The following is a 72,089-nucleotide window of genomic DNA, read 5'->3' on the forward strand; positions in this document are numbered from 1 at the left end:
ACCAGCAAGTGTACTGGGTCGTCCAAGTAATAAACCTTACGTGAGTAAGGGTCGATCCCACAGAGATTGTTGGTATGAAGCAAGCTATGGTCACCTTGCAAATCTCAGTTAGGCAGGTTAAAATGGTTTATGGGTTTCGAAAATAGAAATAAGAGAATAGATTATAAAAAGGATAGAAGACTTATGCAGATTCATTGGTGGGAATTTCAGATAAGCGAATGGAGATGCTGCATGGCTTAAGGACGCCTGCTCTCCTACTGCTTCTACTCAATCCTTCTTACTCCTTTCCATGGCAAGCTTTGTATAGGGGTTCACCATCAGCGGTGGCTACTTTCAATCCTCTCGGGAAAATGATCCTATGCGGCTGTCACTCGCACGGCTAATCGTCTGGAGGCATCACCCATGGTTGATGGCTACATCCCATCCTCGCAGTGAAAACTAATGCTCACGCACTCTGTCACAGTACGGCTAATCACTGGTTGGTTCCCGCTCCTACTGGAATAGAATCCCTTGATTCTTTTAAGTCTGTCACTAACGCCCAGCACTTGCAAGTTTGAAGCACGTCACAGTCATTCATTACCGGAATCCTACTCGGAATACCACAGACAAGGTGAGACTTTCCGGATTCCCAGGATCCTACTCGGAATACCACAGACAAGGTGAGACTTTCCGGATCCTCATAAATGCCGCCATCTATCTAGCTTATACCACGAAGATTCTGTTGGGGAATCTAAGAGATACGCATTCAAGCTTTGTTGCATGTAGAACGGAAGTGGTTGTCAATCACGCGCGTTCATAAGTGAGAATGATAATGAGGGTTACTTATCATCACATTCATCATGTTCTTGGGTACGAATGAATATCTTGGAATAAGAATAAGAGAGATTTGAATAAAAGAAAATAGAATTGCATTAATACTTGAGGTACAGCAGAGCTCCACACCCTTAATCTATGGTGTGCAGAAACTCCACCGTTGAAAATACATAAGTAAAAGAGGTTCAGGCATGGCCGAATGGCCAGCCCCCTTAACGTGATCAATGATCTCCTAAGATGAAGAATAAAACAAAACTGAGACCAAAGATGTCTAATACAATAGATAAATGTCCTATATATACTAGACTAGCTACTAGGGTTTACATGAGTAAGTAATTGATGCATAAATCCACTTCCGGGGCCCACTTGGTGTATGCTTAGGCTGAGCTTGATCAATCCACGAGCTGAGGCTTTTCTTGGAGTTGAACTCTGAGTTATGACGTGTTTTGGGCGTTCAACTCCGAATCATGACGTTTTTCTGGCGTTTAACTCCAGACAGCAGCATGAACTTGGCGTTCAACGCCATGTTACGTCATCATTCTTCGAATAAAGTATGGACTATTATATATTTCCGGAAAGCCCTAGATGTCTACTTTCCAACGCCGTTGAGAGCGCGCCAATTGGAGTTCTGTAGCTCCAGAAAATCTATTTTGAGTGCAGGGAGGTCAGATTCCAACAGCATCAGCAGTCCTTTTGTTAGGCTTCTTCAGAGTTTTGCTCAAATCCCTCAATTTCAGTCAGAATTTACCTGAAATCACAGAAAAACACACAAACTCATAGTAAAGTCCAGAAATGTGAATTTAACATAAAAACTAATGAAAACATCCCTAAAAGTAGCTCAAACTTACTAAAAATTATATAAAAACAATGCCAAAAGGCGTATAAATTATCCGCTCATCAATAAGCATAGTAAAATTGCAAGGAAATTAAATCTACACTACTCAATTGCAAGGAATTAAATAGCAACAAATCAAAAGAAACAGAATTATTATGAATTACCTCAAATTGAATTTAAAGAAAAGAGAAGGAACAAGAGTAGATCTACAACAAAGCATAGAACAACATAAAGGAAATTACAACAAAAGAATGGAAGAATGATGAATGTAACAACAAGGAATTTAGAAGTAGAAGTAGAAGAGAACATGAATTAAAACCTAGATCTAAGATTATTGACCTAAACCTAATCCTAATTCTAGAGAGAAGTGAGAGCTTCTCTCTCTAGAAACTAACTCTAACTACTTTTAAAACTTAAACTATGACTAATGATCAAAATATCTTGATTCCCCCTTCAATCCTTGGCTTAAATAGCATCAGAAATGAGTTGGATTGGGCCTATAAGGCTTCTAAAATCTTTGGCCATGAGTTGCATTTTAAAAAGTCACGTGCAGCATCGGTGCGTACGCCTACAGTGCGCGTACACCTCCCTATACGTAATTCAACTATGCAAATCTTATATCATTTTGAAGCCCCGGATGTTAGCTTTCCGACGCAACTAGAACCGCCTCATTTGGATCTTTGTAGCTCAAGTTATGATCGAATAAGTGCAAAGAGGTCGGCTTGATAGCTTTTGCGATTCCTTCATTTCTTCACGAGTTCTCCATTTATATATGCTTTTTCTTCATTCCCTCAATCCAATCTTTGCCTCCTAAACCTGAAATCACCTAGCATACACATCAAGGCATCTAATAGAATCAAGGTGAATTGAATTTAGCTATTTTAAGACCTAAAAATCATGTTTTCACTCTTTAGCCCAATTAAAGAAGAATTTACAAAACCTTGCTATTCTAGTGAATAACTGGGAGACAAGTAGACAAAACCCTCTAAATTCAACACAAGATAAACCCTAAAAATGGGGTTTATCAACCTCCCCACACTTAAACCAAGCATGTCCTCAGGCTTAAACCAAGAGAGAACAAAGGGTATCAACATTTATTCAATGTGAATAAACTATATGCAATCTAAATTATATGAAACTATCTAAATGAATGCAACTAAATGCAAAATGATTCTACCTACTTGGTTAAAAATAAATCAATCCTCCAAGAGCATTTATGAACGGGTAGGGCTAAGGTCATATGACGACTCATGAATCCTACCAATTCAAGTATAAAAATGAAGTTCAAGTAGACTTGCAAGAAAAATGCTCATGAAAGCCGGGAATCAAGGAATTGAGTACCGAACCCTCACCGGAAGTGTTTGCACTCTAGTCGCTCAAGTGTATAGGGTCGATTCTCTCAATTCTCCCCTAATCATGCTTTCCAAGATTTGTTTCTCATCTAACAATCAACAATTATTCAATGCATGCATACATATATCATGATGTCTTTTCATAGGTTGTAATGGGGCTAGGGTTAAGGTAGGATCATATATGGATAAGTGGACTAGAATTTGAATCTTTGATTGACTTAAGCTTTCCCACCTAACCTATATAATAACCTATAGAATTAAGTGCTAACCAAACTACCCATTCTTCATTTTTTCACATACTCATGCATTTTCTTTTGATTTTCACAACACTTATGCATTGACTCTTATTGGACTTCACTTTGGGGCATTTTGTCCCCTTTTTATTGTTTTTCTTTTTTTTCTTTTTCTATTTTTTTCTTTTCTTTTCTTTTCTTTTTCACATTTATTTTTTTTCTTTTTCTTTTGTTTTTCTCATTTTTTTCTTTCTTTCTTTCAAGCAATATACAAGAACATCAATGCATAAGGTCTAACATTTGATCAATACATGAGTATGCACCCAGTTCCCAAATGTAGAGATACAAAACACCTTTTTATCCCAACCAATGTGCCCAAATCTCCCCAAACTTGAATAATAAACACTCTCACTAGCCTAAGCTAATCAAAGATCCAAATATAGGACATTTATTATTTTCCACTTTAGGCTTGTAATGTGCTAAAATAAAGAACAATCGGGTTAAGCGTTGCCTCAAAATTGGTTAACAATGGAGAGTAAAAGGTAGGCTATTTGGGTAAGTGAGCTGATGAAACAATGGCCTCAATCATATAAATGCATGAATACAAGGAATAATGGACATATAGAATTGAACAAATCAAGGATCACAATCATAGGAAGAGAGAACAATTGCACACAAGAAGGGAAATAAGTGGTTATAAGATGTAACCACACCATTAGGCTCAAAACTCACAAGCTTGTGTTCTTAGCTCAAAAACCATGTTCCAAAATAAATTCTTTCATGCAACTTCAACAAATTTTTTTTTTCAAATTGGTAGGGTGCCCAAAAATAGTTTCTTGGAAAAGAAATCATCACTCTAACCAAGTAATTCTAACGAGAAAGAAGTGGTAAAAATATGTACAAATTCTAACAAAAATGCAACCTATCATGCAAATGCAACAACTAGCTAATGTTGGTGTTGAAAAAGGAAATTGTTACCCATGGAGATTGGTCGGGCAACCTCCCCACACTTGAAGATTGCACCGTCCTCGGTGCATGCAAAGAAGAGCAAAGTGGACGGGTTGCTACAATTGATGAGTTTCTTCAAAGGGTTGTGCGGATGACTTGTTTGTTGTCCCATTTAAAAGATTTTCCTTTTTCTCCTTCTTTTAGTGGCCAACCTAAAAGGAGAGAAAAAGAAAGAAAATTACGCCTATAAAAAAGATATCAAATCAAATAGAACTTAGGCTGGGGCTAATGCCAAGTAAGAGTATGGTATCTACTACATGGTAGCTAAAACATGTAGATGAGAAAATAATACAAGCTAAGGCATATCATTAAACTTGATGCAAGAGTAAAATCAAAGCATATGTAAATGCCATAAAGAGCATGTTGATCATCAAGTTTAAACAAGAAAGAGTGAGTCATGAAAGACAATATGAGGTCATATCAATACACAAAGACACAAGAGTCATACAAGATTAGGCATTGATTTAAAAGTTTCATCACCCATCAATATCAAACAAGTCAAGGGGCATCAAAATAACCAAGAAATTCTCAACAATTGAGTAGGAAAATACAACACCATTATAAAAATAAGAAACTCAAAAAAGGAAAAATAAAAAACAAGCTATAAAAACAAAATTAAAATGCAAAGAATAAAAGTATGTGAATGCAATAGACAAAAGAAAATGGAAAATGAGAAAAAAAAACTATTTTTTTATCGACGCGGATGCGTCATGCACACTCACGCGTCGATGCGCAGAATTACTGAGGGGCGTATACTGGTGGATGAAATTGTGATACAAGAGTTCCAGGCACTATTAGAGAAGCTTTTTCTTTCCACAACTCCGTTCAACTTAACCAGCAAGTGTACTGGGTCATCCAAGTAATACCTTACGTGAGTAAGGGTCGATCCCACAGAGATTGTTGGTATGAAGCAAGCTATGGTCACCTTGTAAATCTCAGTTAGGCAGATTAAATTGGTTTATGGTGAGTTCGAAAATTAATAAATAAATAGAAAATAAAAAGGGATAGAAATACTTATGTAAAGCAATAGTGGGAATTTCAGATAAGTGTGTGAAGATGCTGTGCTCCTCTCGTATCTCTATTTTCTTATTACATTCATCCAATCCTTCCTACTCCTTTCCATGGCAAGCTGTATGTAGGGCATCACCATTGTCAATGGCTACATCCCATCCTCTCAGTGAAAACGTTCCTATGCTCTGTCACAGCACGGCTAATCATTTGTCGGTTCTCAATCAGGTTGGAATAGAATCCCTTGATTCTTTTGCGCTTGTCGTCACGCCCAGCCTTCAGGAGTTTGAAGCTCGTCACAGTCATTCAATCCCAGAATCCTACTCGGAATACCATAGACAAGGTTTAGACTTTCCGGATCCTCATGAATGCCGCCATCTATCTAGCTTATACCACGAAGATTCTGTTGGGGAATCTAAGAGATATGCGCCCGGCCTAGAGTAGAACGGAAGTGGTTGTCCGTCACACGCGTTCATAGGTGAGAATGATGATGAGTGTCACGGATCATCACATTCATCAAAGTTAAGTGTAACGTATATCTTGGAATAAGGATAGAAGAGAATTGAATAGAAAGTAATAATAATTGTATTGAAACTTGAGGTACAGCAGAGCTCCACACCCTTAATCTATGGTGTGCAGAAACTCCACTGTTGAAAATACATAAGTAAAAGGTTCAGGCATGGCCGAATGGCCAGCCCCCTAAAACGTGATCAATAGCCTCTTAAGATGAAGAATAATACAAAACTGAGACCAAAGATGTCTAATACAATAGTTACTTATCCTATTTATACTAGACTAGCTACTAGGGTTTACATGAGTAAGTAATTGATGCTTAAATCCACTTCCAGGGCCCACTTGGTGTATGCTTGGGCTGAGCTTGATCTATCCACGAGCTGAGGCTTCTCTTGGAGTTGAACTCCAAGTTATAACGTGTTTTGGGCGTTCAACTCCGGATCATGACGTTTTTCTGGCGTTTAACTCTAGATAGCAGCATGTACTTGGCGTTCAATGCCAAGTTACGTCATCAATTTCCGAATAAAGTATAAAATATTATATATTTCTGGAAAGCTCTAGATGTCTACTTTCCAACGCCATTGAGAGCGTGCCAATTGGAGTTCTGTAGCTCCAGAAAATCTATTTCGAGTGCAGGGAGGTCAGATTCCAACAGCATCAGCAGTCCTTTTGTCAGCCTTTTTCAGAGTTTTGCTCAAGTCCCTCAATTTCAGCCAGAAATTACCTGAAATCACAGAAAAACACACAAAGTCGAAGTAAAGTCGAGAAATGTGAATTTAACATAAAAACTAATGAAAACATCCCTAAAAGTAGCTTGAACTTACTAAAAACTACCTAAAAATAATGCCAAAAAGCGTATAAATTATCCGCTCATCACAACACCAAACTTAAATTGTTGCTTGTCCCCAAGCAACTGAAAATCAATTAGGATAAAAAGAAGAGAATATACTATAAATTCCAAAATATCAATGAATATTAATTATAATTAGATGAGCGGGACTTGTAGCTTTTTGCTTCTGAACAGTTTTGGCATCTCACTTTTTCCCTTGAAGTTTAGAATGATTGGCTTCTCTAGGAACTTAGAATTTTGGATAGTGTTATTGACTTTCCTAGTTAAGTATGTTGATTCTTGAACACAGCTACTTATGAGTCTTGGCCGTGGCCCTAAGCATTTTGTTTTCCAGTATTACCACCAGATACATAAATGCCACAGACACATGACTGGGTGAACCTTTTCAGATTGTGACTCAGCTTTGCTAGAGTCCCCAGTTAGAGGTGTCCAGAGCTCTTAAGCACACTCTTTTTGCCTTGGATCACGACTTTAACCATTCAGTCTCAAGATTTTCACTTGGACCTTCATGACACATGCACATGGTTAGGGGCAGCTTAATTTAGCCGCTTAGGCCTGGATTTTATTTCCTTGGGCCCTCCTATCCATTGATGCTCAAAGCCTTGGATCCTTTTTACCCTTGCCTTTTGGTTTTAAGGGCTATTGGCTTTTTCTGCTTGCTTTTTCTTTTTCTTTCTATTTTTTTCGCCAATTATTTTTTTATTATTATTATTTTTCGCAAGCTTTTTACTTTTCACTACTTTTTCTTGCTTCAAGAATCAATTTCATGATTTTTTTTTCAAATCATCAATAACATTTCTCTTTGTTCATCATTCTTTCAAGAGCCAACAGTTTTAACATTCATAAACAACAAGATCAAAAATATGCACTGTTCAAGCATTCATTCAGAAAACAAAAAGTATTGTCCCCACATCAATATAATTAAATTAAATTCAATGATAAATTCAAAATTCATGTACTTCTTGTTCTTTTGAATTAAAACATTTTTCATTTAAGAGAGGTGAAGGATTAATGGGTTTTATTCATAGCTTTAAGACATGGTTACTACATACTAATGATCATGAAGTAGAGACACAAAACATAGATAAACACAACATTAAAAACCGAAAAAACAGAAAGAAATAAGAACAAGGAATGAATCCACCTTTAGTGGCGTCTTCTTCTTGAAGGACCAACAATGTCCTTAAGCTCTTCTATGTCCCTTCCTTGCCTTTGTTGCTCCTCCCTCATTGCTCTTTGATCTTCTCTTATTTCATGGAGAATGATGGAGTGCTCATGATGTTCCACCCTTAATTGTTCAACATTGTGGCTCAAATCTTCTAAGGAAGTGTTGAGTTGTTCCTAATAGTTGTTGGGAGGAAAGTGCATCCCTTGAGGCATCTCAGGGATTTCTTGATGATGAGCTTCCTCATGCATCTCTTGAGAACCTTGAAGGGTCTCTCTTGCTTACTCCATCCTCTTCTTGGTGATGGGCTTATCTTCTTCAATGGAGATGTCTCCTTCTATGATAACTCCAGCTAAGTAACATAGATGGCAAATAAGGTGAGGAAAAGCTAGCCTTGCCATGGTGGAGGACTTGTCGGCTATTTTGTAGATTTCATTGGAGATGACCTCATGAACTTCTACTTCCTCTCCAATCATGATGCTATGAATCATGATGGCCCGATCCACAGTAACTTCAGATCGGTTGCTAGTAGGAATGATGGAGTGTTGAATGAACTCCAACCATCCTCTAGCTACATGCTTGAGGTCCAGTCTTCTTAGTTGAACTGGCTTGCCCTTGGAGTCTCTTTTTCATTGAGCTCCTTCCACACATATGTCCATTAGGACTTGGTCCAACCTTTGATTAAAGTTGACCCTTCTAGTGTAGGGGCGTTCATCTCCTTACATCATGGGCAAGTGAAACGCCAACCTCACATTTTCTGGACTAAAATCTAAGTATTTCCCCCGAACCATTGTGAGGTAATTCTTTGGATTCGGGTTCATACTTTGATCATGGTTCCTAGTGATCCATGCATTGGCATAGAACTCTTGAACCATTAAGATTCCGACTTGTTGCATGGGGTTGGTTAAGACTTCCCAACCTCTTCTTCGGATTTCATGTCGGATCTCCGGATACTCATTTTTCTTGAGCTTGAAAGGGACCTCAGGGATCACCTTCTTCTTTGCCACAACATCATAGAAGTGGTCTTGATGGCTTTTGGAGATGAATCTTTCCATCTCCCATGACTCAGAGGTGGAAGTCTTTGTCTTCCCTTTTTCCTTTTCTAGAGGATTCTCTGGCCTTAGGTGCCATTGATGGTAGTGGAAAACAAAAAATATTGTTCTTTGACCACACCAAACTTAAAAGATTGCTCGTCCTCGAGCAAGAGAAGAAAGAAGAGAAGAAGAAGAAGAAGAAGAAGAAGAAGAAGAAGAAGAAGAAAAAGAAGAAGAAGAAGAAGAAGAAGAAGAAGAAGAAGAAGAAGAAGAAGAAGAAGAAAATATGGTAGAGAGGGAGAGATGTAGGTTCGGCCAAGGTGAAGAAGAGGGGGTTTTGTTTTGTGAAAATGATGTAGAATGGAGGGGTATATATAGGGAGAGGGGAGAGTGTATATTCGGCCATTTAGGGTGGGAATGGGTGGGAAAATGGTTTTGAATTTTTGAAGGTAGGTGGGGTTTATGGGCAAGAGTGGATGGATGTGAGTGGTGAAAGGGGTGATTGGAAAGAGGAATTGAGGTGATTGGTGAAGAGTGTTGGGAAGTGTGACATGGGGAATAGTCATCACAAAAATAGGATTAGGAGGTAACGTAGGAATATAGTAGGTGGGGATCCTGTGGGGTCCACAGATCCTGAGGTGATTCTGTGGGGTCCACAGATCCTGAGGTGTCAAGGAATTCCATCCCTGCACCAAATAGGCATGTAAAATGCCTTTGCACACCATTCTGGCGTTTAAACGCCGTGTGGTGCACATTCTGGGCGTTCAACGCCCATGTAAAGCATGTTTCTGGCATTGAACGCCAGTTTCATGCTTGTTACTGGCGTTCAGCGCCAGCTTTTCTTCTCTAGGCACATTCCTGGCGTTCTGCGCCAGAATGTTGCTTGTTTCTGGCGTTCAGCGCCAGAATGATGCTCTGTTCTGGTGTTGAACGCCGGCCAGATGCATCTTACTGGCGTTGAACGCCAGCCTGTGCTTCCTCCAGGGTGTGATTTTTTTCTTCTGCTGCTTTTGATTCTGTTTTTAATTTTTTATGATTTTTTCGTGACTCCTCATGATCATTTACCTAATAAAACATAAAATAATAATAAAATAAAAATTAGATAAATAAAATTGGGTTGCCTCCCAACAAGTGCTTCTTTAATGTCAATATCTTGACAGTGGCTCTCATGGAGCCACAAGGTGATCAGGTCAATGTTGTATAGTCCCAACACCAAACTTAGAGTTTGGATATGGGATCTTAACACCAAACTTAGAGTTTGGTTGTGGCCTCCCAACACCAAACTTAGAGTTTGACTGTGGGAGTTCTTCTTGACTCTGAACTGAGAGGAGCTCTTCATGCTTACTCTCTTTTGTCACAGAGGGATGGCCATGTGCCTTAAACACAAGGTAGTCCCCATTCAATTGAAGGACTAATTCACCTCTGTTGACATCTATCACAGCTTCTGCTGTGGCTAGGAAAGGTCTTCCAAGGATGATGCATTCATCCTCTTCCTTCCTAGTGTCTAAGATTATGAAATCAGCAGGGATGTAAAGGCCTTCAACCTTTACTAACACATCCTCCACTATTTCATAAGCTTGTCTCAATGACTTGTCTGCTAATTGTAATGAGAACAAGGCAGGTTGTACCTCAATGATCCCCAGCTTCTCCATTACAGAGAGTGGCATAGGATTTATCCCTGACCCTAGATCACATAGAGCCTTTTCAAAGGTCATGGTGCCTATGGTACAAGGTATTAAGAACTTGCCAAGATCTTGTTTCTTTTGAGGTAGAGTTTTCTGAATCCAGGTATCTAGTTCATTAATGAGCAAGGGAGGTTCACTTTCCCAAGTCTCATTACCAAACAACTTGGCATTCAGCTTCATGATAGCTCCTAAGTATTGAGCAACTTGCTCTCCAGTCACATCTTCATCCTCTTTAGAGGAAGAATAGTCTTCAGAGCTCATGAATGGCAGAAGGAGATTTAATGGAATCTCTATGGTCTATGTATGAGCCTCAGATTCCTTGGGATCCTTAATAGAAAATTCCTTCTTGCTTGAGGGACGTCCCAGGAGGTCTTCCTCACTAGGATTTTCGTCCTCCTCCTCCCTTGTGCATTCGGCCATATTGATTATATCAATGGCCTTGCACTCTCCTTTTGGATTCTCTTCTGTATTGCTTGGGAGAATACTGGGAGGGGTTTCACTGACTTTCTTACTCAGCTGGCCCACTTGTGCCTCCAGATTTCTGATGGAGGATCTTGTTTCATTCATGAAACTGAAAGTGGCCTTTGACAGATCAGAGACTAGATTGGCTAAATTAGAAGTGTTTTGTTCAGGATTCTCTGTCTGTTGCTGAGAAGATAATGGATATGGCTTGCTATTGCTCAGCCTATTGCATCCACCATTGTTAAAGCCTTGTTGAGGCTTTTGTTGATCCTTCCATGAGAAATTTGGATGATTTCTCCATGATGGATTATAGGTGTTTCCATAAGGTTCACCCATGTAATTAACCTCTGCCATTGCAGGGTTCTCAGGATCATAAGCTTCTTCAGAAGCTGCCTCTTTAGTACTGTTGGATGCATGTTGCCATCCATTCAGACTTTGAGAGATCATGATGACCTGTTGAGTCAACACTTTGTTCTGAGCCAATATGGCATTCAGAGCATCAATTTCAAGAACTCCTTTCTTCTGAGGTATCCCATTATTCACGGAATTTCTCTCAGAAGTGTACATGAATTGGTTGTTTGCAACCATATCAATGAGTTCTTGGGCCTCTTCAGGTGTTTTCTTTAGGTGAATAGATCCACCTGCAGAATGGTCCAATGACATTTTCGAAAATTCAGATAGACCATAATAGAATATATCTAATATGGTCCATTTTGAAAACATGTCAGATGGACATCTTTTGGTCAGCTGCTTGTATCTTTCCCAAGCTTCATAGAGGGATTCACCATCTTTTTGTTTAAAGGTTTGAACATCCACTCTCAGCTTGCTCAGCTTTTGAGGAGGGAAGAATTTATCCAAGAAGGCAGTGACCAGCTTATCCCAGGAGTCCAGGCTATCCTTGGGTTGTGAATCCAACCATATTCTAGCTCTGTCTCTCACAGCAAAAGGGAAAAGCATGAGTCTGTAGACTTCAGGATCAACTCCATTCGTCTTTACAGTCTCACAGATCTGCAAGAACTCAGTTAAAAACTGATAAGGATCTTCAGATGGAAGTCCATAAAACTTGCAATTTTGTTGCATTAAGGCAACTAGCTGAGGTTTCAGCTCAAAGTTATTGGCTCCAATGGCAGGAATGGAGATGCTTCTTCCATCAAATTTGGACGTTGGCTTTTTGAAGTCACCAAGCATTCTCCTTGCATTATTATTATTTTCGGCTGCCATCTCCTTCCCTTGTTCTAATGTTTCTGAAAGGTTACCTTTAGATTGTTATAACTTAGCTTCTCTTAATTTTCTCTTCAGAGTCCTTTCAGGTTCTGGATCTACTTCAACAAGATTGCTTTTGTCCTTGTTCCTGCTCATATGAAAGAGAAGAAAACAAGAAAAGAAGAGGAATCCTCTATGTTACAGTATAGAGATTCCTTTATGTTAGTAGAAGAAGAAAGGGGAGAAGAATGTAGAAGAGGGGATTCGGATATTAGATGGAGAGGGGTGAAGAGAAGTGTTAGTAATTAAATAAATAAATAGAATAAGAAAAGAGAGGGAGAATTTCGAAAACAATTTTGAAAAAGGGGTTAGTAATTTTCGAAAATTAGAGATAAGATAAGATTAAAATTAAAATTTAAAACAATTAAAAAGAATTTTTGAAAAAGAGAGGGAAAAATAGTTTAGGTGGTTTTGAAAAAAATAAGAAACAAACAAAAATTTAATTAGTTAGTTGAAAAAGATATTAAAATCAAATTTGAAAAGATAAGAAGATAAGAAGTTAGATAAGATATTTTAAAATCAAATTTTTTTGAAAAAGATAAAATTTTGAAAAGGATATGACAAAGAGATAAGATAAGAAGATGTGATAAAAAGATATGTTTGAAAAAGATTTAATTTTTAAAATTAAAATTAATTACTTAACTAACAAGTAACTACAAGATATGATTCTAGAATTTAAAGATTGATCCTTTCTTAACAAGAAAGTAACAAACTTCAAATTTTTGAATCAATCACATTAATTGTTAGCTAATTTTCGAAAATTTGATATAAAGATAAGAAAAAGATTTTGAAAATATTTTGAAAAAGATTTTTGAAATTTTCAAAAAAGAGGAAAAATTGGAGAAGATATGATTTTTGAAAAAGATTTTGAAAAGATAAGATTTTTAAATTTTGAAAATTTGACTTGACTTGTAAGAAATAACTAATTTTAAAAATTTTTGACTAAGTCAACTCAAATTTTCGAAATTATGAGAAAAATAAGGAAAAGATATTTTTTTGATTTTTTGAATTTTTAATTATGAGAGAGAAAAATACAAACATGACCCAAAACATGAAAATTATGGATCAAAACACTTAATGCATGCAAGAACACTATGAATGTCAAGATGAACACCAAGAACACTTTGAAGATCATGATGAACATAAAGAACATATTTTTGAAAAAATTTTTGATGCAAAGAAAACATGGAAGACACCAAACTTAGAAATCTTTAATGCATGGACTCTAACAAACAAAAAATGCATATGAAAAACAAGAAAATACACCAAACAAGAAAACATCAAGATCAAACAAGAGAACTTACCAAGAACAACTTGAAGATCATGAAGAACACTATGAATGCATGAATTTTTCGAAAATGCAAGAAAAATTTTTAAAGCATGCAATTGACACCAAACTTAAAAATTGACTCAAGACTCAAACAATAACACAAAATATTTTTTATTTTTATGATTTTCTAATTTTTTTGTATTTTTATTTTAATTTTTTTGAAAAACATGGTTAGAAAAATGAAAAAGAAAAGAAAAATTTTGAAAAAGATTTTTGAAAAGAAAATTACCTAATCTGAGCAACAAGATGAACCGTCAGTTGTCCATACTCGAACAATCCCCGGCAACGGCGCCAAAAACTTGGTGGACGAAATTGTGATACAAGAGTTCCAGGCACTGTTAGAGAAGCTTTTTCTTTCCACAACTCCGTTCAACTTAACCAGCAAGTGTACTGGGTCATCCAAGTAATACCTTACGTGAGTAAGGGTCGATCTCACAGAGATTGTTGGTATGAAGCAAGCTATGGTCACCTTGTAAATCTCAGTTAGGAAGATTAAATTGGTTTATGGTGAGTTCGAAAATTAATAAATAAATAGAAAATAAAAAGGGATAGAAATACTTATGTAAAGCAATAGTGGGAATTTCAGATAAGTGTGTGAAGATGCTGTGCTCCTCTCGTATCTCTATTTTCTTATTACATTCATCCAATCCTTCCTACTCCTTTCCATGGCAAGCTGTATGTAGGGCATCACCGTTGTCAATGGCTACATCCCATCCTCTCAGTGAAAACGTTCCTATGCTCTGTCACAGCACGGCTAATCATCTGTCGGTTCTCAATCAGGTAGGAATAGAATCCCTTGATTCTTTTGCGCTTGTCATCACGCCCAGCCTTCAGGAGTTTGAAGCTCGTCACAGTCATTCAATCCCAGAATCCTACTCGGAATACCATAGACAAGGTTTAGACTTTCCGGATCCTCATGAATGCCGCCATCTATCTAGCTTATACCACAAAGATTCTGTTGGGGAATCTAAGAGATATGCGCCCAGCCTAGAGTAGAACAGAAGTGGTTGTCAGTCACGCGCGTTCATAGGTGAGAATGATGATGAGTGTCACGGATCATCACATTCATCAAAGTTAAGTGTAACATATATCTTGGAATAAGGATAGAAGAGAATTGAATAGAAAGTAATAATAATTGTATTGAAACTTGAAGTACAGCAGAGCTCCACACCCTTAATCTATGGTGTGCAGAAACTCCACTGTTGAAAATACATAAGTAAAAGGTTCAGGCATGGCCGAATGGCCAGCCCCCTAAAACGTGATCAATAGCCTCTTAAGATGAAGAATAATACAAAACTGAGACCAAAGATGTCTAATACAATAGTTACTTATCCTATTTATACTAGACTAGCTACTAGGGTTTACATAAGTAAGTAATTGATGCTTAAATCCACTTCCGGGGCCCACTTGGTGTATGCTTGGGCTGAGCTTGATCTATCCACGAGCTGAGGCTTCTCTTGGAGTTGAACTCCAAGTTATAACATGTTTTGGGCGTTCAACTCCGGATCATGACGTTTTTCTGGCGTTTAACTCCAGACAGCAGCATGTAATTGGCGTTCAACGCCAAGTTACGTCATCAATTTCCGAATAAAGTATGGAATATTATATATTGCTGGAAAGCTCTAGATGTCTACTTTCCAACGCCGTTAAGAGCGTGCCAAGTGGAGTTCTATAGCTCCAGAAAATCCATTTCGAGTACAGGGAGGTCAGATTCCAACAGCATCAGCAGTCCTTTTGTCATCCTTTTTCAGAGTTTTGCTCAAGTCCCTCAATTTCAGCCAGAAATTACCTGAAATCACAGAAAAACACACAAACTCGAAGTAAAGTCCAGAAATGTGAATTTAACATAAAAACTAATGAAAACATCCCTAAAATTAGCTTGAACTTACTAAAAACTACCTAAAAACAATGCCAAAAAGCGTATAAATTATCCGCTCATCATGTACTCGCTAGGTGCGCACCCATGGGTTAGGTTAGGTGCGGGGCATAGCGTTAGCCCAAGGTTTGCCTAACTCTCTGGAAAATGTACCAGGGTTGTAAGTGGCGCAATCGATGCACACACGTACACCGTGCGTACGCGTGCATTGCGCAATTAGAATCAAGGATGCGTATGCACCTGGTGCACGCACGCGCGGGTTGGTTTGTGCCTTAGGCATAGTGTTCACACAGTGCAGGCCTAACTTTCGGGTTTTTGGCTGGGGATGGAATTTTTGCATCCACGCGTACGCACCATGTACGCGTGCGCGTGGATGGTCAAAAATGCTTGGGTCACGCGTACGCGCCAAGTGCGCTCACGCGTGGGTTGGTTGATGAGCAGATATTTTATACGCTTTTTGGGGGTATTTTCATGTTGTTTTTAGTAGGATTTAGCCACTTTTTAGTATATTTTTATTGGTTTTTGTGCAAAAATCATATTTCTGGACTTTACTATGCGTTTGTATGTTTTTCTGTGATTTCAGGTATTTTCTGACTGAAATTGAGGGACCTGAGCAAAAATCTGATTCAGAGGCTGAAAAAAGACTGCAGATGCTATTGGATTCTGACCTCCCTACACTTGAACTGGATTTTCTGGAGCTACAGAACTCCAGATGGCGTGCTCCCAATTGCGTTGGAAATTAGATATCCAAGGGTTTCCAGCAATATATGATAGTCCATACTTTGAGCGAGTTTTAATGACGTAAATTGGCGTTAAAACGCCAGCTCTCTTCCCTTTTCTGGCATCAAAACGCCAAAACTGGCATAAATATTGGAATTAAACACCCAAAATGGCACCAAAGCTGGCATTTAACTCCAGGAATAGCCTATGCATGTGAACGTTCCAATGCTCAGCCCAAGCACACACCACGTGGGCCCCAAAAGTAGATTTCTGCACTACCTATCCTAGTTTACTCACTTTTAGAGATTTATTTTGTACATTATGACACTTTCACATTTTACATTGTATCTCTATGACATGAGTCTCTAAACTCCATTGTTGGCGGTAAGCAGCTCTGCTGTGTCTCGATGGATTAATGCAATTACCACTGTTTTCTATTTAATCACGCTTGTTTCCATTCTAAGATATTCATTCGCACTTAAACATGATGAATGTGATGATGTGTGACACTCATCACCATTCTCAACTTATGAACGTGTGCCTGACAACCACCTTTGTTCTATCTTAGATTGAATGTGTATCTCTTGGGTTCCTGGTTCACGAATTTGAGTACCTCTCCTAACAACAGAGTGTTCGAATTCGTGCATTGGTGCGCGAAATTGTGAACAATACTTTTCACAACTCTCATAATCCCCGGACATGAACCCCAAAAACTTGGTGTTCAATACCATGGCATTACACAACTTCGCACAACTAACCAGCAAGTGCACTGGGTCGTCCAAGTAATAAACCTTACGCGAGTAAGGGTCGATCCCACGGAGATTGTTAGTATTGAAGCAAGCTATGGTCATCTTGTAAATCTTAGTCAGGCAAACTCAAATGGTAATAGTGATGAACGAAAATAACAAAAAGGTAAAGATAGAGATACTTATGTAATTCATTGGTAGGAACTTCAGATAAGCGCATGAAGATGCCTTCCCTTCCGTCTCTCTGCTTTCCTACTGTCTTCATCCAATCCTTCTTACTCCTTTCCATGGCAAGCTTGTGTAGGGTTTCACCGTTGTCAATGGCTACCTCCCATCCTCTCAGTGAAAACGATTGCATATGCTCTGTCACAGCACGCGGAATTCAGCTGTCGGTTCTCGGTCAGGCCGGAATAGAATCCATCGATTCTTTTGCGTCTGTCACTAACGCCCCGCCTGCTAGGAGTTTGAAGCACGTCACAGTTATTCAGTCATTGAATCCTACTCAGAATACCACAGACAAGGTTAGACCTTCCAGATTCTCTTGAATGCCGCCATCAGTTCTTGCCTATACCACGAAGACTCTGATTAAAGAATCCAAGAGATATTCACTAGAGCCTTGGTTGCTTGTAGAACAAAAGTGGTTGTCAGTCACCTTGTTCATGGGTGAGAATGATGATGAGTGTCACGGATCATCACATTCATCAAGTTGAAGAACAAGTGATATCTTGGAACAAGAACAAGCGGAATTGAATGGAAGAACAATAGTAATTGCATTAATACTCGAGGTACAGCAGAGCTCCACACCTTAATCTATGGTGTGTAGAAAATCCACCGTTGAAAATACATAAGAACAAGAGTGATCATTGGTTTCGGCCCCAGAGAGGGAACCAGAAGAACCAAGATGAAAATACAGTAGTAAAAGGTCCTATATATATAGAACTAGTAGCCTAGGGTGTACAGAGATGAGTAAATGACATAAAAATCCACTTCCGGGCCCACTTGGTGTGTGCTTGGGCTGAGCAATGAAGCATTTTCGTGTAGAGACTCTTCTTGGAGTTAAACGCCAGATTTTATGCCAGTTTGGGCGTTTAACTCCCATTTTGGTGCCAGTTCCGGCGTTTAACGCTGGAATTTCTGAGGGTGACTTTGAACGCCGGTTTGGGCCATCAAATCTTGGGCAAAGTATGGACTATCATATATTGCTGGAAAGCCCAGCATGTCTACTTTCCAACGCCGTTGAGAGCGCGCCAATTGGGCTTCTGTAGCTCCAGAAAATTCACTTCGAGTGAAGGGAGGTCAGAATCCAACAGCATCTGCAGTCCTTTTTAGTCTCTGAATCAGATTTTTGCTCAGGTTCCTCAATTTCAGCCAGAAAATACCTGAAATCACAGAAAAATACACAAACTCATAGTAAAGTCCAGAAAAGTGAATTTTAACTAAAAACTAATAAAAATATACTAAAAACTAACTATATCATACCAAAAACATACTAAAAACAATGCCAAAAAGCATACAAATTATCCACTCATCACAACACCAAACTTAAATTGTTGCTTGTCCTCAAGCAACTGAAAATCAAATAAGATAAAAAGAAGAGAATATACTATAGACTCCAAATTATCAATGAAACTTAGCTCCAAATTAGATGAGCGGGACTAGTAGCTTTTTGCCTCCGAACAGTTTTGGCATCTCACTTTATCCTTTGAAATTCAGAATGATTGTCTTCTTTAGGAACTCAGAATCCAGATAGTGTTATTGATTCTCCTAGTTAAGTATGATGATTCTTGAACATAGCTACTTATTGAGTCTTGGCTGTGGCCCAAAGCACTCTGTCTTCCAGTATTACCACCGGATACATACATGCCACAGACACATAATTGGGTGAACCTTTTCAGATTGTGACTCAGTTTTGCTAGAGTCCCCAATTAGAGGTGTCTAGGGTTCTTAAGCACACTCTTATTGCCTTGGATCACAACTTTATTTCTCTTTTCTTTTTCGAAAGTTTTTTTTTTTATAGAAATGCTTTTTCTTGCTTCAAGAATCATTTTAATGATTTTTCAGATCCTCAGTAACATGTCTCCTTTTTCATCATTCTTTCAAGAGCCAACAATTTTAACATTCATGAACCACAAATTCAAAAGGCATATGCACTGTTTAAGCATACATTCAGAAAACAAAAAGTATTGTCACCACATCAAACTAATTAAGCTAGTTTTAAAGATGAATTCGAAATCCTGTACTTCTTGTTCTTTTGTGATAAAAACAGTTTTCATTTAAGAGAGGTGATGGATTCATAGGACATTCATAACTTTAAGGCATAGACACTAAGACACTAATGATCATAAGACACAAACATGGATAAACATAAGCATAAATTTTTGAAAAACAGAAGAATAAAGAACAAGGAGATTAAAGAACGGGTCCACCTTAGTGATGGCGGCTTGTTCTTCCTCTTGAAGGTCTTATGGAGTGCTTGAGCTCCTCAATGTTTCTTCCTTGTCTTTGTTGCTCCTCTCTCATGATTCTTTGATCTTCTCTAATTTCATGGAGGAGAATGGAGTGTTCTTGGTGCTCCACCCTTAGTTGTCCCATGTTAGAACTCAGTTCTCCTAGGGAGGTGTTGATTTGCTCCCAATAGTTTTGTGGAGGAAAGTGCATCCCTTGAGGTATCTCAGGGATTTCATGATGAGTGAGATCTCTTGTTTGCTCCATCCTTTTCTTAGTGATGGGCTTGAGGTCATGCCTTCTCAGTTGAACCGGCTTCCCTCTTTGAATCTCTCTTCCATTGAGCGCCCTCTTCACAAATGTCTATGAGGACTTGGTCCAACCTTTGATCAAAGTTGACCCTTTTTGAGTTTGAAAGGGATCTCAGGGATCACCTTCTTCATGGCCACAACTTAATAGAAGTGGTCTTGATGCACCCTTGAGATGAATCTCTCCATCTCCCATGACTCGGAGGTAGAAGCTTTTGCCTTCCCTTTCCTCTTTCTAGAGGTTTCTCCGGCCTTGGATGCCATAAATGGTTATGGAAAAACAAAAAGCAATGCTTTTACCACACCAAACTTAAAAGGTTTGCTCGTCCTCGAGCAAAAGAAGAAAGAAGAGAGTAGAAGAAGAAGAAATGGAGGAGAGGGAGATGGCTTTGTGGTTCGGCCAAAAGGGGAAAAAGTAGTGTTTAGGGTGTGTGAAAATGAAGGAGTGAAGATGATAGTGGGATTTGATAGGTGGGGGGTTTTTGGGAGAGAGGTGTTGAGGTGATTGGTGAATGGGTGAAGAAGAGAGAGGGTGGTGGGGTTGGTGGGGATCCTGTGGGGTCCACAGATCCTTAGGTGTCAAGGAAAAGTCATCCCTGCACCAAATGGCATTCAAAAACACGTTTTGAGCCAATTCTGGCGTTAAACGCCGGGCTGGTGCCCATTTCTGGCATTTAACGCCAGCTTCTTGCCCTTCTCTGGCGTTTAACGCCAGTCTGGTGCCCCTTTCTGGCGTTAAACGCCCAGAATGGTGCCAGACTGGGCGTTAAACGCCCAATAGCTAACCTCACTGGCGTTTAAACGCCAGTGGGTGCGTCCTCCAGGGTGTGCTATTTTTCTTCCTGTTTTTCATTCTGTTTTTGCCTTTTTCATTGATTTTGTTACTTCTCATGATCATCAACCTACAAAAAAGATAAAATAACAAAGGAAAATAATTAATTATAAAACATTGGGTTGCCTCCCAACAAGCGCTTCTTTAATGTCATTAGCTTGACAGAGGACTCTCATGGAGCCTCACAGATGCTCAGAGCCATGTTGGAACCTCCCAACACCAAACTTAGAGTTTGAATGTGGGGGTTCAACACCAAACTTAGAGTTTGGTTGTGGCCTCCCAACACCAAACTTAGAGTTTGACTGTGGGGGCTCTGTTTGGCTCTGCTTTCAGAGAAGCTCTTCATGCTTCCTCTCCATGGTGACAGAGGGATATCCTTGGGCCTTAAACACTAAGGATTCTTCATTCACTTGAATGATCAACTCTCCTCTATCAACATCAATCATAGCTTTTGCTGTGGCTAGGAAGGGTCTGCCAAGGATGATGGATTCATCCATGCACTTCCCAGTCTCTAGGACTATGAAATCAGTAGGGATGTAATGGTCTTCAACTCTGACCAGAACATCCTCTACAAGTCCATAGGCTTGTTTTCTTGAGTTGTCTACCATCTCTAGTGAGATTTTTGCAGCTTGCACCTCAAAGATCCCTAGCTTCTCCATTACAGAGAGGGGCATGAGGTTTACACTTGACCCTAAGTCACATAAGGCCTTCTTGAAGGTCATGGTGCCTATGGTACAAGGTATTGAAAACTTCCCAGGATCCTGCCTCTTTTGAGGTAATTTCTGCCTAGACAAGTCATCCAGTTCTTTGGTGAGCAAAGGGGGTTCATCCTTCCAAGTCTCATTTCCAAATAACTTGTCATTTAGCTTCATGATTGCTCCAAGGTACTTAGCAACTTGCTCTTCAGTGACATACTCATCCTCTTCAGAGGAAGAATACTTATCAGAGCTCATGAAAGGCAGAAGTAAGTCCAATGGAATCTCTATGGTCTCATTTTGAGCCTCAGATTCCCATGGTTCCTCATTAGGGGACTCATTGAAGGTCAGTGCACGCCTATTGAAGTCTTCCTCAGTGGCGTTCACTGCCTCTCCTTCCTCTCCAAATTCGGCCATGTTAATGGCCTTGCACTCTCCTTTTGGATTTTTTTCTGTATTGCTTGGGAGAGTACTAGGTGGGAGTTCAGTAATTTTCTTGCTCAGCTGACCCACTTGTGCCTCCAAGTTTCTAATGAAGGACCTTGTTTCAGTCATGAAACTTTGAGTGGTTTTGATCAGATCAGAGACCATGGTTGCTAAGTCAGAGGTATTCTGCTTAGAATTCTCTATCTGTTGCTGAGAAGATGATGGAAAAGGCTTGCTATTGCTAAACCTGTTTCTTCCACCATTATTGTTATTGAAACCTTGTTGAGGTCTCTGTTGATCCTTCCATGAAAGATTTGGATGATTCCTCCATGAAGGATTATAGGTGTTTCCATAGGGTTCTCCCATGTAATTCACCTCTTCCATTGAAGGATTCTCAGGATCATAAGCTTCTTCCTCAGATGAAGCTTCCTTAGTACTGCTTGGTGCATTTTGCATTCCAGACAGACTTTGAGAAATCATATTGACTTGTTGGGTCAATATTTTATTCTGAGCCAGTATGGCATTCAGAGTGTCAATCTCAAGAACTCCTTTCTTCTGACTAGTCCCATTGTTCACAGGATTTCTTTCAGAAGTGTACATGAATTGGTTATTTGCAACCATTTCAATTAGTTCTTGAGCTTCTGCAGGCGTCTTCTTCAGATGAAGAGATCCTCCAGCAGAGCTATCCAAAGACATCTTGGATAGTTCAGAGAGACCATCATAGAAAATACCTATGATGCTCCATTCAGAAAGCATGTCAGAAGGACATTTTCTGATTAATTGTTTATAGCTTTCCCAAGCTTCATAGAGGGATTCACCATCCTTCTGTCTGAAGGTTTGGACTTCCACTCTAAGCTTACTCAATTTTTGAGGTGGAAAGAACTTTGCCAAGAAGGCATTGACTAGCTTTTTCCAAGAGTCCAGGCTTTCTTTAGGTTGTGAGTCCAACCATGTCCTAGCTCTGTCTCTTACAGCAAAAGGGAATAGCATAAGTCTATAGACCTCAGGGTCTACCCCATTAGTCTTGACAGTGTCACAGATTTGCAAGAACTCAGCTAAAAACTGATGAGGATCTTCCAATGGAAGTCCATGGAACTTGCAATTCTGTTGCATTAGAGAAACTAGTTGAGGCTTAAGCTCAAAGTTGTTTGCTCTAATGGCAGGGATAGAGATGCTTCTCCCATAAAAGTCGGGAGTAGGTGCAGCAAAGTCACCCAGCACCTTCCTTGCATTGTTGGCATTGTTGTTGTTTTCGGCTGCCATGTGTTCTTCTTCCTTGAAGAATTCGTTTAGGTCCTCTACAAAGAGTTGTGCCTTAGCTTCTCTTAGCTTTCGTTTCAAGGTCCTTTCAGGTTCAGGATCAGCTTCAACAAGAATGCCTTTGTCCTTGTTCCTGCTCATATGAAAGAGAAGAAAACAAGAAAATATGGAATCCTCTATGTCACAGTATAGAGATTCCTTGAGGTGTCAGAAGAAAAGAAAAATAGAAGACAGAAGGAGAAGAATTCAAACTTAATTAGATGGAGTTCGAATTGTGCATTGAGAAGGCGTGGTACTCCAATAATAGAAGGATGTGAGAAGAAGGGAAGTAATTTTCGAAAATTAAGTAAAAGATTTTGAAAATATTTTTGAAAAACTTTAATTGATTTTCGAAAATTAAAAGTGGAAAAGAAATCAAGTGATTTTTGAAAAAGATTTTGAAATTAGAAATCAAAAAGATTTGATTGAAAACTATTTTGAAAAAGATGTGATTAAAAAGATTTGATTGAAAAGTTATGGTTTTTAAAAAGATATGATTGAAAAGATATGATTTGAAAACAATTTTTAAAAAGATTTGATTTTAAAAATTAATGACTTGCCTAACAAGAAAAGATATGATTCAAACATTAAACCTTTCTCAACAGAAAAGGCAACATACTTAAAATGTTCAATCAAATCATTAATTGTTAGTAAGTATCTTTGAAAAAGGAAAGAAATTGATTTTGAAAACATTTGATTGAAAAGATATGATTTGAAAAAGATTTGATTTTGAAAAACTTTGAAAACTTGAAAAAAAATTGATTTGAAAACAAAATCTTCCCCCTTGTGCCATCCTGGCGTTAAACGCCCAGAATGGTGCACATTCTGGCGTTTAACGCCCAAAATGCTACCCTTTTGGGCGTTAAACGCCCAACCAGGTACCCTGGCTGGCGTTTAAACGCCAGTCTGTCCTCTTCACTGGGCATTTTTGAATGCCCAGCTTTTTCTGTGTGATTCCTCTGCAGTATGTTCTGAATCTTCAATTCTCTGTATTATTGACTTGAAAAGACACAAATTAAAAATATTTTTGGATTTTTAATAATAAGGAATAATCAAAATGCAACTAAAATCAAATAATAATGCATGCAAGACACCAAACTTAGCAGTTTGTATACCATTGACACTAACAAAATGAGAATGCATATAACAAAACACTCAAGTCAATAGAATTCAAAGATCAAAACAAAGAAATCATCAAGAACAACTTGAAGATCAATGAAATCACATGCATGAATGCAAAAAGAGCAGAAACATGCAATTGACACTAAACTTAAGATGAGACTCTAAACAAGAAATATTTTTGGATTTTATGATTTTATAATTTTTTTGTGTTTTTTTTTTCGAAAATTATGTAGAAAAAGAAAATAAAGGTATCAAAATTCTTAATGAGAATTCCAGGAATCATGCAATGTTAGTCTAAAGCTTTAGTCTAAAGAAATAAGACATGGCCGGCCAAGCTTCAGCAGGACATTGCATTCAAGAGCTAAATTGATGAGGATCAATCAGCTTTGGTGATGATAAGAACATCACCTTGAAACACTAGAATTCATTCTTAAGAACTCTGAAGAAAAATACCTAATCTAAGCAACAAGATGAACCGTCAGTTGTCCAAACTGAACAATCCCCGGCAACGGCGCCAAAAACTTGGTGTTGTTGCCGGATCTTGGCACTGATGTTACCAAAAGCTTGCTCAAAACTAGAACAATCCCCGGCAACGGCGCCAAAGACTTGGTGCGCGAAATTGTGAACAATACTTTTCACAACTCTCATAATCCCCGGACATGAACCCCAAAAACTTGGTGTTCAATACCATGGCATTACACAACTTCGCACAACTAACCAGCAAGTGCACTGGGTCGTCCAAGTAATAAACCTTACGCGAGTAAGGGTCGATCCCACGGAGATTGTTAGTATTGAAGCAAGCTATGGTCATCTTGTAAATCTTAGTCAGGCAAACTCAAATTGTAATGGTGATGAACGAAAATAACAAAAAGGTAAAGATAGAGATACTTATGTAATTCATTGGTAGGAACTTCAGATAAGCGCATGAAGATGCCTTCCCTTCCGTCTCTCTGCTTTCCTACTGTCTTCATCCAATCCTTCTTACTCCTTTCCATGGCAAGCTTGTGTAGGGTTTCACCGTTGTCAATGGCTACCTCCCATCCTCTCAGTGAAAATGATTGCATATGCTCTGTCACAGCACGCGGAATTCAGCTGTCGGTTCTCGGTCAGGCCGGAATAGAATCCATCGATTCTTTTGCGTCTGTCACTAACGCCCCGCCTGCTAGGAGTTTGAAGCACGTCACAGTCATTCAGTCATTGAATCCTACTCAGAATACCACAGACAAGGTTAGACCTTCCGGATTCTCTTGAATGCCGCCATCAGTTCTTGCCTATACCACGAAGACTCTGATTAAAGAATCCAAGAGATATTCACTAGAGCCTTGGTTGCTTGTAGAACAAAAGTGGTTGTCAGTCACCTTGTTCATGGGTGAGAATGATGATGAGTGTCACGGATCATCACATTCATCAAGTTGAAGAACAAGTGATATCTTGGAACAAGAACAAGCGGAATTGAATGGAAGAACAATAGTAATTGCATTAATACTCGAGGTACAGCAGAGCTCCACACCTTAATCTATGGTGTGTAGAAACTCCACCGTTGAAAATACATAAGAACAAGAGTGATCATTGGTTTCGGCCCCAGAGAGGGAACCAGAAGAACCAAGATGAAAATACAGTAGTAAAAGGTCCTATATATATAGAACTAGTAGCCTAGGGTGTACAGAGATGAGTAAATGACATAAAAATCCACTTCCGGGCCCACTTGGTGTGTGCTTGGGCTGAGCAATGAAGCATTTTCGTTTAGAGACTCTTCTTGGAGTTAAACGCCAGCTTTTATGCCAGTTTGGGCGTTTAACTCCCATTTTGGTGCCAGTTCCGGCGTTTAACGCTGGAATTTCTGAGGGTGACTTTGAACGCCGGTTTGGGCCATCAAATCTTGGGTAAAGTATGGACTATCATATATTGCTGGAAAGCCCAGCATGTCTACTTTCCAACGCCGTTGAGAGCGCGCCAATTGGGCTTCTGTAGCTCCAGAAAATTCACTTCGAGTGCAGGGAGGTCAGAATCCAACAGCATCTGCAGTCCTTTTTAGTCTCTGAATCAGATTTTTGCTCAGGTCCCTCAATTTCAGCCAGAAAATACCTGAAATCACAGAAAAACACACAAACTCATAGTAAAGTCCAGAAAAGTGAATTTTAACTAAAAACTAATAAAAATATACTAAAAACTAACTATATCATACCAAAAACATACTAAAAACAATGCCAAAAAGCATACAAATTATCCGCTCATCATGCATCTAGAGTCTTCGTGGTATAAGCTAGGATTATTGGCCGCCATTCCTGAGATCCAAAAAGTCTAAACCTTGTCTGTGGTATTTCGAGTAGGATCTGGGAAGGGATGACTTTGACGAGCTTCAAACTCGCGAGTGTTGGGCGTAGTGACAGACGCAAAAGGATCATTGGATTCTATTCCAACATGATCGAGAACCGACAGATGATTAGCCGTGCGGTGACAGTGCACATGGACCATTTTCACTGAGAGGATGGGAAGTAGCCATTGACAACGGTGACACCCTACACACAGCTTGCCATGGAAGGAGCCTTGCGTGCGTGAAGGAGAAGATAGTAGGAAAGCAGAGATTCAGATGACAGAGCATCTCCAAAACTCCAATCTATTCTCCATTATTGAACCACAAGTACCTTTTATTTCATGTTCTTCTATTATATTACAAACAAAACCCTTTTCATTATTAATCTCCTGACTAAGAGTTAGAAGGTAACCATAGCTCGTTTCAAGCCAACAATCTCCATGGGATCGACCCCTTACTCACGTAAGGTATTACTTGGACGACCCAGTGCACTTGCTGGTTAGTTGTGCAGAATTGTAAGTGTGATTGTAACTTCATGCACCATTGGTGCTCTGTTTTTCAAAATTTTTCCAAGTTCTTGCACCAAACCAAGCCTTCCAAACCTCCAAACATCCACCAAAACACCCTAAAACCTTATTCAATATACTACACTACCAATTAAACCCAACAAAACAAACAAAACATGAAATCAAACCTATTCTACCAATATTTACAAAAGAGAAAAATGAAAAGAGTTTACCATGGTGGGGTGTCTCCCACCTAGCACTTTTGTTTATTGTCCTTAAGTTGGACTTATGGGGAGCTCCTCATCAAGGTGGCTTGTGCTTGAAGCTATCTTTGAACATCCACCAATGCTTGAATCTCCAATAAGCTCCATTCTTCAAATTTAATAACCTATTCTGCACAAGCTATGAGCTCCCAAAGGTGATCTTCATGTATTCCCGGATCCCATATCTTGTTTCCACACACATCCTTGAATTGATCATCATTAGTTCATCCGGATGGCAAGTAAAGTGAACTCTCAATAAAGTGACCAACAATCCTCCTAGACCCATCTAGTTGAGCACTACTCCAACCTTTGTATTTCATGTTTGATGTATCAACCCTAATGAGCCTTGATTTGCAACGCCAACCACAAAACGCTTTTCGCTTGCGCTTTATCCCACAAAGTTTCCTAAGTTGGCAATCCATTTCAAGCAAGCCATACTCAAGGGGGAAAATAAAGCTAATAGAAATGAATTTTACCCACTCAAGTGAAGGAGTAGATGACAACCTAGGTAAAGAAGCTTCCAAAGATCTTGACAAAGCGTAACCAACTCCCATCCTTCTTTTTCTAAGGACTTTCACCTCTTTACAAGATTTCTCTAATTCAATCCTTTGTTCATCAATACTATTTGAGCCTTTTCCCTTAATCAAATCATAATTGGGAGGATGGGATAATTTTACCTCCACAATGCTTTCAAATCCACCGGGAGAAGGTTCTACAAGCTCAAAGGATTCTTCACCACCAAGACTTAATGCTTGATCTTCATTGCCAAGGGAACTCAATTCTTGCTCTATCCTATCCAATTCTTCATAAGGTATATACGTTGGAGGTTGTGCACATTCTTCCTTGACATCAATTTCAATCCTCTTAGAGGGGTTTTCTTCAACTCTAAGTTCCCATGGGGGTTCCGCATCTCCTAAGTCCTCAACCACTTCTTCCTTTTCTTCGATAATCCTAGCTTCCTCCAATTATTCCAACACAAAGCAACTTCCCTCATTTCCCACCGAAGTTTCCAATCTCTCCTTCATGCTATGCTCTTCATTAGATTCTCCACATGTAGCCATGGGAGTTCCTTGAGTGTTCAAGCATTGGGAGGCTAATTGATTTGTTACCGCATTCAAGGCGGCCATGAAATTTTGCACATCCCTTTTCATCTCTTTCTGCCCTTGAACAATAACACCAAGGATGTCATCCATTGGAGGTTGGGGTGGATGGAAGGGTTGATCATTTTGGAGGAAGGGTTCATAATAGGAAGGTGGTTCATCATAGTGAGGATATGGTGGTTCTATGTACTCTATTTGTTCTACTTATTGCTCAACACACTCCAACCTATTGTTCTCAAGTTGAGATTCTATAATCCCCTTCAGGCTTCCCTATTCGGTTGCTCCTTCACAATCATCCTTGGACATATGGTATGAGTCTCATGCATCTAACTTTTCACGGATGGTTGCTTGAAGTCGATCCATTGCTTCCTTGAAAGATGGACATGGATATTCTTCCATGGAGGGTTGTGGTGGCAGGTAGAACTCATCTTGAGGATGGAGAGTTGCACTCATTAGAGGTGGTTCATCTTGGTCATAGTATGGAAGAGGTGGTTCTTGGAAGTATTGAGGTTGGAATGGTGGTGATTTTATGTATGGCTCATATGGTTCAAAAGGTGGTTGGTATAGTGGATATGGGTTAGGGTCACAAGGAGGTGGTTGGTGAGAAGGGGCTTGTGAGTATGGTTAAGGGTTATGTTGAGGATATGACCCATAGGCATATGGTGGTGGTTCTTGGAAGTCATAAGGAGATTCACCATAGCCATTTGATTGGTATGCATCATAGAATGGCTCTTGTTCATAGTGCATTGGTGGATGTTGTTGCCATGAGGATTGATTATATAGATATGGCTCCTCCCACCTCTGGTTGTCCCATCCTTGATACATCTCTTCATTGAAATCTTCATTTCCTACAACATAGTTAGAACCAAACTCATAGCCAAAGTGAGAATTCATAATGGAAAAAGAAAATAAGAAACAAAAGCTAATAAGAAATGATGAAACAAAGTCCTAAAACTAGCAAAAAGCTAACAAGCAATCCAAAAATCAAGTTATTCACCATATTCACATATATACAATAACCAATAACATAACACCATTGCAATTCCCCGGCAACGGCGCCATTTTGATGATTAGATTTTTGTGTGGTCTAGAATTTTACTAATGAAATCTCGTTGCAAGTATAGTTTCTAAACCAAGCAATAATCCTTTCATACAAAAGATTATTTGTCACTAACCTAAAATTATAAACCGAAGTATTTGAACCTCGGGTCGTTCTCCCTAGGAATCACAATAAAGTGTCTTGTTATTGGTTATGGGGTATATTTTGGGATTTTTTATGAGAGGCGTGAAAAATAAATGGTAAGGAAATTCAAATAACAAAAAGGTCTTGGCAGGGTTTGGTGGTCAAGGATCTCTATCCTAATCACTAACCACAACATGAGAATTGGCAAGGATCAATCCCATTAAGTCATCCTCTAACTAGTAGTAGAGGAAAGTCAAATGAGCTATATCAATCCTAGTCCATAAGTCCTAACTCTCCACTAATTCAATTAGTGAGAACTAGAGTCAATAGATCCCAATCATCAATTACTTGGACATTAGTAACTCAAGAGTTCCTAAGATACCTTTCCAAGCCAAGAACATAAAATTCTACTCTAAAATCCGACCAAGCATTCCATCAAACACTTGGAAGGCACAAAAGATAAGCATAGTAAAATTGCAAGGAAAGTAAATCTACACTACTCAATTACAAGGAATTAAACAACAACAAATCAAAAGAAACACAATTATTATGAATTACCTCAAATTGAATTGAAAGAAAAGAGAAGGAACAAGAGTAGATCTACAACAAAGCATAAAAGCAACATAAAGGAAATTACAACAAAAGAATGGAAGAATGATGAATGTAACAACAAGGAATTGAGAAGTAGAAGTAGAAGAGAACATGAATTAAAACATAGATCTAAGATTATTGACCTAAACCTAATCCTAATTCTAGAGAGAAGTGAGAGCTTCTCTCTCTAGAAACTAACTCTAACTACGTCTAAAACTTAAACTATGACTAATGATCAAAAGTATCTTGATTCCCCTTCAATCCTTGGCTTAAATAGCATCAGAAATGAGTTGGATTGGGCCCATAAGGATTCTAAAATCGCTGGCCACGAGTTGCATTTTAAAAAGTGACGTGCAGCATCAGCGCGTATGCGTACAGTACACGTACGCATCCCTATACGTGATGCAACTATAGTAAATCTTATATCATTTTGAAGTCCCGGATGTTAGCTTTCCAACGCAACCGGAACCGTCACATTTGGACCTCTGTAGCTCAAGTTATGATCGAATAAATGCAAAGAGGTCAGCTTGACAGCTTTTACGATTCCTTCATTTCTTCATGAGTTCTCCATTTTTACATGCTTTTTCTTCATTCCCTCAATCCAATCTTTGCCTCCTAAACCTGAAATCACTTAGCAAACACATCAAGACATCTAATGGAATCAAGGTGAATTGAATTTAGCTATTTTAAGTCCTAAAATGCATGTTTTCACTCTTAAGCCCAATTAAAGGAGAATTTACAAAACCATGCTATTCTAGTGAATAAATGGGAGACAAGTTGACAAAACCCTCTAAATTCAACACAAGATAAACCCTAAAAATGGGCTTTATCAGTCATCAATCAAACAGATACATCAAAGCCATGGCATAATCATAGGATTTTGCATCATTCATTTTATTAAACAATTCTTGCATAAATCTTATGAAAAATGCATAAAATTAACATTGTTTGATTGAATCAAGACAAGCATGAAATTCTCATCCAAATACTTACTTATTGCCTAAAAATGCATGAAAACCAAGTAAAAAATAATGAAAAAGGCTTGTGAAACTTGCCTAAAATGACTTGTCATTAGTAACTAGAGATTAGTAGACTGGGCTTGTAAAGCTAACCCAAACGACAGGAGGAGAGGGTCTCCGACTTAATAGCGCCAGGGAGCTACCGTCTGACTTGTGTGTATGGAGGAATAGGGGGTGGTAGCTGCAAAGACACTCTGATGCCTAAGTCAGCAAAGGGTTTTACAGGTTTAGAGAGTACTAGAACTTAGAGATACCTGATTGGTGTCAGTGTATTTATAGTAGTGATCTAATAACCACCGTTGGAATAGTTCCACCTTTTAAGGTGGATAACCGTCCCTTTATTTTAGGGAAGTTGAGATATGGCTCCTGGGAGTGGGTTGAGAGATTTTAGGGGCAGTTATTTATTTGAATAAGGGTTATCTGCTAGCTAACCTTTGACCCCGACTTCCTTAAAGTGGAGTTTGTGTCGAATCCGACCTCTTCTGAAGAGGTCGATGAGTAGCAAAGGCCAATATTTGGATTGGGCCTTTTTGGCTCATTTGGACCTGAGCCTTAATGTTGGGCCAGGGTATGAACACTTACCAATCTTACCTTTCACGGCATCCGACCCAAAATTCATTCATTCATCTCATCAACTCATTAATTCATCAATTCAATTTCAATCACCAAACTCATATCACATTCTCATACAATTTACAAACAACCAATCACCAAAACAAACTCAAATCCATCAACAATTTAACAATTACACATTTTAAGTTCATCCAGTAATACAATTCAATCTTATTCCTAGGACAACTAACCTAGGACTTCATGTCACATTACATGGTATTTAAATGAAACTTAAACCATACCTTGGCTAATTCCTCCCAAGCTAAAAATCACCAAAGACTCCTTTTTTCACAAGCTTCCAAGTTTAGCCACCAAAGCCCAATATCAAGCACTCCAAATCACGAACTCAACTCCAAATCAACATATATTCAATCTAAATTCATACATTGTACCGAAATCAACTCTAGGGTTTATTAAATTCAACTAACCACAAGGGTTTAGTAATTTTTTACCTTTTCTCACCAAGGCTTGGAGTAAAACCCACCAATAGCTCATACTATAACACTCCTAAATAACCAAAATCACAAGATTTCCTCAAAACCAAAACTAAAACACGAATTGAAAGGGAAAAATGAAGCTGAGCAGAGGACTTTGAGACACTCACCACAATACCTAAATAGAATTGAAGAGCTCACGAGAGCTTTGTATGGTAGCAAACGGCTCGTCAATTGGAACTCCGAATCAAAAATTATGATGGAAGGAAGAAGGTGAATAGTGCTCATTTCTCCTCTTCTCTCCTAGGGCACAATGTGTGTGTTTTGCGAAACGAGGGAGTGTGTGTGTTGAAAGGGGGGTAGAGTAAGGGTATAAGTGAATGGGCCTTGGGTCCAATTGCAGCCCAAGTCCGTTTGCTCTGGCTCATAATAAATTTGTTTACGCACAGTACTGGACAGTTTAAACTAATACTGCCAGTTAAATTATCGGCACATGTCCTTACGCATTTTTCAAATTTTCAAATTCACACTCGAAAAAATTCACTAAGTTCTATTATCATAGTTAAATTTTCAAATTCCTAAGTTTTAATTTTTTGGCACGCCCACATGTTTTAACTATTTTAATTTAAGGATTATTATCCAATTAATCCTTTTATAATTTTTTCGAATCTTACACTAGGGTTCTCTTCCTCTCTCAATCTCTTCGTGGCGCTCTCTCCCCAAAAACTGAATGTTGTGATTTTGAGTGTGAAATCAGGGTATGTCACGCTCGTATACCCCTTAAGTAGTGTGATTTTAAAATTTTTGCCCCTTGATCGCACCTATTACCAAAATTTTTAAGATAAGTGTTCCGATTTTTATTCTAAATACTTTTCTGGTTGTTTTAACAGTTTTATTTTTCTCATGTGCAATTCCAAAAAAACCTAAACATCTATAATAAATTATAACACTGGTACACATTTTTTCGCAATTATTTAAATTTTCGCGCTCAAATTTGTTTTCCAAGTTAAATTTTTACCGAAATTTTTTCAAATTAAAAATTCTTAAATTTTTAACCCCTTTTTGCTCACATTAAATTCTCTCACAAATCAATCACGTCTTCTAAAATGTGAAAAGTTGAAAATAATAATTTTCCAAAAAATAAAAACAAAATATTTTCACAAACCAATCAACTCCTAAATGTCCAATTATTCTTAAATTAATGTGATAACACATGATAAAAATTATAAATTCAAGTGATTAACCTCACTTTATAACTTAAATAACTTTATTTTTTTTTAATTTTTTTCCCGAACAATTCTACATACCCAACAAATTATTATTTTTAAGCAACACTTGACACTAATTTACACCCATATTTATACACATTTTACACTCAAAAAGCATATAATTTATATCTATATTTACCAAAATTTTATACACATAAATCAATATAGTTCGCACTCATGTTTTTCAAAATTAACACACATAAATTAGTAAAATTTACTCGTTAAAAATAATTTAGTGTATAATAACAAATAATGACCAAAAATACTAAAAGTTGCTCAATCCCAAGAATTTCTTTTTTTCTTCCTGTTTCAGCATTTAGAAGGATAAGGTATGCACTAACTGAGGCATACCGCATTATTTGGGTAAGGCCGAATATGCAAACATAACTGAACTCCACATACTCGTCTTCCCGATTCTCATGCGCGAGGTTAGTGAGCAGATGAATATGAGCCAACTCGCACACTATATTTGTTTATCAGGTTCTGATTTTTTAAAAGCATTTTAGAAACCCGGTTTTTAATCACTTTCAGAAAAGACGATCAGTTTAAGAACCAATTTGTTTAATATCGGTCTGCTTTGGTTTGGTTATGGTTAAATACATGCAAACACGTAATGCTTTGTGGGATATAAATATGCCATCTACTTTACATATACATACATATTTTATACATAGTCAAGAATTATACATAGCCAAAACTTTAACTGCTGCTTCACCTAAAACAAATAAAGAACTTACAGGGACGTCAGGACCAATGCTTCCACCCTGCAACCAATTCATTCAGGTTTAAATTAATATTAGCATCATTGCATCAATAAGATTTAGCTATGGCTAGCTAAACATTTCTAGACCTACCTGTGCAAAATGTATAAGGCTAAGTGGGAAACACAGAACTCTACGGACAAATGGCTTTATGTAAGAAAATGATCAATCATGTGCTGTATGACATCTGCGCCTTCTATGTGTGAGCTTCGGTCTTTGACCTGTAAAATAGCAATTTTAAACTATGATGGACAAGTGGCAAGTTAAAGGATGTATGCCAAAGAAATATAGTCGGGTTTAAAATGAAATACTGCTATAATAATCGACAAGCATAGTGGACTGCGAAACACAAACCTGTATAACACTATGCGCAGCAAACCTCTGTCTGCTACTGTGGAAGCTAACATCTACTTTTTCCCAAGACACACGGGATAAGCCTGTTACAAGCTCCTCTGCAAGCATTCATTCCAGTTACAATCTTGTAATTTGGAGAAATGTAAAGATGCATGAAAGCACACAGGTGACACGATTTTCCAAATTCAAGGATAATTACGAAACCTTGTCCCTCAAGTGGGCCTGGCTAATACAACTGAATGTCTAATAAATTTGGGTTCTTCAAAAAGAATTATTCAACAGAACTAGACACTCAGATCAAGACCAAATTTTAGTGGTCCCACTTATCATAGCTCCAATAAATCTTTAACGGATGAACACACGTTTGTGAATGTCCATTAATGTTATTTAAGAAATTTACATTTATTGAAATATTTAGGGTGTACTGAATCGTTTGCTTTCTTATTTTCACAAACCAAAAATGAATTTGAAAACATCTAGGTTAAAAACTTTAGGTAATGATTTCTGGAAATATTTTCTGAAGAGAGAGAAATATTGAAAACGCATTTTGAATTTCCATTGCTTTCATTTTTAAGTCCCCGAAATTGAAATATGTTCATATCAGAAACTTCCTTTCATTTTTTTGCGTTTTGTTAGTAGCTAAGTAGCCCTCTTTTACTGGCACGACATCAGTGAAGGAACAATTAAAATATAATATTTCAAAGCTCCAAAAGTGAGAATAGCAGCTGTTTCAGTGCCCTTTCTATACATGCTCACTTATTGCATCCAAAGCGCAAACTCTAAACTACTGAATGGTAACGTATAAAAGATAAAACAGGAAGCATATTAAATACTTCAATACTTTTTATTAGGGTAAAATATATTTGTTGTCCCTGATGTTTGTGATTTTTTTCTAAAATACCTCAACGTTTAATTTCATTCAATTTTATCCCTAACTTTTTCGATTCATTGAGTTTTATTACTTGCGTTTTCAATTCGTGTCAAAACTACCCTTTAAAAGTTTTCAATTTTGTCCCTAATATTTTACATGGAATTAACATCTAGGGTAATTTTGACACAAATCGAGAATGTTAGGGACAAAATCGAATGCAACTAAACGTTAGGGGTACCCTCTGAAAAAAAATCGCAAATATCAAAGACAAAAAGTATACTTTACCCGTTTATTACTAGTTAGTTTAGTGAAAATTCATAATATTATAAGTATTTTTTTATTAGTTAGTTTATTGAAAATTCATAATATTATAAGTATTTAACTATATATTATTTTGCATTGTAAATATGCAATTTGTATAAATTTTAGATTAGGTTTTGTTTTAATTATATATTATATCGTGTACATTATATAGGCATCATGTGTTACTAGATACTACTTTTGTCTATTTTAATTTTTATTTGTACAATTTTATTTCATTAATATTGAAATAGACACTATTTAAATAAATTATAAAAATTTATATTGACAAATAAAATTAGGAAATATAATATATTATTTTTATTTTTATGAAAGGAATATATATTTTATAATTTATAAACACATAATGTTGTTTTTGTTAATTTGATTTTGAAATTACGATTTGAACATAGATCAACAAAACATATTTTCAGTGTCCTATTAATTTAAAACAAAATCTACTTTGACAAATGCTCACATTTCCTAAACTTTGAAAATTTTAAAGTAAGAATCATTTTAGGAAAGATGAAATCAGGAAATATTTTCAAAACCAATCAGCTCCAATATTCACAAACAATTATTTATTTCAGAAGATCATTAGATCAGGCAACAAGAAAATGGATTTTCATTAAATAAGCAATGCAATATACGATTCTATTTGGAATTGAACATGGACAAAGCAAATCTGCAAATGTCAAAATTCAATAAACAAACGGATATCAGTTGATAAGATGAGAGTGGCCAAGTGTTAGAATATGCAGTATCAGCAGAACACCAATAGAGGAAGTAGTATAGAATCATAGAAGAGTAGGAGAGAGTAGAAGAGACTGGAACAGAAACACAGGAGCCGGAGGATATCAAAGGTGATACTCTCCCACTCTGATATTTCATTGAAAAACTAAGTACTGAAAAGGAAGGAAACGAGGTAGCATTCAAGAGGCTACCACCCTCTCCTTTCTTTTCCCTCCTGATTCTTCAACCCCGCCCTTTCTCTTTTTTTTTTTTTTTTTTCTATTTCTTCTGTACACACTCAATCCTGTCTCCTATAGCAGAATTCATCCTCACTCGTGCCCTCCCCAATAACTTTTCCAGATGTCCTATTTGTTACCTCAGATGGTCCCATTCTATTGTAAATAAAAGGCAAAGGAGCTATTTTACCACTTTCTTCTCTAACTAACTAAATGCTTCTTTCCCTTCATTCTTGTTTGCTTTATTTGGGTACTTAACACCTAGCAATGCATGCAAGGCAATTCGTATTCGAACATACAAACCAACTACAACAGGTATGGAAAACACTACTATCTATTGTGAAACAAACAGAGGATACACACCTTCTATCTTGTCAGAGCCATTATCTTCTGCCGACTCATACTGGTTAGCATCTAAAGCTTTGCAGTGCTCTTCATACACAACATGTGGATATTTTTCATTCAGTGATTCCTCCCACTGCAAATAAATATTTGAGTCACTGCATAGAAGCAGAGGATCTGTTGAGCCAGATAGCAATACAAAAGGCATGCCAGGAAGTACCTTTGGGAGTTCACTATCACGTCTAATGGATGATGTTCTCCAGCCAACAATATCTAAAACCTTTATAAGGGAAAACAAACCTTTATAAGGGAAAACAAAATATAAAGGTTCTTTTGTGTGGGTTGTGTGTGTGTGTGTGTGTGTGTGTGTATGTGTGTGTGTGTGTGTGTGTGTGTGAGAGAGAGAGAGAGAGAGAGAGAGAGAGAGAGAGAGAGAGAGAGAGAGAGAGCAATTATAAAGGATACGATCATAGCCCACATTTGAATAAACAACCCGGCGTTTGAAAGCACGCAATGCAGACCTGCATAAAGTAAAAAAAAAATCATCCAACAGGTACGATGATAGATCAAAGGAAACTGATACAAGGTTGCAACAAACATACATGAAATAACATCCATCACAATCTTCAACCATGCGTTTAAGCAATGGAGGTTTTCCTCCATCATCATCTACTAGGAAAAGATGCTGACCTGTCCTCCTAAAAATCCAATGAATAACACAACTTGCAAGTTTCTCAAAGGCAATTACGCCAAAAAGAAATGGAACCTGAAATTTAAAATCCAATTAACATATTTATATCCCAAAACGATGCAATTACTCTATATTCATCAATAACTTTATGGACGTTCTCAATGTTGAGTTCTTAATTGAAATTTCAAGATGGAAACTTTTGATGAAGCTGAACATATATGCAGCACTCTAGAAGAACACATTCATAACAATCTATCAAGTGAAGTACATAAATAAAGTCCATTTTGTCCACTTCTAAGTGTCCCTTAAGATTCCTTTTTGATTTGATACCCATGGACTGAACAAAAATATGCTCTATGACAAGACACCGTATGGCATCCATTGATTCATGCAGTCAACTCCATATATTGGAAAAATGCTTTGTTTATGTTGACATTTTAACGAACCATCAATTTCCCTATTTTTTTAGAAAGAAAAAGGAAAAAGAAATTACCCTTTCCCATTCAGGCAATAAGAGAAGAAACATGAGATGGTATATGGATAAAAATGAGTAAATAAAAAGAAATAAGGTAATATACTCCAAAGAGATTTTTTTGGATACTCTCCCCAAAATATCAAAATATGGTTCTAGGCCATATGGTTTGATGGAATCTCAATCTTTCTACAAAAACATTAATGAGATTAGAAAGTGGATTCAGATAGTGATTCAAAATGGAGTGGGAAGGAAGATAAACCATTTTATATTCTAGACAAGTATAATTCCAGTAAATGCATCATGTTCCTTTTCACCCACTTTACACTAACATTTTTCAGTTGTTGGATGATGACAGAGAATTTGAGAAATTGGCAGACAATAAATCAATCATCCAAGCTATCTGGTTCAATAACCAAATCCAGAAGACAATTAAACTGAGAGAATGTAAATTAGAGGGAAGACATGACCTTGTTCTTAGGAAAAGTTATATAGGAATTTGTTATGTACTTAAAAGGAAATCGAAAATCACAACCTAAAAGTTAGCTATTAATGGGGAAGAACCACTCCTTAAATACACATCAAGCATTCTATACTATTCCATGTGGGACTATGGGCACCGCATTATTACCATGTCCCTAATAGTACACCGCCCTTGCAAAGCCGACATCCTCAGTGACTTTCCTCTATCGACACTAATCCAGCGGTAACAACTCAGCTATCGGCTATCAATATCTGGTATTGACCTTTATCCAGCCTATAGATATTTTCATGGTACCAACAACTTAGGCTCTAATACCATTGTTAAGTAACTAAGGAAAACAAACAATTGAAGGGAACAAACCACTCTGATTAGATACAACATCAAACATCCCATTAATCTCATACTACTCAACCGGGGACTTTGGCCATGAGGGCATCCCATAATACCCAACCTCCCAAATGAACCATTATACTAGCACTCTTTTTAGTATCTAAGAAAAATTATACTAGGTGTGCTAACATATAAACAAAGAAGTTGCTGCTAGCCAACTACAGCCTCAAAATAAGCAAAGAATTCCGATTATATTTGCACTCGACATAAATATACCACATGTAAAGTCTCATGGTCACCCCCTCCCACGCTGGTAATGGATCCTCTTGGGGCAACTTTCAGAGCGGAATTAACAGATTTGGTTGCCATTTAGGCAACATATAGGTAGGGTTATAAATATCGTAGTATTAGCTTCTATTGGATGTTCTACAGATCGACTTTTAAGCATGTGTTACTTTGGTAGATATGCAGCAAAATCAACATGCCTTGCTAAATGCCTTAATCTCTTAGGAATTTTCTTTCCATATTGAGAAAATAAAAAATAAAATAAATAATCGCTTTTCTACTCTAAAGAGGTCAATTTTGAATTTTAGATACTTTGTTGTACCTGCTTATTGCCTCTTGATCCCAGATGAGGTGTAGCAACTGTAATGAAATTGATAGCCTCCAAACCACACAATTTACCAGCTGAGTCCTCCTTTCTTTGTTTATCACCATTATCTTCTCTTTCAGGTGGCCTATATAACTTTCCAATTGCATATCTTGCCACTAGTCCTCCCACTGAATGTGCGACGAAGGATATCTTACGCATATTTGGCTTTCTTCTAACCACTTCACGGACCTAAAAAATAGATGTGTTGTTAACAGCAACACCAATTATAAATTCAATGCCAAGATAGACATACCACATACATGTGTAGAAAGTAATGATCTCAAATATCATATCACACATAATACACAGATCTGTTTGAAGCAAAATCATCATATGAAAATTGTCCATGTCGAGTATGCATGTGATATTAACTTATCAGCTTTCTTGCTTGATATAATGGATAGACTGAAATTCCTTTCTCCAAATTTACGATGACAGATTTGCAGCCTAAAACATGAGAACATAAAATATCCCATGATTCATGCAAAGGAACACTTCCTCTTTAATTTTCATTGATGAGAATTTTATGAATGTTTCACAAAGTAAACTTTGATTACGGTGTACTTATGAGTTCCATTCTAGAAGGAAAGGGAGGGAAGAAGTTGGTAAAGTAAAATGGACTCCTGAGACACCTTCCCTTTCCTCATCTTTCCAAAATAAAACTCATAACCGCAGCATTAGGTTATGAAATATCAGAGGAAGAGAGAGATGCATAATCAACTGCAATATACTTGATATTATAAATATAAATGGAATTGTCCCAACACCATTTCTTACCATCCAATTCTAAACTGACATAATATTTATAATGTCTAATATTTTTAACTATGCCAGTTTTGGGATATATAGTCTCTGGTATTTAATATTATAAAATCAGGGGTAGTTCACTTTCAAATGAAACACTAATTCAGAAAGAAAACGTGTTATGTAGTTACTAACCTCCTCTGCCAATCGCTCTCCCATTACATCTACACCATCTAGTGTCAGCTTAGACACATTTCTTTCGCTACCTGGGTTTTAAGGAAATAGTTGAAAATTAAAATCAAGCACAGTGCATAATATTTCAAGACAAGTCTTGTCTCCCGAAATTCATAACAAATGAGACTAAAGGATTATCTTTTTAGGCTTTTGGTGTCTAGACTAGAGGAATATCTTATACTAGAAAAACAAGCGCTTATCATCATCATTAAAAAGCTTTTTAAAGTAAATAAGTAATAATAATATATCATCGGAAGCAAAGGGTTCTTAGTTCTTACAGTGAACAAACACTTCCTCAGGAAGCTCTTGAACAAACTGCTCTGCAGCGAACTTCCAATCCGTTGCACTGCATCAAAAGACCGTCGAATTCAAAACATGAATCATGTAATGAAAAAATTAAACAAAAGGAAAAAAAAAAGAAAAAGATATATCAAGCAACAAAAGTTATCAATTCACAACATCTCAAAATTCCAATTGAGTGCCACAACGTAAAGCCTTCAAACTTTTCACATATGAACATCGAAACAAACGCAATCGAGAAGTAGCGCTACAAACATGATCGGTGTTTCATAGATTTACAATAAAAAAAGGAAATGAATAGAAAAAGAAGAAAATTCGATCACACCTTCCGAGAATTCCATTGACCATGACAACGAGATGATCAGCGGAGGAAGAATCCGAAGATCTGGAGCTCCACACGTCGCGGCTTCCATCGACGGACTCCGATGTGCACACCTCGTTCTTCTCCATAGGGTTTAACAAACGAGGGTTCACTTGGCCAAACTCGCTCGCACAGAAACCACAACTCGGGAAGCGGAAACGAGGTTCCGATAGCGCAGAAGATCAAGAAACGAAGCAACTGAAGTTGTTCCCGGTGATAGAATTTTCTCGAGACAACGGAAGAAAGTGCGAGAAATGGAAAAAGAGAAGTCCCGAGATGAACTTGTTAGGATTTTATTGGGATTGCATTTAAAGGAAGAAATAATGGTTACTTGGTTAGTTGGGAGCGATAGAAACCCCAAAGCGAACAAAAGGATGCTTTTTAATTCTTAAATAATAATAAAAATAATAAATCTATCTATCCATCATTCCATCTCTATTATAGGAACTAGTGTAAAGCCTCCTAGGTATGTATTTGGATTATACTTTATAAATAAAAATTTATATAAAATTAATTTTATAAATTTAATTGACTAAAAATAAATTTATGTTAATTATGATTTATATTTGATCATTTTTGTATTAAAATGAATTATAATAAAATAATTATTATTTAGTTTATATTATTTAAAATTATTTTTAAATAAAAAAATTATTAAAAAAGACATTAATTTAAATAATTTTTTATATTATTTTATTATTTTACTTTAGATATTTGAATAAATTTTATTAAAAATATCATTTTATAATAAATTTAATATTTATTTATTAAATTAGAGTAATATATAAAAGTTGATAAAATATATTTTAATACATAAAACCATTAATAAATATTAAATTTTATTTTTACCGAAGATAGAAAAATTCCAACCTGCAATTTCTTAGATGAGTATGAGAAGATCATGTCATTTGAGTTATAATTTATTAGCCTAATAAATATTAAATTAAAAGATAAAATACTAATAAAATACATAAAAAATAATAAGAAATATCATAAAAAAATTCATGTAATAAAAAAATTCATATAAACTAAAAAATAATAAAATACATAAAAAAGTAAAACACTAAAAAAATAATATAAAGTAAAACATTTTATAATGTCAAACAAAAAGAAAATGTTCTATAATTTTTTTAGTACTGTTAGCACTCTTTTGTTACTTATCATTAGTATACAATAAAAACGAAAATAAAGTATAGTGAGAAGTACAATAAAAACGAAAAAAAACGAAAAAAAATCATACAAACATAGTATATAATAATTATAACCAGCAGCATATATTATATGAACAAAAAATTTACAATAGAAAGTAAATAAAATTCATATGAATAAAACTAAATAAAAAGATAAAAAATTTTATACACAACATAAATATAGTATAATAAAAGATAGAAAAGAAGAATTTATATCAACAAAAAATAATAAAAACATCATAAAAATCAATAAAAATAAGAATTTATATCAACAATAATTGTCATATGAATAAAAAAATATAATAAAAATATAACATCAGAATACTAAAAACATAATATAAAAAATATTTATCATATAAATAAAAATATATAATAAAAATATAAAAATCAAAATATGAAAGATAGTACTAAAATAATAAAAAATCAAAATATTTAGCTTAGAAGTGATTGAAATAAATCTAAAAAATTTTGATAAAAAAAATTTGGAACGAAGAAAATACACAAAAAACTGTGAAAGTTATATGATTACTTGCATCCTTTTTATAGAAGAAAATGAAGGGTAAAGTTGGTAGAAAAGAAAAAATTTTCTCACCTAAAATCAGCCTTCCCTAACGTGAATGCAGAAGCTAGAATTTTTCGCTTTACGTGAACGTACGCACGTTCAGATGTGAAAGTACTTCTGGGTTTTGGAGTTCCAAAAAGTTGTCAAACATAAAAATAGAACGTTCAAGTCATTCAGACGGGCTCTCTTCCCTAACAAAAACCCCAAACACATCCTAAGTAGTTAATTATTAAGAGATCAATATATATTTATTGAAAGAATTAATTTATTTATTATATAAATAGATTTAAGTAATTAATTTTTCTTTTGTTACATTAATATTTAATCTGATTAAAAAATTTAATATATAAACAAATATTTTCCACATACAAGTCATTTTTCGATATAATTCCATACAAGTCTTTTTAACTAAATTCACCTCACGCCCCATTATCTAACCAACTTTTCAATCAATGCGCGAATATATAACTGTCTTTTTTGAAAGGATTTCGTTTCCATTTTCAAATTTTCTCAGCGTTTTGGATCTACGTTTTCTTCCATCTATGCGTTTCTCTTCGTTTGTTCTCTGCGTCCTCTTACTTCGTTTTTTACAATTTTCTTCGTTATCTACGTTTTTAAAATCGAGCTCTGAAATCAATTTTGAACATTTATCTCGTTGTTGAAGATAATGAATTCAAGTTCAAATTGTTAATTGAACCAGAGCGAAATAGATTATTATTATTTTGAATCCAATCTAGTGGCTGAGGTGTGTTCGATTCTAGTTAATGTTTTCGTTAATAGTTTATGATTCTATAATTGAATAATATTGTTTTTGTTTGTGAAAATTATTGTTCATTGTTGATGGTTTAAATTGAATATAATGTAGGAGTTCTGCATTAAAGAAAATATTTTTGTGTATTTGCAGCAAATTTTGGTATAAAACTAATATATTTATGTGTATTGTTTAAGAATTTTTGGTTTTTGTGCATCGATAAGTTCTGTATAATTGAAAACTCTTTTTCTCCCTCCTCCTCATCTTCTACTATTTCTTCTTCTTTTTTTTTCTTATTTTACTTTCTCAAGTTTTTTTCTTGTTTTACTCTCTTAACAAGAGTAAAAACAAAAAAAAAATCATACAAAGAAGAAGATGAAACACATAATGTTACAAAATTACTTGGAAGAGAATGAACTTACATTCATTCAACTAAAAAAAGAAAGAAATAAGGAAAAAAAGAAGAAGAAAAAGAAGCAGCATTAAAGAAAATATTTTTGTATATTTGCAGCTAATTTCGATGTAAAACTAAGATATTTATGTGTAGTGTTTAAGAATTTATGGTGTTGTGTACTGATAAGTTCTGCATGATTCAAAACTCATTCTCTTCCTCCTCTTCATCTTCTACTGCTTCTTCTTCTTCTTTTTTTTCCATCATCATCACCATTTTCTTCTTCTTTTTTTCCTTATTTATCTATTTCTTCTTATTTTATCTTCTCAAGTTTCTTCTTATTTTACTCTCTTAATAGAATAAAAATAAAAAAATCAAACAAAGAATAAGAAGAAACAGATAATGCTGTAAAATTACTCGGAAGAGGATGAACTTACATTCATTCAACTAAAAGAAAGAAAGAAATACAAAAAAAAGAAGAAAAAAATGCAGCATTAAAGGAAACATTTTGGTATATTTGCAGCCAATTTCAGTGTAAAATTAAAATGTTTTATGTGTATTATTTAAGAATTTTTGGTGTATATGTACTGATAAGTTCTGCATAATTCAAAACTCTTTCTCTTCCTCCTCCTCGTCTTCTATTGCTTCTTCTTCTTTTTTCATCATCATCACCATTTTTTCTTTTTTTTTTTCATTTTTTTCTTCTTGTTTTACCTTCTCAAGTTTGTTCTTATTTACTCTCTTAACAAGAATAAAAAAAATCAAACAAAAAAGAAGAAGAAACGCATAATGCTACAAAAACTACTTGGAAAAGGATGAATTTACATTCATTCAACTAAAAGAAAAAAAGAAATAAGAAAAAAAAGAAAAAAATGCAACATTAAAGGAAATATTTTTGTGTATTTGCAGCAAATTTTAGAGTAAAACTAAAATATTTACGTGTATTATTTAAGAATTTTCAATGTTTTTGTACTGATAAGTTCTACATAATTTAAAACTCTTCCTCTTCCTCCTCTTCATCTTATGCTGCTTCTTCTTTTTCATCTTCTTATTTCATTTTCTCATAATTATTTTTGAATTCAGCTTCGAAACTTCCTTCACTTTTCGCGACGATTTTGAGAGATTTTTGAGAGATTTAGATCCTTATTTGAATTTTGAGTGTTGCAATTTTGATTGAGGAAGAAGAATTGTTTGTCATAATGATTTTTGCGCTATTCAATAGTTGGAAAAGTGCGTGTTTACACGCAATCTAAACTGAAGGCTATTTTTGTTGGGTTTGGGCCAACTTGTATGAACTTGTATGCCAAAAAGACTTGTATGTGTAGTAGGCCTGATATATAAAATTTACAGTAATTTATATTTTTAATATTTTAATTAATATTAATTTGTATTTTTTAATATTTTTTCGATTAATAATTTTTGCAATATGTTTTAATTAAATTTATAAAAAAAATTAAATAGGTAAATTCACATATGAACACACTTTTTGTAGATAATAGCAGTTACACCTAGCAAAAATTTTAAATTTTGAACAATGATATTTAGACATATATGATTATAGGAAAACTTAAGCTTTATTACATTGATATTTAGAAGAGAACAATGATATTTAATATTTTTAGAATTGACAAAAGACGGTTTTTGTTCCAAGAATTACCTAAAACTGGGTTACTTTGGACTTGAACGTGATGTCTAAATACCTTTGAATGGTCTGTCTGACGTCTTTTTCAACGAGGATGAATCTGTTCGAGTTTTTTGTGAAGAGGTGGGGGTGGTATCTGTACGGGACTCCGAAGTTTAAGTTAGTAAGAGTTTTAGTAGGTTTTTAGTAGATTAGGTTCGAAGAGTACTTGAGGTTATTAGAGTATTTATAAGTGTAGATGTAGAGTCAATAACCATATTTTGAATTGTCACACCTTTGATGGTGGATTTATTACTCCCTTTTAGATAAGAAAGTTGTTGATATTTTCTTTCTAGATAAGTAGTAGAGATTGTTGGGTTTTTATGATCTCATATTTAAATATATGAGCACATTTGTAGGTGCAGCTAGGATTCTGCGTATCGAGTCGAACAGATAAAGTCGGGCACAAAGGTAGAGTGAGTTTGAACTCTGGATATAAGTCAAGTATAACGAATTGGGCATAACTACCAAAGTAGATCTAGTCTCTTGAACTTTGTAGATTATTGATTGAGATTTTGATCATTTTGGGCCTGACTATGTTTTGGACCAACAATGCCTCTGCTTGAGACCGAGTTTTATTAGGTTGGACTCGAGCATTTACAAGTCAAGTTGATCTCTTGTGGTGTTGATGCATCACGTCGGGTATACTGTCTTTCGAAGATCGGGTACTCGACGTGTTTTTTTATGAACCTGAAATGTTGCGTCTTTTCGTAATCATTTGCACATCTTTTTATAGTCTTTGGTAACCGTGTACATCATAAATGAGGGGAGAGTGATTTTACCATTCTCTCTTTGGAGTCTTATAAATACTGAACCCCTTTTCTCTTTTTTCTTTTTGCTCCTTCACTTCATTTTTTTTAATCAAGATTGGAATCCCTTTTCTTTGTTAGTTTTATGTACCCCTGTTCTTTATTGGGTAATGTGCTTCTGAATAGTTTCTTGTTGAATCTTATTGGTTGCATCTTCATGGTTGTTCTTGAACTTTCGCATTCTTTTTCTACGCTTAAGTCTTGGAAAAATTTGTTATTTGCTTGAAATTTGTTACTATAATTTTGTGTGTTGAATGTGAGGTTTTGCTCTGTGTTGCCCCTAAATGGTGTCATTTCAGTTCCTGTAAACAATGCCATGTCGATCTTTTGTAATGTTGTTTTCTTGATGAGTAAGAGGCTTTTAAGAGCTATGAAGTACCTTTGTATTGTTTAAGAAGATCCAACATCTTGCAGGCTTGTTTGAATATTTATGTTATTGTACTTGTTTTCCGACTTGTTGTGATGATTTATTTTGCTGTGTTGTTGGTATATGATGAGCGGATAATTTATACACTTTTTGGCATTATTTTTAGGTAGTTTTTAGTAAGATCTAGCTACTTTTAGGGATGTTTTTATTAGTTTTTAGGCAAAATTTACATTTTTGGACTTTAATATGAGTTTGTGTATTTTTTTTGTGATTTCGGGTATTTTCTGGCTGAAATTGAGGGACCTAAGCAAAAATCTGATAGGAGGCTGAAAAATGACTACAGATGCTGTTGGATTCTGACCTCCCTGCACTCGAAATAGATTTTCTGGAGCTATAGAACTCCAAATGGCGCGCTCTCAATTGTGTTGGAAAGTAGACATCCAGGGCTTTTCAGCAATATATAATAGTTCATACTTTATTTGAGTTTAGGCAATGCAAACTGGCGTTCAACGCCAGTTCCATGCTGCATTCTAGAGTAAAACGCTAGAAACACATCACAAACCAAAGTTAAACGCCAAAAACACGTTACAACTTGGCGTTTAACCCCAAGAGAAGCCTCTGCACGTGTAAATCTCAAGCTCATCCCAAGCAAACACCAAAGTGGGCCCTATAAGTGGATTTCTGCACTTAGACTTATTTCTGTAAACCCTAGTAACTAGTTTAGTATAAGTAGAACTTTTTACTATTGTATTAGAGTCTTGGTTATCCTGGTTCCCTCTCTGAGGCCAGAACCAATGAACACCTTTATCACTTATGTATTTTCAACGGTGGAGTTTCTACACACCATAGATTAAGGGTGTGGAGCTCTGCTGTTCCTCGAGTATTAATGCAAAGTACTATTGTTCTTCTATTCAATTCACGCTTATTCTTATTCTAAGATATCTATTCGCACCCAAGAACCTGATGAATGTGATGATTATGACGCTCATCACTATTCTCACTTATAAACGTGTTCCTGACAACCACTTTCGTTCTACATGCAAATAAGCTTGAATGAATATCTCTTGGATTCCTTAATCAAAATCTTCGTGGTATAAGCTAGAATCCATTGGCAGCATTCTTGAGAATCCAGAAAGTCTAAACCTTGTCTGTGGTATTCCGAGTAGGATTCAGGGATTGAATGACTGTGACGAGCTTCAAACTCGCGACTGTAGGGCGAGGTGACAGCGCAAAAGGATAGTAAATCCTATTCTTACATGATCGAGAACCGATAGATGATTAGCCGTGTGGTGACAGCGCACCTGGACCATTTTCACTGAGAGGACGGACGGTAGCCATTGACAACGGTGATCCCCCAACATACAACTTGCCAGGGAAAGGAGTAAGAATGATTGGATGAAAGCAGTAGGAAGCAGAGATTCAGAAGGAACACAGTATCTTTATGCGCTTATCTGAAATTCACACCAATGAATTACATAAGTATCTCTATCTCTATTTTATGCTTTATTTATCTTTATGTTTGAAAACCATTATAAGCATTAGAATTCGCCTGACTGAGATTTACAAGATGACCATAGCTTGCTTCATACCAACAATCTCCGTGGGATCGACCCTTACTCACGTAAGGTTTATTACTTGGACGACCCAGTGCACTTGCAGGTTAGTTGTGCGAAGTTGTGAAGAATGTGTGTGAACCATAGTATTGTGCACCAAGTTTTTGGAGCCATTGCTAGGAACTGATTCAAAAATTTGAAGTTTGTTACTTTCTTGTTAAGAAAGGTTCAATCTTTAAATTCTAGAATCATATCTTTTAGTTTCTTGTTAGTCAAGTAATCAATTTTAAATTTTAAAAATCAAATCTTTTTAATTTCCTTTTCAAATCTTTTTCAACTAACTAATTGACTTTTTGTTTGTTTTACTATTTCTTATCTTTTTCAAAACCACCTAACTACTTTCCTCTCTCTAATTTTTGAAAATCACCTCCCTCTTTTCCAAAAATCTTTTTATTTAACTAATTATTTTAAATTTTAATTTTATTACTTTTTATAAATTCGAATTTTAACTTTAATCTAAAATAAAAACAAAAATATTTTTCTTTTATTTTAGTTAATTTACGAAAACTCCTCTCTCTCATCTTCTTCTATTTATTTATTTATCTACTAACACTTCTCTTCTACTCAATTCGAACCCTCTTCTCCCCTCTACATGTGTTCGGATTTTCTTCTTATTTTCTTCTACTCACATAAAGGAAAATCTCTACTGTGGTAAAGAGGATCTCTATTATTATTTTCTGTTCCCTTTTTTTTATATGAGCAGGAGCAAGGACAAGAACATTCTTGTTGAAGCAGATCCTGAACCTGAAAGAACTCTAAAGAAGAAACTAAGAGAAGCTAAAATACAACAATCCAGAGAAAACCTTATAGAAATTTTCGAAAAAGAAGAGGAGATGGCAGCCGAAAATAATGACAACAACAATAATGCAAGGAGGATACTTGGTGATTATACTACACCTACTTCCAATTTTTATGGAAGAAGCATCTCAATCTCTGCCATTGGAGCAAACAATTTTGAGCTGAAGCCTCAACTAGTTGCTCTAATGCAACAGAGCTGCAAGTTTCATGGACTTCCATCAGAAGATCCCTATCAGTTTTTAATTAAGTTCTTGCAGATCTGTGATACTGTTAAGACTAATGGAGTAGATCCTGAAGTCTACAGGCTCATGCTTTTCCCTTTTGCTATAAGAGACAGAGCTAGAACATGGTTGGACTCACAACCTAAAGATTGCCTGGACTCTTGGGATAAGCTGGTCACGGCCTTCTTGGCCAAGTTCTTTCCTCCTCAAAAGCTGAGCAAGCTTAGAGTGGATGGTCAGACCTTCAGGCAAAAAGATGGTGAATCCCTCTATGAAGCTTGGGAAAGATACAAGCAGTTGACCAAAAAGTGTCCTTCTGACATGCTTTTAGAGTGGACTATTTTGGATATATTCTATGATGGTCTATCTGAGTTCTCTAAGATGTCACTGGACCATTCGGCAGGTGGATCCATTCATCTAAAGAAAGCGCCTGCAGAAGCTCAAGAACTCATTGACATGGTTACAAATAACCAATTCATGTACACCTCTGAGAGGAATCCTGTGAGTAATGGGACGTCTCAGAAGAAGGGAGTTCTTGAAATTGATGCTCTAAATACCATACTGGCCCATATTAAAATATTGACCCAACAAGTCAATATGATATCTCAGAGTCTGAATAGATTGTAAAATGCATCCAACAGTACTAAAGAAGCATCTTCTAAAGAAGAAGCTTATGATCCTGAGAACCCTGCAATGGCAGAGGTGAATTACATGGGTGAAGCCTATGGAAACACCTATAATCCCTCATGGAGAAATCATCCAAATTTCTCATAGAAGGATCAACAAAAGCCTCAACAAGGCTTTAATAATGGTGGAAGAAACAGGTTTAGGAATAGCAAGCCTTTTCCATCATCTTCTTATCAATAGACAGAGAATTCTGAGCAGAGCCCCTCTAGCTTAACAAATAGAGTCTCTGACCTATCTAAGGCCACTTTAAGTTTCATGAATGAAACAAGGTCCTCCATTAGAAACTTGGAGGCACAAGTGGGTCAGCTGAGTAAGAAAATCACTGAAACTCCTCCTAGTACTCTCCCAAGCAATACAGAAGAAAATCCAAAAAGAGAGTGCAAGGCCATTGATATAATCAAAATGGGCGAATCCAAAGAGGAAGGGGAGGATGTGAATCCCAATGAGGAAGACCTCATGGGACGTCCTCCAGACAGAAAGGAGTTCCCTATTGAGGACCTAAAGGAATCTAAAGCTCATATAGACACCATAGAGATTCCATTAAACTTCCTTCTGCCATTCATGAGCTCTGAGAACTATTCTTCCTCTGAAGAGGATGAAGATGTAACTGAAGAGTAAGTTGCTCAATATCTAGGAGCCATTATGAAGCTGAATGCCAAGTTGTTTGGTAATGAGACTTGGGAAGATGAACCTCCCTTGCTCATTAGTGAACTAAATACATGGGTTCAGCAAACTTTACCTCAAAAGAAACAAGATCCTGGTAAATTCTTAATACCATGTACCATAGGCACCATGACCTTTAAGAAGGCTCTGTGTGACCTAGGATCAGGTATAAATCTTTTGCCACTCTCTGTAATGGAGAAACTGGGGATCTTTGAGGTACAAGCTGCAAATATCTCATTAGAGATGGCAGACAAGTCAATAAAATAAGCTTATGGATTGGTAGAGGACGTATTAGTGAAGGTTAAAGGCCTTTACATCCCTGCTGATTTCATAATCATAGAAACTGGAAAGGATGAGGATAAATGCATTATCCTTGGAAGACCCTTCCTAGCCACAACAGGAGCTATGATTGATGTTGACAGAGGAGAGCTAGTCCTTCAATTGAATGGGGACTACCTTGTGTTTAAAGCTCAAGGATCTTCCTCTGCAACCATGGAGAGGAAGCATGAAAAGCTTCTCTCAATACAGAGTCAAACAAAGCCCTCATAATCAAACTCTAAGTTTGGTGTTGGGAGGCCACAACCAAACTCTAAGTTTGGTGTTGAGAAGCCCCCACATTCAAACTCTAAGTTTGGTGTTGGGAGGTGATAAACCACTATTTTATGGTTTACAATGTGTTTAATTGTGTGGTTTTATCATGGTCTTTACCCACTTATTCATATAATTAGCATGCATTTATATTTCCTTCCTAAAATTAATACATGATTGAAAGCTTACTTCCTGGAGACCTTTAGGTAGGTATTTTAATCCCCCTTTATTCCATTCGATGCCGTGATCTGTGTGTTAAGTGTTTCAGGCTTTACAGGGCATGAATGAGTGGTAAATTGGTAAGGAAGCTTGCAAAAATGGAAGTAATACAAGAAAATGAGGAGACGACCAGCGAGAAGTGACGCGTACGCGTCAGCGACGCAACCGCGTGGAAGAAAGGAATTCGCAGCGACGCGGCCGCACGGCTCACGCGATCGCGCGGATCGGAAAAGCAGAAACAATGCGGAGGCATGGATAACGCGCTTGCATGGAAAAGCAAAACGCCGAATGACGCGTCCGTGTGCATGACGCGGCCGTGTGACGTGCGCGATCTGTAGAATTTCAGAAGTCACTGGTAGAGTTTCTGGGCCAGATTTCAATCCAGGTTTCGGCCCAGAATTACAGATTAGAGCCAGGGAACATGCAGAAACGAGAGACACAATTCATTCTACATAATTTTTAGTTTTAGATCTGGATTTACTTCCCCCTAGGTTTTTTACTCACTTGAGCATTCATAATTAGGATTGGAAGATTTTGGCTTTAGCTTTTGAGAAGAGTCTACCTCCCGTACTAGTCATCTTATTTTGTTATTTACTTTTTATATTTGTTCTTCCATATGCTTAATCCCTCTAGAGTTGACTTTGGATTATTTCTACAAGTTATTAATATAGAATATTTTTATTTTCAATTAACCCTTTTATTATTATTTATCATGTCTTCTTTTATTTTCACCATTAATTCTGTGAATTTTATAATTATGATGAGTGAGTAGTTCCATGACTTGATTGGGGGATGATTGAAAGGAACCCTTGAGTTGAGCTATTCAATAGAGAAATTATAATTGGGTTTATTGTTGAATCACCCTCTAATCATTAACTCTAGTCCTTCCCAAGGGAGAGGATTAGGACTTATGACTAGAAACAGATTTCCAACTTGCTTGACTTTCCTTTACCTAGTAAGGGTTAACTAAGCAGAGTAACTTCCAATTATTAATTAATCTTGAGAGTATTTCAACAAGAATAGGGCTTCCAACTAATCTACCCCCAATCAAGACCTTTATTTAAAATAAATTAAATTCTCTGATTTAAATTTCTGTTTATCAACTCAACCATTTTTTGAAAACACCAAATTGATGAAATAGCATATCTCTCTGCAACTCGTTGGGAGACGACCTGGGATTCATACTCCCATTATTTTAATTTTCAATATTGTGACAACCCCTTTTAAATTGAGAAGTGAATTTTCGGCTGGTTAAGGACTGTACTTGCAACGTGTCCCTTTTAATAAATTCTTAACTTGCCAATTTTCGCCACGTCAATTTTTGGCGCCGTTGCCGGAAAGTTGCAACAGTGTGCTAATTTATTGATTGGTATTTATTTTAATTGCAATTTTTTCTTTTTATTCTGTCACTATGAGCTGTAGGTTTTTTTTCGTTAAATGACACATTCACTACCTAATCCAAGCTTGCCAGTATTTGACCCTGAGATCGAAAGAACTCTTTCACGTATAAGGCAAGCTCGGCGTCGGCGACTCCTCTTTGAGGATGAACCTGAACCGTCATCTAAGGAAGAAACAAGCTCCCTCTCTACTGATCCAGTTCATTTACGTGCAGGTGACATGGCAGCATCCAGAAGAGTCACTATCTAGGAGGAAGGAGCCCCTGATACTACGCTCCAACCATTTCAGGCACACCACCCAGCAGTATCTGTAGATTTTGAAATAAAGTCTTCATTACTCAACTTGATGCCCATGTTTCATGGCTTACCAGCTCAAGGGCCTATCAAGCACCTTAGGGATTTCCAAACCGCTTGTTCTACTGTTAAGTGTGATGGCACTGATGAAATCTCCATTATGTTGAAAGCCTTCCCGTTTTCTCTGGAGGGAAAGGCAAGAGAGTGGTACTACACTCAACCCAAAACAACTGTTTCCAACTGGGATACACTTAGGAGAGAGTTTCTGGAGAAATTCTTTCCAGCTGAAGTCACCGATAAGCTGAGGAAGGACATGTCTATGATCATTCAGGATGAATATGAGACCTTCTATGAATACTTGGAACACTTTAATAATCTTCGAGAAGCATGTCCCCATCATATGATTAACAAGATAGTGTTGCTCAGCTACTTTACACAGGGTTTGAAATCTCAAGATAGGACCACATTGGAAGGTGCTAGCAATGGTTCTATGAAAAAGTACAAGACTATGGAAGAAGCATGGCAATTGATCAGCTACTTAGCTGACTGATGAGCGGATAATTTGTACGTTTTTTGGCATTGTTTTTAGTATGTTTTTGGTATGATCTAGTTAGTTTTTAGTATATTTTATTAGTTTTTAGTTAAAAATCACTTTTTTGGGCTTTACTATGATTTGTGTATTTTTCTGTGATTTCAGGTATTTTCTGGCTGAAATTGAGGGACCTGAGCAAAAATCTGATTCAGAGACCAAAAAGGACTGCAGATGCTGTTGGATTCTGACCTCCCTGCACTCGAAGTGGATTTTCTAGAGCTACAGAAGCCCAATTGGCGCTCTCTCAACGGAGTTGGAAAGTAGACATCCTGGGCTTTCCAGCAATATATGATAGTCCATACTTTGCCCAAGATTTGATGGCCCAAACCGGCGTTCAAAGTCACCCTCAGAAATTCCAGCGTTAAACGCCGGAACTGGCACCAAAATGGGAGTTAAACGCCCAAACTGGCATAAAAGCTGGCGTTTAACTCCAAGAAGAGTCTCTACACGAAAATGCTTCATTGCTCAGCCCAAGCACACACCAAGTGGGCCCGGAAGTGGATTTTTATGTCATTTACTCATCTCTGTAAACCCTAGGCTACTAGTTCTCTATATATAGGACCCTTTTACTATTGTATTGGGAATCTTTGGATTATTTTAAATCCTTTGATCATCTTTGGACACCTAGTTCTTAGATCATTGGGAGGCTGGCCATTCGGCCATGCCTAGACCCTGTACTTATGTATTTTCAACGGTGGAGTTTCTACACACCATAGATTAAGGTGTGGAGCTCTGCTGTACCTCGAGTATTAATGCAATTACTATTGTTCTTCTATTCAATTCCGCTTGTTCTTGTTCTAAGATATCACTTGTTCTTCAACTTGATGAATGTGATGATCCGTGACACTCATCATCATTCTCACCTATGAACGTGTGACTGACAACCACCTCCGTTCTACCTTCGATTGGGTGAATATCTCTTGGATTCCTGATACACGATGCATGGTTGATCGCCTGACAACCGAGTGCTTGCCTGACAAACGAGCCAGCCATTCCGTGAGATTAGAGTCTTCGTGGTATAGGCTAGAACTGATGGCGGCATTCAAGAGAATCCGGAAGGTCTAACCTTGTCTGTGGTATTCTGAGTAGGATTCAATGATTGAATGACTGTGACGTGCTTCAAACTCCTGAGGGCGGGGCGTTAGTGACAGACGCAAAAGAATCACTGGATTCTATTCCGGCCTGATCGAGAACCGACAGATGGATAGCCGTGCCGTGACAGGGTGCGTTGAACATTTCCACTGAGAGGATGGGAGGTAGCCACTGACAACGGTGAAACCCTTGCTTAAGCTTGCCATGGAAAGGAGTAAGAAGGATTGGATGAAGACAGTAGGAAAGCAGAGAGACGGAAGGGAAGGCATCTTCATACGCTTATCTGAAGTTCCTACCAATGAATTACATAAGTATCTCTATCTCTATCTTTATGTTTTATGCGTTTATCACCATACCCATTTGAGTTTGCCTGACTGAGATTTACAAGGTGACCATAGCTTGCTTCATACCAACAATCTCTGTGGGATCGACCCTTACTCGCGTAAGGTTTATTACTTGGACGACCCAGTACACTTGCTGGTTAGTTGTGCGAAGTTGTGTTTATGCCATGGTATTGAACACCAAGTTTTTGGTTTCATGACCGGGGATTATTTGAGTTGTGAAAAGTATTGATCACAATTTCGTGCACCAAGTTTTTGGCACCGTTGCCGGGGATTGTTGAGTTTGGACAACTGACGGTTCATCTTGTTGCTTAGATTAGGTATTTTTTTTCGAAATTCTTGAAGATGAATTCTAGTGTTTCATGATGATTTGTTGAAATCTGGCTGGCTGTGAAGCCATGTCTAATTCCATTGGACCGAGGTTTCAACCTATCATCACAAGAGCTTGTTGATTTCTATCAATCTTGCTTTTGGAGCAGTGATCTGCTAAGGCTTGGCTGGCCTTTGGCCATGTCTAGTGTTTTGGACCGAAGCTTTCTTTGAAAGCTTGGCTGGCTGTGAAGCCATGTCTAATTCCTGGACCGGAGTCTTAGACTAAACATTGCATGATTCCTGGAATTCTCATTAAGAATTTTGATACCTTTTTCCACTTAATTTTCGAAAACACAAAAAAAATTACAAAATCATAAAATCCAAAAATATTTCTTGTTTGAGTCTAGTGTTTCATTTTAAGTTTGGTATCAATTGCATACATTCATTCATGTGTCTTAGTGATCTTCAAGATGTTCTTGATGATTTCTTACTCTGATCTTTGAATTCTCTTGACTTGAGTGTTTGTGTGTCTCATATGCATTCTCATTAGTGTCAGTAGTATACAAACTGCTAAGTTTGGTGTCTTGCATGCATTGTTATTTGATTCTTGTTGCATTTTGATTTTTCCTTATTATTAAAAATCCTAAAAAATTTTTAATTTGTGTCTTCTCAAGTTAATAATACAGAGAATTGAAGATTCAGAACATACAGCAGAGGAACTACACAGAAAAAGCTGGGCGTTCAAAACGCCCAGTGAAGAAGGACAGACTGGCGTTTAAACGCCAGCCAGGGTACCTGGTTGGGCGTTTAACGCCCAAAAGGGTATAGTTTTGGGCGTTAAACGCCAGAATGTGCACCATTCTGGGTGTTTAACGCCAGGATGACACAAGAGGGAAGATTCTGTTTTTCAATGCAATTTTTTTTTCAGGTTTTCAAAATTTTTCAAAATCAAATCTTTTTCAAATCATATCTTTTCAATCATATGTTTTCAAAATTGATTTCTTTCCATTTTTAAGGATACTTGCTATCAATTAATGATTTGATTCAACATTTCAAGTATATTGCCTTTTCTGTTGAGAAAGGTCTAATGTTTGAATCATATATTTTCTTGATAGCCAAGTCATTAATTTTCAAAATCAAATCTTTTTAAAATGTTTTTCAAATCATATCTTCTCAATCACATCTTTTTAAAACCAATCATATCTTCTTAACCACATCTTTTTCAAAATAGTTTTCAATCAAATCTTTTTGATTTCTAATTTAAAAATCTTTTTCAAAAATCACTTTACTTCTTTCCCACTTTTATTTTCGAAAATCAAGTAATGTTTTTCAAAATGTTTTCAAAATCTTTTACTTAATTTTCGAAAATTGCTTCCCTTCTTCTCACATCCTTCTATTTATAGACTAACACTATCCCTTAATGCAAAATTCGAACTCCATCTTCTTTGATAAGTTCAAATTTTCTATTTCTGCCTTTCATTTTTCTTTTCCTCTGACACCTCAAGGAATCTCTATACTGTGACATAGAGGATTCCACATTTCTTGTTCTCTTCTCTTTCTTATGAGCAGGAGCAAAGACAAAAGCATTCTTGTTGAGGCTGACCCTGAACCTGAAAGGACCTTGAAGCGAAAGCTAAGAGAAGCTAAGGCACAACTCTCTGTAGAGGACCTAACCGAATTCTTCAAGGAAGAATAACTCATGGCAGCCGAAAACAACAACAATGCCAACAATGCAAGGAAGGTGTTGGGTGACTTTACTGCACCTACTCCCGACTTCTATGGGAGAAGCATCTCTATCCCTGCCATTGGAGCAAACAACTTTGAGCTTAAGCCGCAATTAGTTTCTCTAATGCAACAGAATTGCAAGTTCCATGGACTTCCATTGGAAGATCCTCATCAGTTCTTAGCTGAATTCTTGCAAATCTGTGACACTGTCAAGACTAATGGGGTTGACCCTGAGGTCTACAGACTTATGCTATTCCCTTTTGCTGTAAGAGACAGAGCTAGAACATGGTTGGACTCACAACCTAAAGAAAGCCTGGACTCTTGGAAAAAGCTAGTCAATGCCTTCTTGGCAAAGTTCTTTCCACCTCAAAAATTGAGTAAGCTTAGAGTGGAAGTCCAAACCTTCAGACAGAAGGAAGGAGAATCCCTCTATGAAGCTTGGGAAAGATACAAACAATTAATCAGAAAGTGTCCTTCTGATATGCTTTCTGAATGGAGCATTGATGAGCGGATAATTTGTATGCTTTTTGGCATTGTTTTTAGTATGTTTTTAGTATAATCTAGTTAGTTTTTAGTATATTTTTATTATTTTTTAGCTAAAATTCACTTTTCTGGACTTTACTATGAGTTTGTGTGTTTTTCTATGATTTCAGGTATTTTCTGGCTGAAATTGAGGGTCCTGAGCAAAAATCTGATTCCGAGACCAAAAAGGACTGCAGATGCTGTTGGATTCTGACCTCCCTGCACTCGAAGTGGATTTTCTGGAGCTACAGAAGCCCAATTGGCGCGCTCTCAATGGCATTGGAAAGTAGACATCCTGGGCTTTCCAGCAATATATGATAGTCCATACTTTGCCCAAGATTTGATGGCCCAAACCGGCGCTCAAAGTCTCCCTCAGAAATTCCAGCGTTAAACGCCGGAACTGGCATAAAACTTGGAGTTAAACGCCCAAACTGGCATGAGAACTGGCGTTTAACTCCAGAAAACGTCTCTACACACAAAAGCTTCATTGCTCAGCCCAAGCACACACCAAGTGGACCCAGAAGTGGATTTTTACGTCATTTACTCATTTCTGTACACCCTAGGCTACTAGTTTACTATTAATAGGATCTTTTGACATGGTATCTGTACCTTATGACCTCATGACATTTTACACTTTTCTTTGTGTACTTTCCACAGCATGAGTCTCTAAACCCCATGGTTGGGGGTGAGGAGCTCTGTTGTGTCTTGATGGATTAATGCAATTACTACTGTTTCTCATTCAATCATGCTTGCTTCCATTCTAAGATAATACTTGTTCTTAACCCGGATAAATGTGATGATCCGTGACAATCATCATCATTCTCAACCATGAACGCGTGCTTGACAACCACCTCCGTTCTACCTTAGATTAAGTAGTTATCTCTTGGGTTCTTTAACCGGAATCTTCGTGGTATAAGCTAGAATTGATGGCGGCATTCAAGAGAATCCGGAAGGTCTAAACCTTGTCTGTGGTATTCTGAGTAGGATTCAATGATTGAATGACTGTGACATTCTTCAAACTCCTGAAGGCAGGGCGTTAGTGACAGACGCAAAAGAATCACTGGATTCTATTCCGGCCTGATTGAGAACCGACAAATGAATTCCGCTATGCTGTGACAGAGCATATGCAATCGCTTTCACTGAGAGGATGGGAGGTAGCCATTGACAACGGTGAAACCCTACATACAGCTTGCCATGGAAGGAGACTGGCGTGTTTGAAGAAGAAGACAGTAGGAAAGCAGAGATTCAGAAGATGGAGCATCTCCAAACCTCAACCTATTCTCCATGACTGCAAAACAAGTAATCATTTCATGTTCTTTTGCTTTTCACAATCAATCCTGATAATTTCTAATATCCTGACTAAGATTTACAAGATAACCATAGCTTGCTTCAAGCCGACAATCTCTGTGGGATCGACCCTTGCTCACGCAAGGTATTACTTGGACGACCCAGTACACTTGCTGGTTAGTTGTGCGGGATTGCAAAAGTGTGATTGCAATTTCGTGCACCAAGCATCATAGGTATTTTCTATGATGGTCTCTCTAAACTATCCAAAATGTCTTTGGATAGCTCTGCTGGAAGGAGATCAGGATGTCTATAGACTATTACTGTTTCCATTTGCTGTAAAAGATCAAGCTAAAAGGTGGTTAAATAACCAACCTACAGCAAGCATAAAGACATGGAAACAGTTGTCAGACAAATTCCTGAATCATTTTTACCCTCCAAAAAGGATGACACAGTTAAGGCTGGACATCCAAGGCTTTAAACAAGAGGATAATGAATCCCTTTATAATGCCTGGGAGAGGTATAGAGGTATGCTAAGGAAATGTCCCTCTGAAATGTTTTCAGAGTGGGTACAGTTAGACATTTTCTACTATGGGCTTACAGAAAAAGCTCAGATGTCTTTAGACCACTCAGCTGGTGGATCTATACACATGAGGAAGACAATTGAAGAAGCTCAGGAGCTTATAGACACTGTTGCTAGAAACCAATATTTGTACTCTAGCAATGAGTTCTCTCCAAAAGAGGAAGTAATGGCAGTAGTCACTGACCCTAGTCCTCAAGAACAGATAACTGAGCTTAATCAACAATTGCTCCTGATGACAGAACAGTTAGCAGACTTTAAAGAGATGCTCCATGAAACTAAAGTTGCTAACAAGAGCATAGAACTGCAGTTGAATCAAGCAAAATAGCAATTATCTAAACAGATAACAGAGGAATGTCAAGCAGTTCAATTAAGGAGTGGGAAGACCCTGAATAACACTGCTCAAAAGAGTAAAAAGCCAAACAAGGAACAATTGACAGAGGACAACCAAACCACTGTGCAAAATCCCTCTGAGGACAGTAAGAGCCCAGAGAGGAATGTTATTGGCGTTCAAACGCCAGAAAGGGAAGGAAAGTTGGCGTTAAACGCCCATTCCTTGCCCAGTTCTGGCGTTCAAACGCCAGAAAAGGGAGAGAAGTTGGCGTTTAACGCCCAAGCTTCACCCATTCCTGGCGTTCAAACGCTAAGGGAAGATCAGACACCTGAGAGTGCTGACAGTAATCCCTCTAACAAGGCTTCTGCAACCACTTCTGTAAGGAATAAACCTGCAGCATCTAAGGTTGAAGAATATAAAGCCAAGATGCCTTATCCTCAAAAACTCCGCCAAGCGGAACAGGATAAACAATTTTCCCGCTTTGCAGACTATCTAAGGACTCTTGAAATAAAGATTCCGTTTGCAGAGGCACTCGAGCAAATACCTTCTTATGCTAAATTCATGAAAGAAATCTTAAGTCATAAAAAGGATTGGAGAGAAACTGAAAAAGTGTTTCTCACTGAAGAATGCAGTGCAGTCATATTAAAAAGCTTACCAGAAAAGCTTCAAGATCCAGGAAGCTTTATGATACCATGCACATTGGAAGGTGCTTGCACCAAGACAGCTCTATGTGATCTTGGAGCAAGCATCAATCTAATACCTGCATCCACTATCAGAAAGCTTGGGTTGACTGGAGAAGTCAAACCAACCCGGATATGCCTCCAACTTGCTGATGGTTCCATTAAATACCCATCAGGCATAATTGAGGACATGATTGTCAAGGTTGGGCCATTCGCCTTTCCAACTGACTTTGTGGTGCTGGAAATGGAGGAGCACAAGAGTGCAACTCTCATTCTAGGAAGACCTTTCCTACAACTGGACGAACTCTCATTGATGTACAAAAAGGGGAAGTAACCTTGAGAGTCAATGAGGATGAGTTCAAGTTGAATGCTGTAAAAGCCATGCAGCATCCAGATACACCAAATGACTACATGGGCATTGACATTATTGACTCTCTGGTAGAAGAGATCAATATGGCTGAGAGCCTAGAATCAGAGCTTGAGGACATCTTCAAGGATGCTCAACCTGATCAAGAAGAACTAGAGGAGGCAAAGGAATTTTCGAAAATTCCTCAGGAGGAGGATAAGCCTCCCAAGCCTGAACTCAAACCACTACCACCATCCCTGAAATATGCATTTCTGGGAGAGGGTGACACTTTTCCAGTGATTATAAGCTCTGCTTTAAATTCACAGGAAGAGGAAGCACTGATTCAAGTGCTAAGGACACACAAGACAGCTCTTGGGTGGTCCATAAGTGATCTTAAGGGTATTAGCCCAGCTAGATGTATGCACAAGATCCTATTGGAGGATAATGCCAAACCAGTGGTCCAACCACAGAGGAGGCTAAATCCTGCCATGAAGGAGGTGGTGCAGAAAGAGGTCACTAAATTACTAGAGGCTGGGATTATTTATCCTATTTCTGATAGCCCCTGGGTGAGCCCTGTCCAAGTTGTTCCCAAAAAGGGAGGCATGACAGTGGTTCATAATGAAAAAAATGAACTGGTTCCTACAAGGACAGTCACAGGGTGGCGCATGTGTATTGACTACAGAAGGCTCAATACAGCCACCAGAAAGGATCATTTTCCTTTACCATTCATAGACCAAATGCTAGAAAGACTAGCTGGTCATGACTATTACTGCTTTTTGGATGGCTATTCAGGCTACAACCAAATTGCAGTAGATCCTCAGGACCAAGAGAAAACAGCATTCACTTGCCCTTCTGGCGTGTTTGCCTATAGGAGGATGCCTTTTGGTCTGTGCAATGCACCTGCAACCTTTCAGAGGTGCATGCTCTCTATCTTCTCAGATATGGTAGAGAAATTTCTGGAAGTCTTCATGGATGACTTCTCAGTATATGGAGACTCATTCAGCTCCTGTCTTAATCACCTAGCCCTTGTCCTGAAAAGGTGCCAAGAGACTAACCTGGTTTTGAACTGGGAGAAATGTCACTTTATGGTGACTGAAGGAATTGTTCTTGGGCACAAAATTTCAAACAAGGGAATAGAGGTGGATAAGGCAAAGGTAGAGGTAATTGAAAAATTACCACCACCTGCCAATGTTAAGGCAATCAGAAGCTTTCTGGGGCATGCAGGGTTCTACAGAAGGTTTATAAAGGACTTTTCAAAAATTGCAAAACCTCTGAGTAACCTGTTAGCTGCTGACACACCATTTGTGTTTGACACACAGTGTCTGCAGGCGTTTGAGACCCTGAAAGCTAAGCTGGTCACAGCACCAGTCATCTCTGCACCAGATTGGACATTGCCATTTGAACTGATGTGTGATGCCAGTGACCATGCCATTGGTGCAGTGTTGGGACAGAGGCATAACAAGCTTCTGCACGTCATTTACTATGCCAGCCGTGTTCTAAATGACGCACAGAAGAACTACACAACCACAGAAAAAGAGTTACTTGCAGTGGTCTATGCCATTGACAAGTTTAGATCCTATCTAGTGGGGTCCAAAGTGGTTGTGTACACTGACCATGCTGCTCTTAAATATCTACTCACAAAGCAGGATTCAAAACCCAGGCTCATCAGATGGGTGTTGCTTCTGCAAGAGTTTGATATAGAAATAAGAGACAGAAGAGGGACAGAGAACCAAGTAGCTGATCATCTGTCCCGAATAGAACCAGTAGTAGGGGCGTCCCTCCCTTCTACTGAGATTTCTGAGACTTTCCCAGATGAGCAACTATTTGCCATTCAGGAAGCTCCATGGTTTGCAGATATTGCAAATTTTAAAGCTGTGAGGTTCATTCCCAAGGAGTACAGCCACGTGCAGAGAAAGAAATTAATTTCAGATGCCAAGTACTACCTCTGGAATGAACCATATCTCTTTAAGAGATGTGCTGACGGAGTGATCCGCAGGTGTGTACCCAGAGAAGAAGCACAAAGGATCCTATGGCACTGCCATGGATCACAGTATGGAGGACATTTTGGAAGTGAGCGAACAGCCACTAAAGTCCTCCAATGTGGCTTCTACTGGCCTACTCTCTATAAAGATTCCCGAGAGTTTGTGCGTAACTGTGACAGTTGCCAAAGAGCTGGTAACCTGCCTCATGGATATGCCATGCCTCAACAAGGGATATTAGAGATAGAATTGTTTGATGTATGGGGAATTGACTTCATGGGGCCATTCCCACCATCATACTCAAACACTTACATTCTGGTGGCAGTGGACTATGTATCTAAGTGGGTAGAAGCAATTGCTACACCCACTAATGATACAAAGACCGTACTGAAATTCCTCCAGAAAAACATTTTTAGCAGGTTTGGCGTCCCCAGAGTGCTAATCAGTGACGGGGGCACTCATTTCTGCAATAAACAGCTACACCTTGCTATGGTTAGATATGGAATTAGCCACAAAGTGGCAACTCCGTATCATCCACAGACAAATGGGCAAGCTGAGGTCTCTAACAGAGAGCTAAAAAGAATCCTAGAATGGACTGTGATAGCCCGAAGAAAGGATTGGGCAAAGAGCTTGGATGATGCTCTGTGGGCATACAGAACAGCATTCAAGACTCCTATAGGAACCTCCCCATACCAACTGGTGTATGGGAAGGCCTGTCATTTGCCTGTGGAACTGGAACATAAAGCCTACTCGGCAACCAGATTCCTAAACATGGATGCACAGTTAGCTGGTGAAAAAAGACTACTCCAGCTAAATGAGCTAGAGGAATTCAGACTCAATGCCTTTGAAAATGCAAAAATTTATAAGGAAAAGGCAAAGAAATGGCATGACAAGAAGTTGTCAACCAGAGTCTTTGAGCCAGGACAAAATGTTCTGCTCTTCAACTCTAGGCTCAGACTGTTTCCAGGAAAACTCAAATCCCGGTGGAGGGGTCCGTATGTGATTACAGGAGTGTCACCATATGGATATGTTGAGCTTCAGGATACTGATTCCGACAAAAGGTTCATTGTTAATGGACAGAGAATCAAGCATTATCTTGAAGGAAATTTTGAGCAGGAATGCTCAAAACTGAGACTTGAGTAATTCTCAGTGAAGGTCCAGCTAAAGACAGTAAAGAAGCGCTTGCTGGGAGGCAACCCAGTCATTAGGAGGTTGTATGAATTGTTCTTACAGAGGCAAATATCAAAAATGAAGGAATTCACAGAGTTACAGAAGGATTCAGCTCAAAAAGCAGAGAAAATGAGCTTACTGGCGAAAAAACGCCAGTAAGGTGCATTTTGGGCGTTAAACGCCAGAATGGGTACCATTCTGGGCGTTTAACGCCAGGAATGGTGCCATTTTGGGCGTTAAACGCCAGAATGGGCACCATTCTGGGCGTTTAACGCCAGGTGTGCAGCATCCTGGGCGTTTTGAAAAACGCCCAGTGATAAAGGCTTTCTGGCGTTTAACGCCAGCCAGGGCACCTGGCTGGGCGTTAAACGCCCAAAAGGGGTGCCATATGGGCGTTAAACGCTAGAATGAGTGCCATTCTGGGCGTTTAACGCCAGAAAGGTGGGGGGACCACATTTTTGTTTTCAACTCAAATTTTTTCAAACTTTCCGCTTTTTACCCATACTCTTCTACATAAATGCACTTCAACCTTTCATCATTCACTTTCAAATCTTCACAAATCAAAACCATTCTTCAAATCTATTTCAAATTAATCCCAAATCTTCTTCAAAAACTCACCCTTTTCTCAATTTCTTTCCATATCTTCTCAAATCTCCTTTCAAATCTCTCTTTTTTTTCGAAAAAAACTCTCCCCCTCACCTTATAAATTCGTGTTTGGCTTCCTCTTTCCACCACACCATTCGAATTTCCTCTTCCTCTCTCTTTCTCTTCTCTTCTTTCTTCTCTTTTTGCTTGAGGACAAGCAAAACCTCTAAGTTTGGTGTGGTTTTCCGTGATCACTAAGCCAAGATTCATCAAGATCATGGCTCCTAAGGGAAAACAAACCAACTCAAGAGGAAAGAAAGAGACTAATCCAAAGAATCTTTGGAATCAAGAGAAGTTCTTAACCAAAGAACATGAAGACCATTATCACAAAATAATGGGTCTGAGGTCAGTGATCCCGGAAGTTAAATTTGATCTGAAAGAAGATGAATATCCGGAGATCCAAGAGCAAATTCAAAACAGAGGATGGAAAGTTCTGACCAATCCTGAAATAAAGGTTGGAAGGAACATGGTTCAGGAATTCTACTCTAATCTGTGGCTAACAGATAAGCAGAGAATGACTGGAACTGCTTACCATACCTACAGAACCATGGTCAGAGAGAAAGTTATGTACTTCCATCTGGACAAAATAAGAGAAATCTTCAAACTACCTCAACTGCAAGATGATCCTGACTCCTTCAATAGGAGGATGGTGAGAGTAGATAAAGGGTTGGATCAAGTTCTAGAGGACATATGCCTCCCTGGGACTAAGTGGATAACCAATTCAAAGGGTGTCCCAAACCAACTCAAGAGGGGAGACCTCAAGCCAATTGCAAGAGGGTGGCTAGACTTTATTGGGCGTTCCATACTACCCACTAGCAACCGTTCTGAGGTCACCATCAAGAGAGCAGTGATGATTCATTGCATTATGCTTGGAAAAGAAGTGGAGGTTCATCATGTGATTGCTTGTGAGATCTACACAATTGCAAATAAGAATTCCACTGAAGCCAAACTGGCTTACCCAAGCTTGATCTCCTTGCTCTGTAAAGAGGCTGGGGTGAAGATGGGAGTAGATGAGTTCATACCCATTGAACACCCAATCACCAAGAAGTCAATGGAAGGACAAGTGCAAGACAACTCTATCAAGAGGAGGGCGCAGGAATTCCTCCCTGAATTCCCAAGAATTGACTACTGGACCAGCCTAGAAGCATCTATCTCCAAGCTGCAAGAGACTATGGAGCAACTGAAGGAAGAACAGCAGAATCAGAACTGCATGCTCTGCAAATTGCTAAAGGAACAAGAGAAGCAGGGGCGTGAACTCCAAGAATTGAAACGCCAAAAGTTCTCCTCTCAAGCTGAGGGAGCATCCACTTCTCAAAATCAAGGTTGTTGAGTCCTAACTCTGTGAAAACCTCTATCATTAGGAGCCTATGTTTGCGTTTTTTTTTCCTTTATTTTGTTTTTATTTTTCATTTTTCTAGTCTCATTTTATATCTATTTTTGAGTCTTATTTTAATTCATAATTAATAAAATTGAAAATTTATGCCTTAAAGCTATGAATGTCCTATGAATCCATCACCTCTCTTAAATGAAAAATGCTTTAATCACAAAAGAACAAGAAGTACAGGATTTCGAAATTTATCATTGAAACTAGTTGAATTAGTTTGATGTGGTGACAATACTTTTTGCTTTCTGAATGAATGCTTGAACAGTGCATATGTCTCTTGAATTTGTTGTTTTGAGAATGTTAAAATTATTGGCTCTTGAAAGAAGGAGGAAAAAGAGAACTGTTATTGAGGATCTAAAAATCATTAGACTGATTCTTGAAGCAAGAAAAAGCAGTGGATACAAAGAGAAAAAAAAAAGAAAAAGAAAAGAAAGAAATAAAGTTGTGATCCAAGGCAAAAAGAGTGTGCTTAAGAACCTTGGACACCTCTAATTGGGGACTTTAGCAAAGCTGAGTCACAATCTGAAATGGTTCACCCAATTATGTGTCTGTGGCATGTATGTATCCGGTGGTAATACTGGAAGACAGAGTGCTTTGGGCCACAGCCAAGACTCATACACTAGCTATGTTCAAGAATCATTATGCTCAACTAAGAGAATCAATAACACTATCTGAGTTCTGAGTTCTTATAGATGCCAATCATTCTGAACTTCAAGGGATAGAGTGAGGTGCCAAAACTGTTCGGAGGCAAAAAGCTACTAGTCCCGCTCATCTAGTTGGAGCTATGTTTCCTTGATATTTTGGAGTCTATAGTATATTCTCTTCTTTTTATCCTATTTTGATTTTCAGTTGCTTGGGGACAAGCAACAATTTAAGTTTGGTGTTGTGATGAGCGGATAATTTGTATGCTTTTTGGCATTGTTTTTAGTATGTTTTTAGTATAATCTAGTTAGTTTTTAGTATATTTTTATTAGTTTTTAGCTAAAATTCACTTTTCTGGACTTTACTATGAGTTTGTGTGTTTTTCTGTGATTTCAGGTATTTTCTGGCTGAAATTGAGGGTCCTGAGCAAAAATCTGATTCCGAGACCAAAAAGGACTGCAGATGCTGTTGGATTCTGACCTCCCTGCACTCGAAGTGGATTTTCTGGAGCTACAGAAGCCCAATTGGCGCTCTCTCAACGGCATTGGAAAGTAGACATCCTGGGCTTTCCAGCAATATATGATAGTCCATACTTTGCCCAAGATTTGATGGCTCAAACCGGCGCTCAAAGTCTCCCTCAGAAATTCCAGCGTTAAACGCCGGAACTGGCATAAAACTTGGAGTTAAACGCCCAAAATGGCATGAGAACTGGCGTTTAACTCCAGAAAACGTCTCTACACACAAAAGCTTCATTGCTCAGCCCAAGCACACACCAAGTGGACCCAGAAGTGGATTTTTACGTCATTTACTCATTTCTGTACACCCTAGGCTACTAGTTTACTATTAATAGGATCTTTTGACATGGTATCTGTACCTTATGACCTCATGACATTTTACACTTTTCTTTGTGTACTTTCCACAGCATGAGTCTCTAAACCCCATGGTTGGGGGTGAGGAGCTCTGTTGTGTCTTGATGGATTAATGCAATTACTACTGTTTCTCATTCAATCATGCTTGCTTCCATTCTAAGATAATACTTGTTCTTAACCCGGATGAATGTGATGATCCGTGACAATCATCATCATTCTCAACCATGAACGCGTGCTTGACAACCACCTCCATTCTACCTTAGATTAAGTAGTTATCTCTTGGGTTCTTTAACCGGAATCTTCGTGGTATAAGCTAGAATTGATGGCGGCATTCAAGAGAATCCGGAAGGTCTAAACCTTGTCTGTGGTATTCTGAGTAGGATTCAATGATTGAATGACTGTGACGTTCTTCAAACTCCTGAAGGCGGGGCGTTAGTGACAGACGCAAAAGAATCACTGGATTCTATTCCGGCCTGATTGAGAACCGACAGATGAATTCCGCTATGCTGTGACAGAGCATATGCAATCGCTTTCACTGAGAGGATGGGAGGTAGCCATTGACAACGGTGAAACCCTACATACAGCTTGCCATGGAAGGAGACTGGCGTGTTTGAAGAAGAAGACAGTAGGAAAGCAGAGATTCAGAAGATGGAGCATCTCCAAACCTCAACCTATTCTCCATTACTGCAAAACAAGTAATCATTTCATGTTCTTTTGCTTTTCACAATCAATCCTGATAATTTCTGATATCCTGACTAAGATTTACAAGATAACCATAGCTTGCTTCAAGCCGACAATCTCTGTGGGATCGACCCTTGCTCACGCAAGGTATTACTTGGACGACCCAGTACACTTGCTGGTTAGTTGTGCGGGATTGCAAAAGTGTGATTGCAATTTCGTGCACCAAGCATCATAGGTATTTTCTATGATGGTCTCTCTGAACTATCCAAAATGTCTTTGGATAGCTCTGCTGGAGGCTCTCTTCATTTGAAGAAGACGCCTACAGAAGCTCAAGAGCTAATTGAAATGGTTGCAAATAACCAATTCATGTACACTTCTGAAAGAAATCCTGTGAACAATGGGACTAGTCAGAAGAAAGGAGTTTTTGAGATTGACACTCTGAATGCCATATTGGCTCAGAACAAAATATTGACTCAACAAGTCAATATGATTTCTCAAAGTCTGTCTGGAAAGCAAAATGCACCAAGCAGTACTACGGAAGCTTCATCTGAGGAGGAAGCTTATGATCCTGAGAACCCTTCAATGGAAGAGGTGAATTACATGGGAGAACCCTATGAAAACACCTATAATCCTTCATGGAGAAATCATCCAAATCTCTCATGGAAGGATCAACAGAGACCTCAACAAGGTTTCAACAATAATAATGGTGGAAGAAACAGGTTTAGCAATAGCAAGCCTTTTCCATCATCTTCTCAGCAACAGACAGAGAGTTCTAAGCAGAATAACTCTGACTTAGCAACCATGGTCTCTGATCTAATCAAAACCACTCAAAGTTTTATGACTGAAACAAGGTCCTCCATTAGAAACTTGGAGGCACAAGTGGGTCAGCTGAGCAAGAAAATTACTGAACTCCCTCCTAGTACTCTTCCAAGCAATACAGAAGAAAATCCAAAAGGAGAGTGCAAAGCCATCAACATGGCCGAATTTTGGGAGGAAGAAGAGGCAGTGAACGCCACTGAGGAAGACCTCAATGGACGTCCACTGGCCTCCAATGAGTTCCCCAATGCGGAACCGTGGGAATCTGAGGCTCAAAATGAGACCATAGAGATTCCATTGAACTTACTTCTGCCATTCATGAGCTCTGATGAGTATTCTTCCTCTGAAGAGGATGAGTATGTCACTGAAGAGCAAGTTGCCAAATACCTTGGAGCAATCATGAAGCTAAATGACAAGTTATTTGGAAATGAGACTTGGGAGGATGAACCCCCTTTGCTCACCAAAGAACTGGATGACTTGTTGGTGCACGAATTTGTGATTCGCACAACTAACCAGCAAGTGCACTGGGTCGTCCAAGTAATACCTTACGTGAGTAAGGGTCGATCCCACGGAGATTATTGGTTTGAAGCAATCAATGTTTATTTTATTAATCTTAATCAGGAGGCCAATGAAGTTATTTGGATTTAATTTTAAGAAGTCAAAGTAATTAAAATTGTTGGACGAATAAAAGAGAATAATAGCGTTACTTGTTGTGCAGTAATGAGAAATATGTTGGAGTTTTGGAGATGCTTTGTCCTCTGACTTCAACTCTTCCTTGAAATCCTTCAACACACGCAAGGCTCCTTCCATGGCAAGCTCTATGTAGGGTGTCACCGTTGTCAGTGGCTACTTCCCATCCTCTCAGTGAAAACGTTCCTATGCTCTGTCACAGCACGGCTAATCATCTGTCGGTTCTCAATCAGGTTGGAGTAGAATCCATTGATTCTTTTGCGTCTGTCACTAACGCCCAGCCTTCAGGAGTTTGAAGCTCGTCACAATCATTCAATCCCAGAATCCTACTCGGAATACCACAGACAAGGTTTAGACTTTTCGGATTCTCATGAATGCTGCCATCAATCCGGCTTATACCACGAAGATTCTGATTAATGAATCTAAGAGATGTTCATTCAATCTGATGTAGAACGGAGGTGGTTGTCAGGCACACGTTCATGGATTGAGGAAGGTGATGAGTGTCACAGATCATCACCTTCTCCATAATTAAGCGCGAATAAACATCTTAGATAAGAACAAGTGTGTTTGAATGGAAAACAAAGGAATTGTATTAAATCATCGAGACGCTGCAGAGCTCCTCACCCCCAACAATGGAGTTTAGAGACTCATGCCGTCAAAAGTATGTATTTCAGATCTGAAAATGTCATGAGGTACAAGATAAGTCTCTAAAGGTTGTTTAAATAGTAAACTAGTAACCTAGGTTTACAGAAAAATGAGTAAACTAAGATAATTGGTGCAGAAATCCACTTCTGGGGCCCACTTGGTGTTTGCTGGGGCTGGGACTAAAGCTATCCGCGAGTTGAGGCCTTTCTTGGAGTTGAACTCCAGGTTATAACGTGTTTTGGGCGTTCAACTCCGAATCATGACGTTTTTCTGGCGTTTAACTCCAGACAGCAGCATGTACTTGGCGTTCAACGCCAAGTTATGTCGTCTATCCTCGCGCAAAGTATGGACTATTATATATTGCTGGAAAGCCCTGGATGTCTACTTTCCAACGCTGTTGAGAGCGCGCCAATTGGACTCCTGTAGCTCCAAAAAATCCATTTCGAGTGCAGGGAGGTCAGGATCCAACAGCATCAGCAGTCCTTTTTCAGCCTAACTCAGATTTTTGCTCAGCTCCCTCAATTTCAGCCAGAAATTACCTGAAATCACAGAAAAACACACAAGCTCATAGTAAAGTCCAGAAATATGATTTTTGCCTAAAAACTAATATTATTCTATTGAAAACTAATTAAAACATGCTAAAATCTACATGAAATTACCCCCAAAAAGCGTATAAAATATCCGCTCATCACAATACCAAACTTAAACTGTTGCTTTTCCTCAAGCAACTAGATAAATAAAATAGGTTTTAACAGAAATTAAGAAGTAATAATATTTTAGAGTTTTAAATGAAGCTCAGATTCTTATTTGATGAGCGGGGCTTGTAGCTTTTTGTTTCTGAACAGTTTTGGCATCTCCCTTTATCTTTTGAATTTCAGAATGATTGGCATCCATAGGAAATCAGAATTCAGATAGTATTATTGACTCTCCTAGTGTAGTATGTTGACTCTTGAACACAGTTATTTTATGAGTCTTGGCTGTGGCCCTAAGCACTTTGTTTTCCAGTATTACCACCAGATACATAAATGCCATAGACACATGACTAGGTGAACCTTTTCAGATTGTGACTTAGCTTTGCTAAAGTCCCCAGTCAGAGGTATCCAGAGCTCTTAAGCACACTCTGTTTGCCTTGGATCACGACTTTAACCACTCAGTCTCAAGTTTGTAACTCGGACCTGCATGCCACAAGCACATGGTTAGGGACAGCTTGGTTTAGCCGCTTAGGCCTGGATTTTATTTCCTTGGGCCCTCCTATCCATTGATGCTCAAAGCCTTGGATCCTTTTTACCCTTGCCTAGGGCTCATGGCTTTTTCTATTGCTCCTTCTCTCTTTTTTTTTTGACTGCTTTTTCTTG

General features: G+C 37.8%; 1 protein-coding gene and 3 non-coding genes across 4 annotated transcripts; 2 read left to right on the forward strand and 2 right to left on the reverse strand.

Moving 5' to 3' along the window:
• Nucleotides 1–11,679: 11,679 nt before the first annotated feature.
• On the forward strand, nucleotides 11,680–11,783 carry LOC112763946 (small nucleolar RNA R71). Its single transcript, XR_003182965.1, has one exon. It is a non-coding gene; the product is annotated as a small nucleolar RNA R71 (small nucleolar RNA).
• Nucleotides 11,784–22,349: 10,566 nt separating this feature from the next.
• On the forward strand, nucleotides 22,350–22,457 carry LOC112765857 (small nucleolar RNA R71). The gene has a single exon (XR_003183942.1). It is a non-coding gene; the product is annotated as a small nucleolar RNA R71 (small nucleolar RNA).
• Nucleotides 22,458–33,927: 11,470 nt separating this feature from the next.
• LOC112743833 (putative lipase ROG1) lies at nucleotides 33,928–41,625 on the reverse strand. The gene is made up of 11 exons (XM_025793195.3): nucleotides 41,139–41,625; nucleotides 40,792–40,859; nucleotides 40,475–40,545; nucleotides 39,491–39,724; nucleotides 37,509–37,672; nucleotides 37,372–37,427; nucleotides 37,127–37,179; nucleotides 36,928–37,042; nucleotides 34,426–34,523; nucleotides 34,165–34,292; nucleotides 33,928–34,074 (listed from the first exon to the last, which is right to left on the reverse strand). The coding sequence occupies exons 1-10, from the start codon at nucleotides 41,261–41,263 to the stop codon at nucleotides 34,221–34,223; spliced, it is 1,056 nt and encodes a 351-aa protein (XP_025648980.1). The 5' UTR covers nucleotides 41,264–41,625; the 3' UTR covers nucleotides 33,928–34,074; nucleotides 34,165–34,220.
• A 16,221-nt stretch (nucleotides 41,626–57,846) lies between these two features.
• On the reverse strand, nucleotides 57,847–57,954 carry LOC112766654 (small nucleolar RNA R71). Its single transcript, XR_003184477.1, has one exon. It is a non-coding gene; the product is annotated as a small nucleolar RNA R71 (small nucleolar RNA).
• Between the last annotated feature and the right edge of the window lie 14,135 nt (nucleotides 57,955–72,089).

Source organism: Arachis hypogaea, chromosome 2 (genome assembly GCF_003086295.3).
Source record: "Arachis hypogaea cultivar Tifrunner chromosome 2, arahy.Tifrunner.gnm2.J5K5, whole genome shotgun sequence".
In the NCBI taxonomy this organism is placed as follows: domain Eukaryota; kingdom Viridiplantae; phylum Streptophyta; class Magnoliopsida; order Fabales; family Fabaceae; genus Arachis; species Arachis hypogaea.

Bases quoted from the DNA above. Each gene is read 5' to 3' on its own strand.
- LOC112743833 (XM_025793195.3), bottom strand. From the start codon at position 41,263: ATGGAGAAGAACGAGGTGTGCACATCGGAGTCCGTCGATGGAAGCCGC. The intron at 40,546-40,791 runs GTAAGAACTAAG...CTTAAAACCCAG, and splicing joins TGAGGAAGTGTTTGTTCACT to GTAGCGAAAGAAATGTGTCT. The intron at 37,180-37,371 runs GTATCCTTTATA...TAAAGGTTTTAG, and splicing joins TTCAAATGTGGGCTATGATC to ATATTGTTGGCTGGAGAACA.